This window comes from Phaseolus vulgaris, chromosome 9 (genome assembly GCF_051622355.1).
Source record: "Phaseolus vulgaris cultivar YP4 chromosome 9, ASM5162235v1, whole genome shotgun sequence".
In the NCBI taxonomy this organism is placed as follows: Eukaryota; Viridiplantae; Streptophyta; class Magnoliopsida; order Fabales; family Fabaceae; genus Phaseolus; species Phaseolus vulgaris.
Genome location: NC_143506.1, coordinates 8,471,727 through 8,543,815, shown reverse-complemented (window position 1 = coordinate 8,543,815; position 72,089 = coordinate 8,471,727). Strand labels below are relative to the sequence as shown.

Below are 72,089 nucleotides of genomic sequence, written 5' to 3'. Positions count from 1 at the left end.
CCTTGCATGTACCTGCATACAAGTCCATATTAATAAAAAGTTATGATATTTTTAACCTGTTTCATCTTATACTAACAATAAATTTTAATATTTATAATAAAAAGCAAAACCTATGCAGATGGAAAATGATAATTTAATAATTTAATTATAATTTTTAATGTGATAAATTTTAAAATAAATATATATAATAAAACGTAAAGTTGTAATTAAATAATATAAAAAATATTAAAATAATCATCTTATACTCACGGGGTTTTGGTGGACCAATGCTGGATGAGGGGATGGCTGGTTCTTGATACCATTGAAACTATTTGGTATCAAACATTGATTGCATGAGTTTTGCTCGTCATAGAGATGAATACGTTGAAGCCTAAAAAAAGAAGAATTCAGAATATATATGAACACATGAATAGCCAGTAAAACATAGAGCGTATACTAAAATATTAATTGATGTAAAACCATTTTACATATATTCTCTCAAACAACTGGCGTAAAAAGTTCTTGTTTAAAAACTGTTATTGTCCTGGTGAATGATAATTCATAAAGTGATAGGAAAAACTTACACAAGCAAATTCTCATTTTGGAAGTCCAAAAGTTGGTTGAAGTAACCCGTTAGGGTTATAGTTGGTCCTTGAACAGATGGACCTTCTCCTTCCAACGTCAACCCCTCCTATGCATTAAAGGAAAATAGTATTAGTGGTCATCTAAAGTGTCATTTTAACACGAGATGTAATTATAGGATCGGAGTTTAAGCGCAGTAAAAATTGTTAATTTACTGCAGATATAGGGTGGCTTATTTGTGTTGCATTAAGAAGTGAAGAGTTTGGTGGTAACTGGGGCAGTGGATTAGGAACAAAAGTAAGAGCAGATGACAATAATACATGGTTTGGAACAAGAAATTTAGAGAGGAAATAAACATATGCGACATAAATTTATGAGAATGAATGTGGTTTTAGTGCTTACGGCAGAGGTAAGAACGGTAAGAACAGCAGCCAACTCAGTTATTGTCTCCTCAAAATTTTGAAAGCAGTGTGTGGAGTGTCGGAATGTAAAAATGTTGGTTGAAAGGTGCAGTCAATGAACATGTGAAGGGTAGTTTGTTCAAACTCCCCATCCATGTTCTCCACACCATCCATTTGTGAATGATAAAAGTGAGAAAGAGATTCAGTGGAACACCCTATAAATAGCAAAACCTTTTTCTTTTGGGCATAAGAAAATTGAAAGACAAGGGTCACCCCCAGAACAGAATACAGACTGGATGCAACCCAGCCGTGGGGACATTTTGGTAACTTAATAAGATAATTAATTTTAATGTCATCATTTATTATAAAAAAATTTAAATAACAGCTCATTTTATAAAATAAATAAATTATTATTAATAAAAAGTTATAAACTACCTTTTAAATTAATATTTAATATTAAGTACTAAATTTTAATTAGTAGTTATTTAAGATTTTAAAGTAATCAATTAGAGTCTAAGATAATTAATAGTTAAAAATTTGATAGTTAAAATTAAATATTAGTTTAGAAACTTGTTCCATGTTTATTAATTTTTATTTTTGATAAAAAATTAATTTAAAAATTATTTTTATTAATAATAAAAATTATTTTATATATCAATAGTTTTTAGTTTAGTTTATAAAATAGTATATCATTGCATAGAAATATATTTTAGAGACAAAATATAGTTAATTATTATATCAAATAAATTAAATATTATTTTAAAATGAAAAATTATTAATATCTAAATTATTTTTTATTATTGATAAATAGTTTTTGAATTGGTATCTAATTGGTTATTAATATTTTAGTTATCAACTTTAAAATATAAATAATTTATAACTAATTAGATATCAATGTAGAAACTATTTATAATAAAAACTGGTTTAAATATCAATAATTTTTTTCGTCTTTAATATAATATATAATTTAATCAGTATAATAACTAATTATTATTATTTTTAAAATTTATTTTTATTTAATTATTATATAATAATATTAATAAATATAAAAATTAATTATTTTTTATCTTTAAAATTAATTGTTATTTACGATTTTCTTCTAATAATAATTTAAGAGGCAAAACAAAATATATAAAAAAAAGACAATTAATTATTTATATTAATTCAAATAGCTTGACCATTGAATGCAATTAAGTTTATATTGTATCATGACACACTGTATAATCAATTTTGCTAGTTTCTTTGACTTTATGAATCCAAATATTAAATAATCTCTCTTACACATTCTTTAACTTCCAAATTTAATATATTACGCATATGATTTAAGTACAAAAACATATAAACTTTTATGTTTGTTTTGTTTTTGTTTAACGTTAAGTCAAATCTTATATTCAATTTACTAAAAGAGGATATGTCCGAATTATTTTGTAGTGAGATAGACATTTTATAAAAAAAAATATTAAAAATGTCATAAATTTAACCTTTTTAAAACTTTTTTTTATCAAAATATAAGAAAATATGCACACAAAAAATAGGTACAGAAATAATTTGAGATATAATAGTAATATGAATTTTACATGTTTTTAATTTAATAAATATGTGTGTGATCAATTTTATTTATTAAGGAACTAACGGTAAAAATGTATTGTAGCTCCATTAAATTTTATTTTTAAAATTCAAGACAACATTAGTTATTATTTTTATTAATATTTTTAAATTTTATTTAATTTATAATTAATTTATATATTGTGATATAGAAGTGAAAATGATAAAATACAAAATTTTATAAATATTTTAGTAAAATTGAAAAAATATATTGTATTTCATAATTTATCTATAAAAGCCTTTAATGAAACTTGATAATAAATTTAATATATAAGTATAAATTGAATGTGATATTAATGAATTTTGTGATAGCTTTAAAAAAATATTTATTGCTACAACTTCTTGACCATTATTTGAAAGATAATAACAAATAACTATACTAAAATATTATTTTATATAGTCGTTTTATTATGTTAGAAACAATGTAACAGTACAAACGGAATGTCTTGTATTCTAAACTCCTTAAATAATATTTCTAAAGATAATGTTGCATATTAATATTTTTGGACCAATCACAGAACATGCAGGGTTTCAAAACCACATTCATACGAGAGTTACGGAGACTATGAATATTAAGATTAATTAAGTTGACTTTCACATAAAAGGTTGATAGTAATTTAATTATTTTTTAGTCATATCACATTCTTATAAATATTTTTATGATTTTAAATTATAATTGTAAAACAGACGATTTAATTATTATTTTTTTTAATTTTTTTCTTAAAAAAATATTTTTAAATATAAGATTTATTCACTACAAGAAAATCATTAGTTATTATATTGACTACATTAAAGACCATTTTAGAGACTAAAAAAAATTTTGATTTCTAAATTAGTGTTTATTATTGTTAAATAATTTCTAAATTGATATATAATTAGCTACCAAAGCTTTTGCTACCAAATTTAGAATCTAAATAATTAGTTGCTAAAACTTTGATAGCTAATTAGATACCAATTTATATACTACTTAATAATAATAAAAAGTAATTTAGAAACCAATTTTTTTACTCTCTAAAATTGTCTCTAATTTATTCAATATACCAACTAATTATTTTGGTATCTAAAATTGGTTTATATTCCATTATTTTCTTGTAGTGATTCTTTTATTTTTATGATTCATATTCTTATTTAAAACTTAGAACTCTTTTTTTTTTCATTTTAACATATTTAAATAAATCTTATATGATTTAATTATTAAATTTATTATTAAATTTTTTAATGTTTAATCCAAATCTGAAATTTCTAATCTCATATAAAATTATAATTGCTAATTCAATAATATTATAAAGTAAATTTTATTTTGTGTAAGTTTCTTTATCTCATATTATTTATAAGATAATTTAACGATTTTTATTTAAATAAAAAAGTTTAATATTTTTGTATTTAGATATTTTATTTATATTTCAATATAAATATAATTTCTTAAGATAATTTTTTTATTTCTATGATTTTTTTTAAAATTCGGATCTTTTAACTTTTGTAAAATTTTCTATAATTTATATCTTTTAAATAATATCATATAAACAAATTAATTTTATAAAAAAAAATTTATTTTAATTTTTAATTATAGATAAAGTGACCCCACAAGTTAGATCGTCCCTAGATTAACAATGTGGGTTGATCTGTCCCGCATAGACCGGTTCCACGTTTAGGCCATCCCATGTAAGTAATGCAGACTCATTTCACTTACCAGCCCCACATAAGAGGTAGCCCGCCTAAGGAATTTAAAAAAAGATCGTTAATTATAAAAAAAATTATTTCTTCTACTGTAAAATTAAAATTTTATCCATGTTTAAAAATATGAATTCAAGTATGAAGGTTGTTAGAAGGCTTGACTAAAAATAATTAAAGTTTTATTTGACATCTCTTTCCCTCTATATGTATGTATATGTGTTAAAGTATCTTATCAAAGTTTTGTTACAAAATATTTGAATGAATGACTAATTTGTTAAGAAATATCTTATTGAAATCTCTTCTTTATATTATTTTTTATTAACAAATTTTAAATATAAAACTTTACTTAAAACTAGATTCACTATCGCTCTTAATATTAACTTCTATAGATGATTAAAATAGAACATTTCATTTTTTTCGTACATTAAATTCAATTTTTTTAAAATAAAATAAAATAAAGGTTACAGTGGAATAATTAGTGAGTGGGTATGATTTTCTTTTTGCATTTTATGTAGGTGGGCCAGAGGATCTGTCGCGCCCCCTTGTTGGCCTGTGTGGATTGCGGGTTATGCAGGACGGGCATAAGTGGGTCAACTGACTAAATTAGTGAGTCTGTTCTGCACTTTTTGGTAACGGACTACGAATCGACCTGCATTGCCCGCTCCACAATATCATCCCTACTCGCTCCAAATAATTTCTGATTTATTGGTTTGACAGACAGGTGGAACACAATAGACCAAATCAAACTAATAAATTATGAAAAATAAATTCAACTTACCAATTTGAGACTAATCGTCATATTAACCCTCCTAGCCTAACTATTTTTTCATGCTTAATTACTTTAAGTTCACATAATTTTTCTTTAATACAATAAAAAAAGTCGTAGTACATATACATTAATTTTGTTAATTTTATTTAAACTCTAATTAATAGTTAAAATAAATAAGTAAGTGTTGATCTTTAGAAATTATCACAAGTATTTATTAAAAAAAGTTAATATTAACATGCAACTAATTAACTTTATTAAAATAAACTTTTTATTTTTTTCTTTATAAATTTAAAATTCTAAATGACTCGCCTTCAAAATTAATTATATATTAACATTAGTTTTTTTAATAAATATTGATGATAATTATTAAAGAACAAAATACTCAATTATCTTCATTTTTAATGGAGTTCCACAAAATCCAAGAAAATTAAAGTCTTTATTATTAAAATTATTTCTTTTAATTATATTAGAAATAAAATATTTAAAATAGTTATTATATTTAGATTACTATTTATCCAAACTATTTAATGCATGGGATTCCATCATCTTCTAACAGTACATCACTCTTTTTTCAAAACATAAATTTTGAGGTCAACAAAATTATTAAAAAGAAAAAAATGGAATATATATATATATATATATATATATATACTTAAATTTAATATTGTTCTACAATTTCTAAACATTTTAAGTAAATCTTGATTTTTAAAGAGATAGTAACTTAATTTATTCGATCAATTTGACAAAAATGTTATTAATAAAATGATGTGAAACACAATAACATATACTTCCAATATCTAACTTTCTCCATAATTTTTTTTTGTCAATTTAAAGCAAATTGATTTGTAAAGTAATGTTTAATTTTGTTTAAAAAAATATTTTACCAAAAATTTCTAAAACAAATAAACAAATTTAACCGTTTACAAATAATTTCTTTAATTAAAACTTGATTCTCGGTTGTATGATAATATATTAATTATATCATAAATAATAAATTGAAAATAAAATAATAACTAAACCATAACAATTAACAATGTAGGTTGTGTTTTAACTTTTTTTTATACACTTTTTTTTAAAGTCTTAGAGCAATTAGAATTAATGATATTTAAAAAAAAAAAATCATAGAGCAATTAGAAATTAGAACTAATGAGGTTATAACTAATAGAAGAACCTCAAAGAATAGTTAAATTTGAAAAACTATAATATTATATAAGATCTATCATTTAATATTGTCCCACAAGTTGAAACATGCATATCTTTCATGTTTAGTTTGGATAAGTTGTCATGAAATAACCAATGATACGGATGTTTGGTTAACATATCAATCACTTGATTAGAAGAAGAAACAAGACTTAAATGAATGAAACTTTCTTGAAGTTTAGTCTGAGCAAAATGATAATCGATTTTAATATGTTTTATGCTTTCATGAAACACGAGATTCTTTATTATACATACTAAAAAAATCATTAATGGTGATCGAAAAGTTAATAACTAAATGACTAAAATTCGTCACTATTTTAATTAGTGACTAATCAAAATTAGTTACTAATGTCTTGGTTACGAATGTATAGTGACTGATTTAATGATCGAACACTGCGTATATGGCAATTTGTTGTACATGAGACAAATTTTTTTAGAATTTATCTAATACCTAATAAAGTCTTTAATGACACTTAATAATAAATTTAATATATAAGTATAAGTTGAATATGTTATTAATGTATTTTGTGATAGTTTTTAAAAATCTTTGTTGCTACAAGTTCTTTGACCATTATTTGAAAGATAGTAACAAATAGCTAGACTAAAATATTATTTTACATAGTCGTTTTATTAGGTTAGAAACAATGTAACCGTATAAACGGAATGTTTTGTATTCAATACTCCTTAAATAATATTCTTAGGAATAATGTTGCATATTAATATTTTTTGGACCAATTACAGAACATGCAGAGTTTCAAAACCGTATCCAGAGGAGAGTTATGGAGACTGAGTATTAAGATTAATTAAGTTGACTTTCACACAAACGTTTGATAATATTTTAATTATTTTTTAGTTATATTATATTATTTTAAAGATTTTTATGATTTTAAATGTAATATAATTGAAAAATATTTAAAATTATTAAAATTAAAGTCTTTATATTTAAATTGTTTCTTTTAATTATATTAGAACTAAATTATTTAAAATAGTTATTATATTTAAATTACTATTTATCCAAAATATTAAATGCATGGGATTCCATCATCTTTTAACATTACATCATTATTTTTTTTCAAAACTGAAATCTTAATTTTTTAAAGAGATAGTAACTTAATTTATTGGGTCAATTTGACAAAAATATTATTAATAAAATGATGTGAAACACAATAACATATACTTTCAAAATCTAACTTTCTCCATAAATTTTTTTTAAAATTTATAAGAAAATGATAAAAAAATGGTAAGAAGAAGAGATGTTTGTTATTCTCTTATCTTTTGTGTACGTTACATCACTTCATGTATAGAAAATATCATGTATAGTATAGAAAATATATAGAGAGTTTCTCCCCTAAATTACAATCTAATTAGGTATGGATATTAATGATGAGATTCTATCATTATTAAATTAATTGCATATAATTGGGTACAATATCGTACAATATTGCATACAATATTTGCATATAATTTGATAATTATTATTTCTTTAATACTTCTCTCAAGTTGGTAGGTGAAGATCATGAACCCTCAACTTGTGTCGTAGTGTCAAAAACCGTTCCTTGCCCAGTGCCTTCGTAAAAATATTTGCGAGCTGATAATATGTCGGTACACATGAATGACTGATTATCCCAGCTTGTAATTTTTCTCACACAATGTGGCAGTCTATCTCAATGTGTTTTTTGCATTCATGAAATACTGGGTTTGCTGCTATATGTAATGCCGCTTGATTGTCACAGAAAAGTTGAGCTGACAAGTTATATGACACCTTTAAATCTTGCAACAGATATCGCAACCAAACTATCTCCAAACAAGTATTGACCATCGCGCGGTATTCTGCTTTTGCTGATGATCTTGATACGTTTGTCTGTTTTTTTGACTTCCATGAGATAATAGAAGAGTCAAGAAAAATGCAATACCCAGATACTGATCTTTGAGTTGTCTGACAACCTCCCTAGTCTGAGTCGTAATAAGCTGTCAATGTGAGATTGTTTTCAGATGGCAATAGCAATCCTTGTCCCGGTGATCCTTTGATGTACTTTAGGACTCGAATTGCGGCATCCCAATGAGGTTTCCGTGGATCCTATATATATTGACTTAGGGTCCGAACCGAAAATGCTATGTCGGCCGAGTAACCGTGAGGTATATCAGTCGTCCCACGAGTCGCCTGTATTTGACTGAATCCTTTAATAACTCTCCATCATCTGGTGTGAGTTTTAGGTATTGTTCCATTGAAAATTTGTCTGGACGAGCACCTGTGAGTCACGTATTCTGCAAAATATCAAGCGCATATTTTCTTTGGGACATGTAAATATCAGCTTTGGAACGGGAAAATTCAATCCTTAGAAAATATTTTAAGTCTCCAAGATCTTTAATGAGAAATTGTTGTAATAAACAACCTTTAACACGCTGAATTTCTGTCAAATCATTTCCTGTCAAAAGAATATCATCCGCATAAATCAAAAGGGCAGTAAATGATGAGTTATTCTGTTTGTGAATAGAGAGTAATCTGTCTTGGACTGTTGAAATCCTACAGATTTAATCACATGAGAAAATGTTGAAAACCATGTCCGAGATGCTTGTTTGAGACCATAAAGAGATTTTTTTAGTCGACATACAATGTTTTCCCCATGTCGATGATGCCCGGGTGGCAAGTCCATGTAAATAATTTCATGCAATGTGCCATGTAAGAAGGCATTTTGCACATCTAGCTGGTGAGTAAACCAATTTCTGGCTGCTGCAATGGCGAGGAGACACCTCAAAGTTGTTAATTTTGTTGTTGGTGAAAAAGTTTCAGAATAGTCGACACCTTCAATCTGAGTGTACCCCTTTGCAACAAGGCGCACCTTATATCTGTCAACGCTACCATCTGAGTTGTACTTTATTTTATAGACTCATTTGCATCCTATGGGTTTCTGCTCAGCGAGTAACGGTGTCAAGGTCCACGTTTGATTTAGCTGCAAGGTGGAAAGCTCTTCGTCCATTGCTTTTTGTCAATTTGGATCAAAGATAGCTTGAGCATAAGTGTGAGATTCTTTGGTGGCTGTGATGTTAGCAAGATATGCACTATGTGTAGAAGAAAATCGTGAATTAGAAAGAAAATGATGCATACTGGTTCCATTCGACCGATCTTGGGCAGTGGTCGAATGATTGGCTTGGGATCCCTTTACATAGTCTTGAAGCCAGGAAGGTGGGGTTGATGTGCGACTGGATCGTCGAACAGGAAGGTCGGTTGGAGAAGGTTTGGTAATGGTTGCTAGACTTCTTGGCATGGGAGAAGAAGGTTGGTCTACTAGAGGTTCAGGTGTATTATGACGAGTAGGAGAAAAAGGTTGGTTTAATGGAGGTTCAGGTGCATTGTGAGGAGTAGGAGAAGAGGGTTGGTTTGGTGGAGGTTCAGGTGTATTATGACGAGTAGGAGAAGAAGGTTGGTTGGATGGAGGTTTAAGTGCATTGTGATGAGTAAGAGAATAAGGTTGATCGAGTGAATGTTGGACAGGATGAGTAAATCAATGTTAATAGTGGGTAAAATACCTTGTAATGGAGGTGAGGATTGTGTTTGTGACTGTTGGCAGAATGGAAAAACACTTTCATGGAAGATGACATCCCGACTTGTAAAAAAAGTGTCTGCATCTATATCAAATAATTTGTATGCTTTTTGATTGAGAGGATAACCAATGAAGATGCACTGTCGAGCGCGCGGATCAAATTTGTGCTTAGGTGAAACAATAGTTGCATAACATAGGTAACCAAAAGTTTTTTAAGTGAGAAAGTGAAGGTGAGCGATGATATAACATCTCAAAAGGTGATTTATTTTTTAGTAAAGGTGTTGGCAAACGATTAATGATATATGTGGCAGTTAAAACGCATTCCCCAAAAATTCTAATGGTAAATGAGACTGAAATAGAAGGGCTCGTGCTGTGTTTAAAATGTGTCTATGTTTGCGTTCTACTACTCCATTTTGTTGAGGAATGTACAAACAAGTGCATTGACATTCAATACCTTTTTTGAGAAAAAAATTACGCATAGAAATAAATTTCAATATATTGTCAACGCGGATGATTTTAATAGATGCCTGAAATTGATTTTGTGCAAAAGTAATGAATGATTCGAAGAGTTGTTGGGTTTCAGACTTGTGATTCATAAGAAATAACCAAGTACATATAGTATAGTCATCGACATTATAGTGAGAAAAAAATGTTTTCAGAAATGAGTTGGGGTTTTATGAGGACCCCAAATGTCACATTGCAATAGATTAAACGGAGAATGAGATTTTATTGTGCTTAAAGGAAAGGTATCCTTGTTTGTTTAGCTTTGGGACAAATACTAAAATTATTATGAATGAGAATGAAATTTGTACTGATAGGGATAGGTAGTAAGGAATATACAAGTTGTAGACACGCCGGAGAAGGATGTCCGAGGCGCTTGTGCCATAAATCAGGGTCGGTCGATATTTGAGATGCGTGAGCTTGGTTTGGAAGAGGGAACATGTAGTATAAGTCTGCGTGTTGTTTACCCGAGCCAATCATTCTCCCCGTAGCCAAGTCCTGCAAAACACAACCATGTGGAGTACAAACGACACAACAATTTAGTGAACTGGTTATCTTAGTAACAAACATGAGATTTAAATTAAGAGAAGGAACACAAAGAACATATTTGAGAGTGATTTTGTCATTGAATTTAATTGTGCCCGTAAATGAGATGAGCGCAGTTGAGCCTGTGGACAAATTAACATTTGGAATAAATGATGATAAAGTGTGTGGGAAAAATTGTGAATCAGATGCAATGTTATCAGTTGCTTTGCTATCCAAAATCCATGATTTTGTAAAAGCAAAATTAGAAGAGATATTATGGGCAAGCAGGTTTGCAGAGCTAACAAACGTGTCACTTTTACAGTTATTGTTGAGCGAGTAAATAGCCTTTGCCAATTGCTGAATTTGTTCGGCAGTGAAGCCTTGTACGAGGTTTCTATCAGACTCGTTACTGATGTCTTCTTTGCCAAACATGATTTTTTATTTAGGGGATAAAAATCGAAAGGCTGTCAGGGCACCAAGATCGGTGCTCTGATACCATATAAGAAAAAATGATAAAAAATTGTAAGAAAAAAATATGTTTCTTATTTTCTTATGTGTATGTATAGAAAATATCATGTAGGGATACTAATGATGACATTCTATCATTATTAAATAAATTGCATATAATTGGGTTCAATATCGTACAATATTGCATACAATAATTACATATAATTTCATAATTATTATTTCCTTAATAAAATTCAAAGCAAAAGATTAAGCAATAACAATTAACAATGTAGGTTGTGTTTTAACTTTTTTTATACAATTTTTTAAAAAATTCATAGGGCAATTAGAACTAATAATATTTTTTTAAAATTCAAAGAACAATTAGAACCAATGATATGGAGGTTAAAACTAATAGAACAATCTGAAAGAGTAGTTAAAATTGAAAAACTATAATATTATATAAGATCAGATTTATCATTTATATATTGCCGCACAAGTTGAAACATGTATATCTTTCATGTTCAGTTTGGATAAGTTGTCACAAAATAAACACGATGTGGATGTTTGGTTAACATATTATTCACTTGATTAGAGGAAGAAACAAGACTTAAATGAATGAAACTCTCTTGAAGTATAGTTAGAACAAAATGATAATCGATTTCAATGTTTCATCCTTTCGTGAAACAAGAGATTCTTGGTTATACAGACTAAGAAAACACATTAATGGTGATAAAAAAGTCAGTCACTAAATGACTAAAATCCGTCACTATTTTAATTAGTGATTGATTTAGTGACCAATTAAAATTAGTTATTAATGTCTTGGTTACTAATGTATAGTGACTGATTTAGTGACTGCAAATTGTGTATACGGCAATTTGTTGTACATGAGACCGAAAATTTTATAATTTATCTAATATCTAATAAAGTCTTTAATGACACATAATAATAAATTTAATATATAAGTATAATTTGAATATGTTATTAATGTATTTTGTGATAGTTTTTAATAATATTTATATTTATAAAATCTTTACCATTATTTGAAAGATAGTAACAAATAACCAAACTAGAATATTGTTTTATATGGTCATTTTATTATGTTAGAAACAATGTAACTGTATAAATTGAATGTCTTGTATTCAATATTCCTTAAATAATATTCTTAGGGATATCATTGCATATCAATATTTTTAAACCAATTACAGAACATGCAGGGTTTCAAAATCGCATTCAGAGGAGAGTTATAGAGACTATGAATATTACAATTAATTAAGTTGACTTTCACACAAACGGATCATAATATTTTAATTATTGTTTAGTTATATCACATTATTTTAAAGATTTTTATGATTTTAAATGTAATATAATATAAAAATATTTAAAATTGTTAAAATTAAATTCCTTATATATTAAAATTGTTTTTTTAATTATATTATAAATACATTCTTTAAAATAATTATTATATTTAAATTCCTGTTTATCCAAAATATTTAATGTATGGGATTCCATCATCTTCTAATATTACATCACTCTTTTCTCAAAACACAATTTTTGAGGTCAACAAAATGATTAAAAAAAATAATATATATATATATATATATTTGAATTTAATATCATCCTACAATTTCTAAATATTTTAAGTAAATCTTAATTTTTTAAAGAGATAGTAACTTAATTTATTCGGTCAATTTGACAAAAAAATGTTATTAATAAAATGATGTGTAACACATTAACATATACTTTATCCATAATATTTTTGTCAATTCAAAACAAAAATTAAATTAATTTTTAAAGTAAAATATTTTAATGCATATCGTCTGATGATATGATTTGCATTGCAGACGCTGATATACTTGAATTTATATCGTTCTACAATTTCTAAACATTTTAAGTAAATCTTAAATTTTTAAAAAGATAATAACTTAATTTATTCGATTAATTTGACAAAAATGTTATTAATAAAATGATGTGAAACACAATAACATATACTTTAAAAATCTAACTTTATCCGTAACATTTTTGTCAATTTAAAGCAAAAGATTAAATTGATTTGTAAAGTAAAGTTTAATTTTGTTTAAGACCATATTTTACCAAAAATGTTTTAAAACAAATATACAAATTTATCCGTTTTTAAATAATTTATTTAATTAAAACTTGATTCTCGGTTGTATGATAGTATATTGATTATATATTAAATATCTCATAAATAATAAATTGAAAAGAAAATAATAACTTAGTCATAACGTAGGGTTTCTTGTGTGTGTGTGCGGCAGTGGAACGCCTCCGCATTCTAGGGTTACCGGTGCGTGGCGGCTGGGTTTCTGTGCATGGCGACAACGGAATAGTGTTTCTGGAGGTGCGACGATGCTACAGTAAGCGCAACGGTGGTGCGAGAATTGTAGACGACGACGCGGTGCGGTGCTAGAGCCCGGTGCGGCGGCGTGGGCAGTTCGCGTTTGTGTGACGGCGCCTGGGCGACGGAGCGCGGCGGTTGCTGGGCTGGTGCGCGGCGTCTACAGGTCCGGTGATTGCGAAGGGGGTGACTCTTGTGGTGGCGGAGTGGTTGGCTTGCGCGGTGGTGTGGTGCAGTCGTTATTCCGTGTTCTTGTGGAAGTTCTTAGCGGCAACTTGTTAGCCTTCTAAAATGACGGAGGGTTCCGCGGGTTTCCTCATTCCATGGGCTTGTTTGATGGATCGGGAAGTATGTCCTGATAAAATAGTATATTCTATATCCGGTCAAAGGAAGACTTTTGCTCAGGCTTTGGGAAATACATGTGACATTCCTTTGTCCCAGCTACCTACTCCTTGTATTAAGGGTGACATGATTGTTGTCCGGATTGATGAGGCAGATTACTTGACTGGTCTTGAGGATTGCAAAACCCATCTCCACGGTCGGATTATTCTATCTAAGGGTGATAAACCTCTTACACACCTGGATTTAACTAAAAAGTTGCAGCCGATGTGGAAAGGTCTTGGACCATGGAAAACAATTCCTCTTGGAAAAGGTTTCTATGAGTTTGAGTTCGCTTCTATAGAAGACATGCGATGGGCCCTTGGGATGGGTTCCCTGAAGTTATCTCCTGGTTTATTGAGATTGTTTGCCTGGACAAAAGACTTTGTCTCAGCTACCATGAAGAGTACCAAAGCTCAGACGTGGGTTAAAATCTACCATTTGCCTTTGGAGTATTGGAAACCAAGGACAATATATTCCATCGTTAGAGGCCTTGGTACTCCTTTGTCTTTGGATGAGCATACTATGAGAAAGAATAGGGGTATGTTTGCTAGAGTGTTGGTGGATATTGATCTACTGTCCCTTCTTTCCGATCAACTCTTGGTTGAGCGTCCAGACTTTGCTTTTGTAGTTGGTGTGGAATATGAATGGCTCCCTCCATTTTGCTCTCATTGTAAGATGATTGGGCACGAGCTTGCTCAGTGTCGGGCGATCCATGACCAGGGTCGTGTTCTTGGGCCTCGACATAAACCTTCTCAGAAGACATCTTCTGATGAACAGGAACAAGGGAGGACCGTGATTCCTAAACAATGTAAAGAATACAGAAAAAAAAATCCGGAGACAAAACTTGTGGAAAGCCTCATTGATAAGTTGAAAGTTGATGCTATTGGTGGGGTTAATGTAAGGTCACCTTGCTTCAGATAAAACAGGTGGAGGGGAGGATGATTTAGCAGATATGCCTCCTCTTGAGGATGCTTCAGATCATGATAGGTCCTCACCCAAACAGGGGTTGTCCACTCCCACTTTGGATTCACTTGTTGTTATGCAAGCTAAGGATTCAGAGTCAAATTCAACAACTCTTATTGATGATCATCATGTGGAGGTATCTGTTTCTGTGATTGTACCATCTCCGTTGCGTACTACCTCTCCTCCGAGGGTTAAATCACATGCAGATACTAATGCACAAGTTCCTAATGTGGAGGTCTCTGCTATTGTGACTGTACCATCTCAGTCGCCTCATACCTCCCCTTGAAAGGCTAAATATCTTGGGGATGTTAAAACAATATCGTTGGTCCTTCAAAATCACTTTTCTTCTCTTGATGGTTTGGAAACTATAGATGAGGGAGGTGATTCTCATATTGGAGCGTCAACTATTCCGCCTGTTGGAATTAATTCTGATCATATTGAAAATCAGGTTGTTTCAAAATTTTGGGCTGACTCCAATGAGATGGAGGAGGATGCCAGTGATAATGGGGAGGAAACAGTTCACACTAAAAGAAAACCAGGGAGACCACCTAAGGGGACTGGTAAATCCAGGAAAACTGCTAAGGCAGTTCTTTCTACAACGTCGCAATGAAGGTCTCCTCATTTTTCTGGAATGTCAGAGGACTGGGAAACCACAAAACTATGGAGATGTTGATTAGTTTACTTAAACTACATAAACCCCTCCTAGTTTTTCTTCCTGAACCCATGATGTCGTACACTAATGCTTTCGACGTCATTTTCAAATCTGTTAATATGCATTTGGTGGCTACGTCTCCTATTGTTAATAAAGTTGCTAAGATTTGGTGTTTGTCGGTTCCTAATCTTGTCCAAAGTTTCTTAGTTAATGATCAATTTATCTCTGTAACTTGTCTTCTACATGATAAAAGCTTTAGCTTTGCAGGTGTTTATGGAGCTAACACATACTTGACTAGACGATTTTTGTGGAGGGATCTTAGTTTCTTCACAGGGCCTTGGTGTATTCTGGGAGATTTTAATGTTGTGCTCTCGGCGGATGACTGTAAAGGGGGAGTGGCTCCTAATCAAGTTTCTTGTAATGAATTCCTTGACTGGATTAATACTAATGATCTTTCTTGTATGCCTTTTACTGGATCTTGTTATACTTGGTGTAATGGAAGGAGAGGGTTGCATAGAATACATAGAAGACTGGATAGGGCTTTATGTAATGGAGTGTGTCTGGATGAATGGGATTCTTGTACTTATCAGGTTCTAGTTAAAAATTGTTCTGATCATTCCCCTATTATTGCTAGTCTTGTTAGTAATTCTTTGCAGAAGGTTAGCAACTTTCGTTTCTTTTCGATGTGGCTTCAGGACACTTCGTGTCTGAAGCTAATTCATGATTCTTGGGCTAATAAGGTTGTTGGTTGTCCTATGTTTATCTTGCAACATAAGTTAAAACGGTTGAAACTTGAGCTCCGAGACTGGAATAAAAATTCTTTTGGTAATGTTCATAATGCAGTTCTTCTTAAGCAGGGTATCCTTCTTGGTATTCAAAAAAGTTTAGAGACTGCTAGTTTGTTTGATAGTGAGGGTCTTCTCTGTCAAGAAAAGATTGCTAAGGAGGAGCTTGATCATGCTCTTCACTATCAATATTTGTTTTGGAAAGAAAGGGCTAAGATGTTATGGTTCAAGAATGGAGATCGAAATACTGCTTTTTTCCATGCTGTGGTCAAAAGGAGAAATAATTCTAGTGGGATTCATCGTCTACGGATTGATAATGAGGTTACGGAGGATCCTAAAATCATTGAGGATCATATTTTGGACTTTTATAAAAATCTTTATGTTGAGTCTATTTCTAATGTTCTGGATACTGATAATATGGAAGATTTTATTGGTACTTATATTCCTGCGATGGTTTCCTCTGAGGAGAATATGATGTTGATTAAATGTCCAGATTTTTCTGAAATAAAAAATGTTGTTTTTAATCTTAACGATAACAGTGCTCCTGGTCCTAATGGTTTTGGTGGTGTTTTTTATCATTCTTGCTGGAAAATTATTGGGACAGATGTTTGCAATGCTGTTCAACAGTTTTTTAAACAAAATTGGGTTCTCCCTGGAATGAACAGTAATGTGGTATCTCTTATTCCTAAGGTTTAGGGTGCTGATTCCATTAAAGATTACAGGCCAATTGTTGTTGCTAATTTCAAGTTTAAGATTATTTCCAAGATACTGGCGGATAGGCTTGCACGTGTGGCTGCTAGAATCATTTCTCCTAATCAATATGGATTTGTGCAGGGTAGACAGATTCAGGATTGCATTGGTATTGCTTCTGAAGCTATTAACATGCTTTCTAAAAAGGTTAGAGGAGGTAATGTGGCTTACAAAGTTGATATTCATAAAGCTTTTGACACTCTGAGTTGGAAGTTCTTATTATTAGTTTTAAAACGCTTTGGTTTTCACCCCTCGTTTGTCGATTGGATTAGTACAATTCTCCGTTCAGCTATGCTTTCTATCAGAATAAGTGGTAGTTTGGTGGGTTTTTTTCCCTGCAGTCGAGGGGTAAGACAAGGTGATCCATTGTCTCCTTTACTTTTTTGTCTTGCAGAGGAAGTTCTTAGTAGAGGTATCTCTAAGCTTGTGAATGATAAGAAGATTTTAAATATGGCCAATCCGCAAGGTTATCTCACTCCCTCTCATATTTTGTATGCTGATGACATATTTATTTTTTGTAGGGGGGATATTAAGTCTCTTAGAAATTTGAGTACTTTTCTTAAAACATATGGTGATTTTTCTAGTCAATATATTAATAACTCTAAAAGTAGTTTCTTCACCATGGATAATTCTCCAAGATTTGTCACCAAAATTCAAAATATTCTTTCTTGTAGTCATGGTTGTTTGTCTTTCAATTATTTAGGAGTGTCTATCTTTGTTGGTGCTCCAAAGTGTCGGTTTCTTCAACCTTTGGCTGATAAAGTTAAATTGAAGCTAGCATCTTGGAAAGGTAAATCTCTTAGCATGATGGGTCGAATTCAGCTAGTCAATACGGTGATTACTGGATTTCTAGCTTATAGTTTTAATATGTATAAGTGGCCTGTTTCACTTATTAAGCAAGTTTAGCAGTGGTGTCGGAATTTTATTTGGACTGGTGATATTCTGAAAAAAGGTATTGCTACTGTTAATTGGGGGAAAATTTGTTCACCTCTTGAGGATGGAGGCTTGAATATTATTAATCTTCATCATGAAAATAATGCATATCTTCTTAAGCTTGCTTGGAACTTTGCTTATAGCAACAAACCTTGGTCTTTACTCTTGAAAGCCAGGGTTCTTAAATCAAAATATGAGTTTAGAACGGTTTATAGATCTTCCTCTCTCTAGCTTGGAATTAAGCAATTTTATTCTACCATACTTGACTATACTTCTTGGACTGTTGGTACAAGTTCTTTTATTAATTTCTAGAATGATAAATGGAGTTCTACTACTTCTTTAGCAAATATTGCAGGGTTATCTGATGGTGTTAGCATTCCGGATACAATCTCTCAATTTTGGACAGGTTGTGATTGGAATATTCCCTTATCTTTACATCAAATGCCTCATTTTTTTAATCATATCATGGTTAGAGAGGAACAGGATATTCCTAATTGGATTCTAAATGAGTCTGGTCGTTTCACTCTTAATCGGCTAGGACTTTTTTCTTGGAACCAGGAGTTCCAGGTGGTTGGGGTAAATTCATTTGGTCTTCATCTATTCCGCCTTCCAAAACTCTAGTACTCTGGAAAATTTTTCATGGGCGACTTCCTACAGATCAACATATTTAGAATAAGGGTTTGCATATATGTTCTATGTGTACGCTTTGTGAAAAGCATGAGGAATCTATTCAACATCTATTTTTTGAATGTTCTAACGCATTGCATATTTGGAGTTGGGTTCAACAAATTTTTCTTACTTCTCATTTCTCTAATAAGGATGATCTACTTTCTTTTATTAAGAGTGATGGTAGTCCTTTGGTTAAATTGATTAAGCTTGCGGTGATAACCTTTTCTATATGGATGATATGGCGTATGAGAAATTATGCTAGATTTCAGGATAAGATTGAGGTTTCTAAGGCTATTTCGATAATTAAAGATTTAACTTGTCTAATGGAAAATTCGTCTAAAGCTTCAATGAAGAATGATATGTTGGACTTCAACGTGATTAAGTTTTTCGGTATTAAGACTCATAGTGGTAAAGTTCTTCGTCCTCTTCCTATTAGATGGGAATTTCCTTCACCAGGCTGGGTTAAAATTAATACTGATGAGGCTGCTAGGGGGTATCCTGGTCTTGCTACTTGTGGGGGTATTTTTCGTGGGAGTATGGGAGAATTTATTGGTGCTTTTTCAGCGTTTCTTGAAGTTCATACTGCTTTGGTTGCTGAGTTTTATGGAGTTATACATGCTGTGGAGGAAGCTCAAAAAATGGGACTTACTAATGTATGGCTTGAATGTGATTCTGCCTTGGTTTGTGTTGCGTTTACTGCTAGGACTAATGTTCCGTGGATGCTTCAGAATCGATGGAATACTTGTCTTAATTTATGTGGGACAATCAGGTTTAGGGTTACTCATATTTTTCATGAAGGGAATGCATGTGCTGATAAGTTGGCTAATTTAGGATTTATTCATAGAGAATCATTTCATTGGTATAATAGACTCCCAGCTAGTCTGTTCTTAGAATTCTTTATGAATAGGTATAATCTACCTATGTATCGTTTTTGTTAACATATGGGTTTTGGTCTAGTCCCCCCATATTTTTGTATTTTCTTTTTTTTTCTTTTCCTTTTTTAATAATATTTTTTTTCATGTGATGGCAGATGATTGTTGTTACTTGAGGTGTCAGCCTAGCTGAGATGTCAAGTGCATAGTGATGCCTAACATGAAAACTTTTTATAAAAAAAAATAAATATATTTTACCAATAATGGTCTAAAACAAATATACAAATTTAACCGTTTACAAATAATTTCTTTAATTAAAACTTGATTCTCGATTGTATGATAGTATATTAATTATATATTAAATATCTTATAAATAATAAATTGAAAAAAATAATAATAACTTAGCCATATCAATTAACAATCTACTCAATTAACAATGTAGAGCAATTAATTGCGTTTTAACTTTTTTATACACTTTTTTTAAAATTCATAGAGCAATTAGAACTAATGATTTTTTTATAAACTTATAGAGTAATTAGAACTAATGATAGGGAAGTTCTAACCAAGGGAAGAATATGAAAAAGTAGTTAAAAATGAAAAATTATAATATTATATAAGATCATATTTATCATTTATAATTGTTTCACAAGTTGAAACATATATATCTTTTATGTTTACTTTGAATAAGTTGTCATTAAATAACAAGGGATGCAGTCAATCACTTGATTAGAAGAAAAAACAACACTTAAATGAATGAAACTTTCTTGAAATTTAGTCTGAACAAAATGATAATCGATTTCAATATGTTTCATCCATTCGTGAAACATGAGATTCTTTATTATATAGACTAAAAAAACCATTAATGGTGATTGACAAATTAATAACTAAATGACTAAAATTCGTCACTATTTTAATTAGTGACTGATTTAGTGAATAATAAAAATTAGTTACAATGTCTTGGTTACTAATGTATAGTGACTGATTTAGTGATCGAAAACTACGTATATGGCAATTTGTTGTACATGAGTCCGAAAATTTTATAATTTATCTAATACCTAATAAAGTCTTTAATGACACTTAATAATAAATTTAATATATAAGTATAAATTGAATATGTTATTAATGTATTTTGTGATAGTTTTTAAAAATATTTATTGCTATAAGTTCTTTGACCATTATTTGAAAGATAGTAACACAACTAGACTATAATATTGTTTTATATAGTCGTTTTATTATGTTAGAAACATTGTAACTGTACAAACTGAATGTCTTGTATTCAATACTTCTTAAATAATATTCTTAAAAATAATGTTGCATATTAATATTTTTGAACAAATTTCAGAACATGTCGGATTTCAAAACCACATTCAGAATAGAGTTATGGAGACTATGAGTATTACAATTAATAAAGTTAACTTTCACACAAACGGTTAATAATATTTTAATTATTTTTTAGTTATATCACATTATTTTAAAGATTTTTATGATTTTAATTGTAATATAATATAAAAATATTTAAAATTGTTAAAATTAAATTTTTTAAATTTAAATTGTTTCTTTTATTTATATTAGAAAAAAAAACATTTTAAATATTTATTATATTTAAATTACTATTTATCCAAAAAAAAATTAATGCATGGATTCCATCATCTTCTAACATTACATCACTCTTTTTTCAAAACACAAATTTTGAGGTCAACAAAATGATGAAAAAGAAAAAAAATGGAATATATATATATATATATATATATATATATACTTGAATTTATATCGTTCTACAATTTCTAAACATTTTAAGTAAATCTTAAATTTTTAAAAAGATAGTAACTTAATTTATTCAGTTAATTTGACAAAAATGTTATTAATAAAATGATGTGAAACACAATAACATATACTTTAAAAATCTAACTTTATCCGTAACATTTTTGTCAATTTAAAGCAAAAGATTAAATTGATTTGTAAAGTAAAGTTTAATTTTGTTTAACACCATATTTTACCAAAAATGTTTTAAAACAAATATACAAATTTAACCGTTTTCAAATAATTTATTTAATTAAAACTTGATTCTCGGTTGTATGATAATATATTGATTATATATTAAATATCTCATAAATAATAAATCGAAAAGAAAATAATAACTTAGTCATAATAATTAACAATGTAGACTCTCTTAACTTTTTTCTACACTTTAAAAAAAAATCATAGCAATTAAAACTAATGATATTTTTTTAAAAATTCATAGAGCAATTAGAACTAATGATAGAGAGGTTATAACTAATAAAAGAGCCTCAAATAGTAGTTAAAATTGAAATAATATAATATTATATAAGATCAGATTTATCATTTAATATTGTCCCACAAGTTGAAACATATATATCTTTGTTATACAAACTAAAAAGCCATAAATAGTGATCGAAAAGTCAATAATTAAATTACTAAAATTCGTCACTATTTTAATTAGTGACTGATTTAGTGAATAATCAAAATTAGTTACAATGTCTTGGTTACTAATGTATAGTGACTGATTTAGTGATCGAAAACTACGTATATGACAATTTGTTGTACATGAGTCCGAAAATTTTATAATTTATCTAATACCTATTAAAGTCTTTAATGACACTTAATAATAAATTTAATATATAAGTATAAATTGAATATGTTATTAATGTATTTTGTGATAGTTTTTAAAAATATTTATTGCTATAAGTTCTTTGACCATTATTTGAAAGATAGTAACACAACTAGACTATAATATTGTTTTATATAGTCGTTTTATTATGTTAGAAACATTGTAACTGTACAAACTGAATGTCTTGTATTCAATACTTCTTAAATAATATTCTTAGAAATAATGTTGCATATTAATATTTTTGAACAAATTTCAAAACATGTCGGATTTCAAAACCACATTCAGAATAGAGTTATGGAGACTATGAATATTACAATTAATAAAGTTAACTTTCACACAAACGGTTAATAATATTTTAATTATTTTTTAGTTATATCACATTATTTTAAAGATTTTTATGATTTTAATTGGAATATAATATAAAAATATTTAAAATTGTAAAATTAAATTTTTTAAATTTAAATTGTTTCTTTTATTTATATTAGAAAAAAAACATTTTAAATATTTATTATATTTAAATTACTATTTATCGAAAAAAAAAAAAATTAATGCATGAATTCCATCATCTTTTAACATTACATCACTCTTTTTTCAAAACACAAATTTTGAGGTCAACAAAATGATGAAAAAGAAAAAAAAAGTGGAATATATATATATATATATATATATATATATATATATACTTGAATTTATATCGTTCTACAATTTCTAAACATTTTAAGTAAATCTTAAATTTTTAAAAAGATAGTAACTTAATTTATTCGGTTAATTTGACAAAAATGTTTTTAATAAAATGATGTGAAACACAATAACATATACTTTAAAAATCTAACTTTAACCGTAACATTTTTGTCAATTTAAAGCAAAAGATTAAATTGATTTGTAAAGTAAAGTTTAATTTTGTTTAAGACCATATTTTACCAAAAATGTTTTAAAACAAATATATAAATTTAACCGTTTTCAAATAATTTATTTAATTAAAACTTGATTCTCGGTTGTATGATAGTATATTGATTATATATTAAATATCTCATAAATAATAAATTGAAAAAAAAATAATAACTTAGTCATAACAATTAACAATGTAGACTCTCTTAACTTTTTTCTACACTTTAAAAAAAAATCATAGCAATTAAAACTAATGATATTTTTTTAAAAATTCATAGAGCAATTAGAGCTAATGATAGAGAGGTTATAACTAATAAAAGAGCCTCAAATAGTAGTTAAAATTGAAATAATATAATATTATATAAGATCAGATTTATCATTTAATATTGTCCCACAAGTTGAAACATATATATCTTTGTTATACAAACTAAAAAGCCATAAATAGTGATCGAAAAGTCAATAATTAAATTACTAAAATTCGTCACTATTTTAATTAGTGACTGATTTAGTGAATAATCAAAATTAGTTACAATGTCTTGGTTACTAATGTATAGTGACTGATTTAGTGATCGAAAACTACGTATATGGCAATTTGTTGTACATGAGTCCGAAAATTTTATAATTTATCTAATACCTATTAAAGTCTTTAATGACACTTAATAATAAATTTAATATATAAGTATAAATTGAATATGTTATTAATGTATTTTGTGATAGTTTTTAAAAATATTTATTGCTATAAGTTCTTTGACCATTATTTGAAAGATAGTAACACAACTAGACTATAATATTGTTTTATATAGTCGTTTTATTATGTTAGAAACATTGTAACTGTACAAACTGAATGTCTTGTATTCAATACTTCTTAAATAATATTCTTAGAAATAATGTTGCATATTAATATTTTTGAACAAATTTCAGAACATGTCGGATTTCAAAACCACATTCAGAATAGAGTTATGGAGACTATGAATATTACAATTAATAAAGTTAACTTTCACACAAACGGTTAATAATATTTTAATTATTTTTTAGTTATATCACATTATTTTAAAGATTTTTATGATTTTAATTGTAATATAATATAAAAATATTTAAAATTGTTAAAATTAAATTTTTTAAATTTAAATTGTTTCTTTTATTTATATTAGAAAAAAAACATTTTAAATATTTATTATATTTAAATTACTATTTATCCAAAAAAAAAAATTAATGCATGGATTCCATCATCTTTTAACATTACATCACTCTTTTTTTCAAAACACAAATTTTGAGGTCAACAAAATGATGAAAAAGAAAAAAAAAATGGAATATATATATATATATATATATATATATATATATATACTTGAATTTATATCGTTCTACAATTTCTAAACATTTTAAGTAAATCTTAAATTTTTAAAAAGATAGTAACTTAATTTATTCGGTTAATTTGACAAAAATGTTATGAACAAAATGATGTGAAACACAATAACATATACTTTAAAAATCTAACTTTATCCGTAACATTTTTTTCAATTTAAAGCAAAAGATTAAATTGATTTGTAAAATAAAGTTTAATTTTGTTTAAGACCATATTTTACCAAAAATGTTTTAAAACAAATATACAAATTTAACCGTTTTCAAATAATTTATTTAATTAAAACTTGATTCTCGGTTGTATGATAGTATATTGATTATATATTAAATATCTCATAAATTATAAATTGAAAAGAAAATAATAACTTAGTCATAACAATTAACAATGTAGGCTCTCTTTTAACTTTTTTCTACACTTTAAAAAAAAATCATAGCAATTAAAACTAATGATATTTTTTCAAAAATTCATAGAGCAATTAGAACTAATGATAGAGAGGTTATAACTAATAAAAGAGCCTCAAATAGTAGTTAAAATTGAAATAATATAATATTATATAAGATCAGATTTATCATTTAATATTGTCCCACAAGTTGAAACATATATATCTTTGTTATACAAACTAAAAAGCCATAAATAGTGATCGAAAAGTCAATAATTAAATTACTAAAATCTGTCACTATTTTAATTATTGACTGATTTATTGATCAATCAAAATTAGTTACTAATGTCTTGGTTACTAATATATAGTGACAGATTTAGTGACTGAAAATTGTCTATATGGCAATTTGTTGTACATAAGACATAAAATTTTATAATTTATCTAATATCTAATAAAGTCTTTAATGATACTTAATAATATATTTAATATTTAAGTATAAATTGAATATGCTATTAATGTATTTTGTGATAGTTTTTAAAAATATTTATTGCTATAAGTTACCATTATTTGAAAGATAGTAACACATAACTAGACTATAATATTATTTTATATAGTCGTTTTATTATGTTAGAAACAATGTAACTGGACAAACTGAATGTCTTGTATTCAATACTTCTTAAATAATATTCTTAGGGATAATGTTTCATATTAATATTTTTGGACCAATTACCGAACATGCAGGGTTTCAAAACCCCATTCAGAGGAGAGTTATGAAGACTATGAATTTATAATTAATTATGTTGACTTTTACACAAATGGCTAATAATATAATTGAAAAATATTTAAAATATTTAAAATTAAAGACTTTGTATTAAAATTGTTTCTTTTAATTATATTATAAATAAAATATGTAAAATAGTTATTATATTTAAATTACTATTTATCCAAAATATTTAAAGCATGAGATTCCATCATCTTCTAACATTACATCACTCTTTTTTCAAAACACAAATTTTGAGGTCAACAAAATGATTGAAAAGAAAAAAAAATGAAATATATATATATACTTGAATTTAATATTGTTCTAAGTAAATATTAATTTTTTAAAGAGATAGTAACTTAATTTATTCGGTCAAATTTTCAAAAATGTTATTAATAAAATGATCAAACACAATAACATATACTTTAAAATCTAACTTTTTAAATAACATTGTTGTCAATTGAAAGCAAAGATTAAATTGATTTGTAAAGTAAAGTTTAATTTTGTCTAAAAAAATATTTTACGAAAAATGTTCTAAAACAAATATACAAATTTAACCGTTTACAAATAATTTCTTTAATTAAAACTTCATTCTCAGTTGTATGATAGTATATTAATTATATATTGAATATCTCATAAATAATAAATTGAAAAGAAAATAATAACTTAGTCATAACAATTAGTAATGTAGGTTGTGTTTTAACTTATTTTATACATTTTTTTGAAATTTCATATAGCAATTATCGCTAATGATAATTTTTTATATTCATAGAGAAATTAGAACTAATGCTAGAGAGTTTATAACTAATAAAAGAATCGCACAGAGTAGTTAAAATTGAAAAACTATAATATTATATAAGATTAGATTTATCATTTAATATCTCATAAGTTAAAACATGTATATCTTTCAAGTTCAGTTTGGATGTGTTGTTATGTAATAATCAAATGCAGATGTTTGGTTAACATATCAATCACTTTATTAGAAGAAGAAACAAGAATTAAATGAATGAAACTTTCTTGAAGTTTAGTATGAACAAAATGATAATCGATTTTAATATGTTTTATCCTTTAGTGAAACGTGAGATTCTTTGTTATACAAACTAAAAAAATCATAAATAGTGATCGATAAATCAGTCACTAAATGACTAAAAGCCGTCACTATTTTAATTAGTGACTCATTTAGTGATCAATCAAAATTAGTTACTAATGTCTTGGTTACTAATGTATAATGACTGATTTAGTGACTGAAAATTGTGTATATGGTAATTTGTTGTACATGAGACAAAAAATATTATAATTTATCTAATATCTAATAAAGTCTTTTATGATACTTAATAATAAATTTAATATATAAGTGTAAATTGAATATGCTATTAATGTATTTTGTGGTAGTTTTTAATACTACAAGTTCTTTGATCATTATTTGAAAGATATTAACAAATAACTAAACTACAGTATTATTTTATATAGTTGTTTTATTTTCTTAGAAACAATGTAGTTGTACAAACTGAATGTCTTGTATTCAATATTCCTTAAATAATATTCTTAAGGATAATGTTGCATATTAATATTTTTGGACCAATTACAGAACATGCAGAGTTTCAAAACCACATTCAGAGGAGAGTTATGGAGACTATAAATATTAAGATTAATTAAGTTGACTTTCACAAAAACAGTTGATAATATTTTAATTATTTTTTAGGTATATCACATTATTTTAAAGATTTTTATGATTTTAAATGTAATATAATTGAAAAGCTCAAAATTTAATTAATATTTTATTTTATTGATTCTTAAAAAAATATTGCTAACATAAAAGATTATTCTTTTACTTTTTTATTCATTTTTTTTTCATTTTAACATATTTAAATAAATTCTTATAGGATTTAATTCTTAAATTTATTATTCAAATTTTTAAATTTTAATCCAAATTTGAAATTTACAATCTTATATATAATTATAATTTATAATTCAATAATTTTATTATAAAGTAAATTTTATTTTGTGTAAGTTTTTTTATCTCATATTATTTATAAGATAATTTAAAGAGTTTTATTTCAATAAAAAAGTTTTAAATTTTTAAATTTATATATTTCATTTATATTTCAATATAAATATAATTTCTTAACATAATTTTATTATTTCCATAATTCATTTTTTAAAATTCAGATCTTTTAACTTTTAAAAATCTTCAATGAGATCAATATTTATAACCTAAAACCACGATTATAATTTTGCATTGAAAATGTCTTTTACAATTTAAATAGTTAATTATTATTGATATGATACATAATATTAATTTTTTTCTATTTTTTTAATTATAATTATATATATATATATATATATATATATTAAAAACACACTCAACAGTTTAATTGATTATATAATATCTCTTGGATAAATTAAAATAGTTATCAATAAATTACTTTTTTATAATAATTAGTAATTGAAATTTGATTTTTAAGTGTTAATTTTTATAATAAAATTGTATATTTATATCTATTAAATAATAAGATATAAACAAATTAATTTTATAAACTATCTTATTTTTAATTTTAAAAAAAGTGACCCAACATGTCAGTCTACCTCGTCTCATCTCTGATTTATTGGTTTGGCAGGTAACAAATTAAAAATAAATAAATTCGGCTTACCAAATTGAGATCAATTCTCATACTAATCCTCCAAGCCCCGACTATTTTTATTTTTATGCCTAATTACTTTTATTATTAAAAAAATTATTAAATAGTAACTAAATATACAAATAAAAATAATAAGTCACTATATTCATTAAATCATATATTATTTTAAAAATTAAAAAATTATTAATATTTAAAGTTATTTTTATTATTAATAAAAATTTATAAAATAATTGAAAATTTGTTTCTAAATTAACTACTGCTAATATTTTAGATTTTAAATAAGTTTCCAAAATATTGATAAAGACTAATTTAAAATATAAAATAGTTAGTAGTTAAAATATTGATATTTAAGAGTTAGATATCAATTTAGAAACTATTTTATAAATTTTTATTAATAATAAAAATTATTTTAGATATTAATAATTTTTTTAGTTTATAAAATGGTCTCAAATTTAGACAAATTATTTGTGTTTATAAAATTAGTTTTTATTTAATTATTTTCTTGTTGCGTATATTATATAAATAATTTATTATTTACAAAATATTAATATAATTCACTTATAATACAATAAAAAAAATATTAGTACAAACTCATTAATTATGTTAGTTTTGTTTAAACTTTATTAAGATAAATAAGTGAGTGTTTGGTCTTTGAAAATTACCACAATTGTTTGTAAAAAAAAATAATGTTAACTTGTTTTCTTCATTTTGTAAATTTAAAATTCTTAATGACTTATCTTCAAAATTAACTGTATATTAAAGTTAATCTTCTTTCTTAATAAATACTGATGATAATTATTAAAGACAAAACACTCAATTATCTTCATCATTAATGAAGTTTCGCAAAATCCAACGAAATTAAAGTCTTTATATTAATTTTTTTATTATATTAGGAATAAAATATTTAAAATACTTATTATATTTAAATTACTATTTATCCAAAATATTTAATGCATGGGATTTCATCATCTTCTAACATAACATTCCTTTGTTTTCAAAGCACAAATTTTGATGTGAATGAGATGATTAAAAAGAAAAAAAAATGAAAAAGATTATATATATATATATATATATATTTTTTGAATTTAATATGTTCTACCATTTCTAAACATTTTAATTAATCTTATTTTTTTAAAGAGATAGTAACTTAATTTATTCGGTCAATTGGACAAATGCTATTAATAAAATTATGTGAAACATAATAACATACTTTCAACATCTAACTTTCTCAATAACATTTTTATCAATTTAAAGCAAAAGATTAAGTTGATTTGTAAAGTAAAAACTATTTTTTTAAAATATTTTAGCAAAAACACTAAAAAAAATTATTATAAAAAATTAATTTTAGAAATCAAAATAATTAATTATTATATTGACTAAATTAGATATCATTTTATAAATAAAAAAATTATTGGTATATAAAGATTGAGTTAAAATACAAAGTAGTTAGTAATTAAATTCTTGATAGCTAATTTAGATACAATTTAGAAACTATTTTATAAATTTTTGCTAACAATAGAAACCACTTTACATACCAATAATTTTGTAGTCTCCAAAATAATATGCAATTTAGTCAATATAGTGACCAATTATTATTTTTTCTCTAGATTTGATTCACATTTAATGATTTTCTTATAGTGAAATGTTCTAAAACAAATATACAAATTTAACCATTTACAACAAATTTCTTTAATTAAATCTTGATTCTAAGTTTTATGATAGTATATTAATAATATTTAAATTTATATTTACTACTATATTAAATATCTCATAAATAATAAATAGTAAACAAAATACTAACTTAGCCATAACAATTAATAATGTAGGTTGTGTTATAACTTTTTTTTTAACTTAGCCATAACATATCAGCCACTTGATTGATTCAAAGAAGAAACATGAATTAAATGAATGAGATATTCTTGAAGTTTAGTCCAAACGAAATGATAATCGATTTCAATGTGCTTCGTCATCTCAAGAAACAAGAGATTATTTGTTATGCATATACTAGATTTATTGTATCAATAAACAACAAAAGATTTAGAAATATTCGTATGCAAATCATGACATAAATATTGTAACCACTAAAGTTCACAAACACGTTAAGCTAATGCTCTGTATTCTGCCTCTAAAGAAGATCTGAACACTGTAGACTACTCTTTAGACTTCCATGAAATTAAAGAGTTTCCCATAAACACACAATAACCAATGATAGACCTTCTAAAACAAATGCAAGTTTCCCAATACGAATAAGAAAAAGCTTTGTTAGCAATTTGATTCACTACTAGAAAATCATTAAATATAAACAAATTTTAGAGATAAAAAATAATTAGTTACTATATTGACTAACTTATATACTATTTTAGAGACTAAAAGAATGACTGGTATCTAAATTAGCTTCTATTATTGATAAGTAGTTTCTAAATTGGTATCTAATTAGCTACAAAGGTTTTAGCTACACACTTTAGAATTTAAATAATTGGTTGCTAATTAGATACCAATATAAAAACTATTTATCAATAAGAAACTAATTTAGATACAAATAATTTTTTAGTCTCTAAAATATTATCTAATGTAGTCAATGTAGCAACTAATTATTTATTATACACACTAAAAAAACCATATATAGTCATCGAAAAATCAGTCACTAAATGACTAATATCCGACACTATTTTAATTAGTGATGGATTTAGGGACCAATCAAAATCGGTTACTAATGCTTAGTGACTGACTTAGAGATCGTAAAGTTGCGTATATGCCAATTTATTTTGCATGTGACCAAAAATTTTATAATTTATCTAATAAAGTCTTTAATGACACTTAATAATAAACTTAATATGTAAGTATAAATTGAATATGCTATTAATGTATTTTGTAATATCTTTTAAAAACATTTATTACTACAAATTCTTTGACCATTATTTGAAACATAGTAATAAATAACTAGACTAAAATATTATTTTATATAGTCGTTTTATGTCAGAAATAGTGTAATTGTACAAATTGAATGTTTTGTATTCAATATTCCTTAAATAAAAATTATAGAGAATATGCAAAGTTTCAAAATGGTTTAGGGTTCAAGGTTTCAATGTGTTTCATCTTTTCGTGAAACGTAAGATTATTTGTTATACACACTAAAAAACTATAAATAGAGATCGAAAAATCAGTCACTAAATGACTAAAATTCGTCACTAATTTAATTAGTGATGGATTTAGGGACATATCAAAATCGATTACTAATGTCGTGGTTACTAATGCATAATGACTAACTTAATGACCGAAAATTACGTATATGGCAATTTCTTGTGCATGTGACCTAAAATTTTATAATATATCTAATAAAGTCTTTAATGACACTTAACCATAAATTTAATATATAAGTATAAATTGAATATGCTATTACTGTATTTTGTGATAGCTTTTAAGAATATTTATTGGTACAAGTTGTTTGACCATTCTTTGAAAGATAACAATAAATAACTAGACTAAAATATTATTTTATATAATCGTTTTATTGTGTTAGAAACAGTGCAATTGTACAAACTTAATATCTTCAATACTCATTAAATAATATTCCTAGGATTAATGTTACATACTAATATTTTTGGACCAATGACAGAACATGCAGCGTTTCAAAATGGATTACGGTTTAGGGTTTCAATGTGTTTTTTCCTTTCGCGAAACGTGATATTCTTTGTTATACACACTAAAAAAAACCATAGATAGTGATAAAAAACCCAGTCACTAAATTATTAAATATCGTCACTATTTTAATTAGTGATGAATTTAGGGACCAATCAAAATCGATTATTAATTTCTTGGTTACTAATGCATAGTGTATAACTTGGAGATTGAAAATTACGTATATTGCATTTTATTGTGCATGTGACCGAAAATTTTATAATTTATCTAATAAAGTTTTTAATGACACTTAATGATAAATTTAATATATAAATATAATTTGAATGTGCTATTACGGTATTTTTTTATAGCTTTTAAAAATATTTATTGCTACAAGTTTTTTTACCATTATTTGAAAGATAGTAACAAATAATTACACTGAAATATTATTTTATATAGTCATTTTTTTAATTTAGAAACAGTGTAACTGTACAAACTGAATGTCTTGTATTCAATATTCTTTAAATAATATTCCTTGAGATAATGTTGCATATTAATATTTTTGGATCAATGATAGAACATGTAGGGTTTCAAAGTAGTTTAGGATTTAGGGTTTCAATGTGTTTCTTCTTTTTATGAAACGTAAGATACTTTGTTATACACATTAAAAAAACCATATATAGTCATCGAAAAACCAGTCACTAAATGACTAATATTTGACACTATTTTAATTAGTAATGGATTTAGGGACCAATCAAAATCAGTTACTAATGTCTTGGTTACTAATGCATAGTGACTGACTTCGAGACCAAAAATTACGTATATGGCAATTTATTGTGCATGTGACCGAAAATTTTATAATTTATTTAATAAAGTCTTTATTGACACTTGATAATAAATTTAATATATTAGTATAAATTGAATATGGTATTAATGTATTTTGTGGTAGCTTTTAAAAATATTTATTGCTACAAGTTCTTTCACCATTATTTGAAAGATAGTAAAAAATAACTAGACTAAAATATTATTTTATATAGTCGTTTTATTATATTAGAAACAATATAACTATACAAATTGAATGTCTTTTATTCAATACTCCTTAAATAATATTCCTAGGGATAATGTTGCATATTAATATTTTTGGACCAATGACAGAACATGCAGGGATCCAAAATGGTTTAAGGTTTAAGGTTTCAATGTGTTTTGTCCTTTCTTGGAACGTGAGATTCTTTGTTATACACACTAAAAAAACCATAAATAGTGATCGAAAATTTTGTCACTAAATTACTAAATGTCGTCACTATTTACATTGGTGATGTATTTAGTGACCAATAGAAATCGGTTACTAATGGTTTAGTTACTAATGCATAGTGACTGACTTAGAGAGCGAAAATTGCGTATATGACAATTTATTGTGCATGTGATCGAAAATTTTATAATTTATCTAATAAAGTCTTTAATGACACTTAATAATAAATTTAATATATAGTTATAAATTAAATATGTTATTAATGTATTTTGTGATAGCTTTTAATGATATTTATTGCTACAAGTTCTTTTACCATTATTTGAAAGATAGTAACAAATAAATAGACTAAAATATTATTTTATATAGTCATTTTGTTATGTTAGAAACAATTTAACTATACAAACTGAATGTCTTTTATTTAATACTCCTTAAATAATATTTCCTAGTGATATTGTTGCATATTAATATTTTTGGACCAATGACAGAACATCCAGGGATTCAAAATTGATTAGGGTTTCAATGTGTTTCGTTCTTTCGTGAAACGATAGATTCTTTGTTAAAAACAATAAAAAACCATAACTAGTGATAAAAAACCCAGTCACTAAATGACTAAAATCCATCACTATTTTGATTAGTGATGGATTTAGGGACCAATCAAAATCGATTACTAATGTCTTGGTGACTAGTGCATAGTGACTGACTTAGAGACCGAAAATTGCGTATATGACAATTTATTGTGCATGTGACTGAAAATTTAATAATTTATCTAATAAAGTCTTTAATGAAACTTTATAACAAATTTAATATATAAGTATAAATTGAATATGCCATTAATGTATTTTGTGATAGCTTTTAAAAATATTTATTGCTACAAGTTCTGTAACCATTATTAGATAGATAATAACAAATAACTAGACTAAAGTATTATTTTACATAGTCGTTTAATTATGCTAGAAACAATGTAATTTTTCAAACTGAATATCTTGTATTCAATATTCCTTAAATAATATTTCTAGGGATAATGTTGCATATTAATATTTTTGGACCAATGACAGAATATGCAGGGTTTCAAAATGGTTTAGGGTTTCAATGTGTTTTGTCATTTCATGAAATTTGAGATTATTTGCTAAAAACAATAAAAAACCATAAATAGTGATAAAAAAAATCAGTCACTAAATGACTAAAATTCGTCACTATTTTGATTAGTGATGGATTTAGGGACCAATCTAAATCGATTACTAATGTCTTGGTGACTAATGCATAGTGACTGACTTCGAGACCGAAATTTACGTATATGGTAATTTATTGTGCATGTGACTGAAAACTTTACAAGTTTTCTAATAAAGTCTTTAATGACACTTAATAATAAATTTAATATATAAGTATAAATTGAATATGTTATTAATGTATTTTGTGATAGCTTTTAAAAATATTTATTGTTACAAGTTTTTTGACCATTATTTGAAAGATAACAACAATAATTAGACTAAAATATTATTTCATATAGTCGTTTTATTATGTTAGAAACAGTGTAACTGTACAAACTCTGGATGTTTTTCATTCAATACTCCTTAAAAATTATTCCTTGGGATAATGTTTCATATTAATATTTTTGGATCAATGATAGAACATGCGGGGTTTAAAAATGGTTTAGGGTTTCAATGTGTTTCTTCCTTAAGTGAGACGTTAGATTTTTTGTTATAAACACTAAAAAACCATAAATAGTGATAAAAAAATCAGTCACTAAATGACTAAAATCCGTTACTATTTTAATTAGTGATGGATTTAGGGACCAATTAAAATCGGGTACTAATGCTTTGGTTGCTAATGCATAGTGACTGACTTAGTGATCGAAAATTACGTATATGTCAATTTATTGTGCATGTGACCGAAAATTTTATAATTTATCCAATAAAGTCTTTAATGATTGTTAATAAGAAATTTAATATATAAGTATAAATTGAATATGTTATTAATGTATTTTGTGATAGTTTTTAAAAATACTTTTTGCTACAAGTTATTTGACCCTTATTTGAAAGATAGTAACAAATAACTAGGCTAAAATATTATTTTATATAGTCGTTTTATGTTAGAAACAATGTATGTGTACAAATTGAATGTCTTCTATTCAATACTCCTTAAATAAATTTTTTAAGGATAATGTTGCATATTAATATTTTTGGACCAATGACAGAACATGCAGGGTTTCAAAATGGTTTAGGGTTTCAATGTGTTTCTTTCTTAAGTGAAACGTTAGATTCTTTGTTATAAACACTAAACAACCATAAATAGTGATAAAAAATCAGTCACTAAATGAATAAAATTCATTACTATTTTAATTAGTGATGGATTTAGGGACCAGTTAAAATCGGGTACTAATGCTTTGGTTACTAATGCATAGTGACTGACTTAGTGATCGAAAATTACGTATATGTCAATTTATTTTGCATGTGACCGAAAATTTTATAATTTATCCAATAGAGTCTTTAATGATACTTAATAATAAATTTAATATATAAGTATAAATTGAATATGTTATTAATGTATTTTGTGATAGTTTTTAAAAATACCTTTTGCTAAAAGTTATTTGACCATTATTGAAAGATAGTAACAAATAACTAGACTAAAATATTATTTTATATAGTCGTTTTAAGTTAGAAACAATGTATCTGTACAAACTGAATGTCTTCTATTCAATACTCCTTAAATAAAATTTCTAGGGATAATGTTGCATATTAATATTTATAGACCAATGACAGAACATGCAGGGTTTCAAAATGGTTTTAAGTTTCAATGTGTTTTGTCGTTTCGTGAAATGTGGGATTATTTGTTATTCATACTAAAAAAACCATAAATAGTGATCGCAAAAGCAGTCTCTAAATGACTAATATCTGTCACTATTTTAATCTGTGATCGAGTTAGGGACATATCAAAATTGGTTACTAATGTCTTGGTGACTAATGCATAATGACTGACTTCGATACCGAAAATTGCGTATATGATAATTTATTGTGCATGTGACTGAAAACTTTATAATTTATCTAATAAAGTCTTTAATGTCACTTAATAATAAATTTAATATATAAGTATAAATTGAATATGTTATTAATGTATTTTGTGATAGCTTTTAAAAATATTTATTGTTACAAGTTCTTTGACCATTATTTGAAAGATAACAACAATAAGTAAACTAAAATATTATTTCATATAGTCATTTTATTAGGTTAGAAACAGTTTAGTTGTACAAACTGATTGTTTTTTATTCAATACTCCTTAAAAATTATTCTTAGGGATAATGTTGCATATTAATATTTTTGGACCAATGATAGAACATGCGGGGTTTCAAAATGGTTTAGGGTTTCAATGTGTTTCGTTGTTTCGTGAAACGATAGATTCTTTGTTAAAAACAATAAAAAATCATAAATAGTGATAAAAAAAATCAATCACTAAATAACTAAAATCCGTCACTATTTTAATTAGTAATGAATTTAAGGGTCAATCAAAATCGATTACTAATGTCTTTGTGACTAATGCATAGTGACTGACTTAGAGATCGAAAATTACGTATATGACAATTTATTGTGCATGTAGCTGAAAATTTAATAATTTATCTAATAAAGTCTTTAATGACACTTAATAATGAATTTAATATATAAGTATAAATTGAATATGCTATTAATGTATTTTGTGATAGCATTTAAAAATATTTATTGCTTCAAGTTCTGTAACCATTATTTGAAAGATAATAAAAAATAACTAGACTAAAATATTATTTTACATAGACGTTCTATCATGCTAGAAACAATGTAACTTTTCAAACTGAATATCTTGTATTCAATATTTCTTAAATAATATTTTTAGGAATAATGTTGCATATTATTATTTTTGGACCAATGATAGAACATGCAGGGTTTCAAAACCACATTCAGATAAGAGTTACAAAAAAATATGAATATTAAGATTAATTAAGTTGACTTTCACACAAACGGCCTGATAATATATTTATTATTTTTTAGTCCTATCACATTATTTTAAAGGTTTTTATGATGTTAACGGTAATATAATTGAAAACTCAATTTTTAATTTTAATATTTTATTTTATTGTTTTTTAAATATTATCAAAATAAAAGATTATTCTTTTATTTTTTATTCATATTCTTATTTATATCTTAATTATTTTTTTCATTTTAACATATTTAAATAGGAAAGTATTATAGGATTTACTTCTTAAATTATTATTCAAGTTTTTAATTTTTAATCCAAATTTTAAATTTATAATCTTATATATAATTAAAATTTCTAATTCAATAATTTTATTATAAAGTAAATTTTATTTTGTTTAAGTTTCTTTATCTCATCTTATTTACAAGATAACTTAAAGAGTTTTATTTCAATAAAAACGTTTAAAATTCTAATTTTTATATATTTCATTTATATAAATGAAATATATACAAATTAAAATTTTAAATTTTTTTTATTGAAATTAAATATTTCAATATAAATGTAATTTCTTAAAATAATTTTATTATTTTTATGATTATTTTTTTTTAAAATTCAGATCTTTTAACTCTTAAAAATCATCTGAGATCAATTATTACCTAAAACGACGATTATAATTTTGCATTGAAAATGTCTTTTACAATTTAAATAGTTAATTATTATTGATATGATACATAAAATTAGTTTTTATCTAATTTTTTTAAAATTTTAATTTTAATATATATATATATATATATATATTAAAAAAACACTTAACAATTTAATTAATTATTTAATATGTCTAATTGGATAAATTAAAATATCACATTTACATCTTAAATTAATTTCTTATAATATCTATTAAATAATATCATATAAACAAATTTATTTTATTAACTACCTTATTTTTAGTTTTAAAAGAAATGACCCAACATGTGAGTCCACCTCGTCGTCTCTGTTTTATTGGTTTGTCAGGTAAGACATAATAGACCACAACAAACTAACAAATTAAAAAAAATCAATTCGGCTTACCAAATTGAGACCGATTCTCATACTAATCCTCCTAATCTGACTATTTATTTTTATGCCTAATTATTTTTATTATTAAAAAATCATTAAATAATAATTAAATTTAAAAATAAAAAATAATCAATCCTTATATTTATTAAATTATATATTATTTTAGATATAAAAAATATTAATGTTTAGAGTGATTTGTATTATTAATAAAAATTTATAAAATAATTTCAATATCAATATTAGCTATTAAAGTTTTAACTACTAATATTTTAGATTTTAAATTAGTTTTTAAAACACTAATAAAAATTAAATTAAAATATAAAATAGTTAGTAGTTAAAATATTGATGTCTAATGATTAAATACTAATTTAAAAACTATTTTATAAATTTTTATTAATAATAAAAATTATTTTAATATTCTTAATTCTTTTAATTTATAAAATAGTCTTTAATTTAGTTAAATAGTAACAAATTATTTTGATCACTAAAATTATTTTTTATTTAATTATTTTTTTTACATATATTACGTAAATAGTTTATTAAGTACAAGAAGTATTAATATAATTCACCTTTAATACAATAAAAAAATATTAGTACAAACTTTTTAACTACGTTAGTTTTGTTTCAACTTTATTAAGATAAATAAGGTGTATTTGGTCTATGAAAATTACCACAAGTGTTGGTAAACAAAATAGTGTTAACTTTTTTTATAAAAAACTTTTATGTTAAGAATCACTAAGTTACTTGACAGATAGACTGATACTAAAATAACAACAATCATCTGAAAAAAATATTATTAAAAGAAAGAAAAAATAAAATAAAATACAAAAATTGGATATCCAAATGTTAACTTGTTTTTTCTTTTTGTAATTTAAAATTCTTAATGACTTATCTTCAAAATTAACTGTATATTAAAGTTAATTTTCTTTCTTAATAAATACTGATGATAATTATTAAAGACAAAACACTCAATTATCTTAATCTTTAATGGAGTTTCACAAAATCCAACGAAATTAAAGTCTTTATATTAATTTTTTTTATTGTATTAGGAATAAAATATTTAAAATACTTATTATATTTAATTACTATTTATCCAAAATATTTAATGCATGGGATTTCATCATCTTCTAACATAGCACAAATTTTGATCTGAATAAGATGATTAAAAAGATAAAAATGGAAAAGATTTATATATATATATATCTGAATTTAAAATCGTTCTACAATTTCTAAACATTTTAATTAAATCTTAATTTTTTAAAGAGATAGTAACTTAGTTTATTCGGTCAAATTTGACAAAAATGTTATAATAAAATTATGTGAAACATAATAACACTTTCAACATCTAACTTTCTCAATAACATTTTTATCAATTTAAAGCAAAAGATTAAATTGATTTGTAAAGTAAAAATTAAGTTTGTTTTAAAAAATATTTTAACAAAAACACTACAAAAAAATTTATTAATAAAAAATAATTTTAATAATTAAAATAATTAGTCATTACATTAACTAAATTAGATATCATTTTATAAATTAGAAATTATTGGTATCTAAAGATTGAATTAAAATATAAAGTAGTTTGTAATTAAACCCTTGGTAGCTAATTTAGATATCAATTTAGAAACTAGTTTATAAATTTTTGTTAATAATAGAAACCCCTTTAGATACCAATAACTCTAAAATAATATCTAATTTACTCAATATAATGACTAATTATTATTTTTTCTCTAGATTTGGTCTATATTTAACGATTTTCTTGTAGTGAAATGTTCTAAAACAAATATACAAATTCAACCATTTACAAATAATTTCTTTAATTAAATCTTGATTCTAAGTTTTATAATAGTATATTAATAATATTTAAATTTATATTTACTACTATATTAAATATCTCATAAATAATATATAGAAAACCTATAGTTTTTGTTAACATATGAGTTTTGGTCTAATCCCCGTATTTTTGTATTTTCTTTCTTTTTTACTTGAGGTGTCAGCCTAATTGAGATCTTAAGTTTCATAGTGATGCTTAACACGAAAGTTTTTATTTAATAAAATAAAATAAAGAGAAAACAAAATAGTAACTTAATGTAGGTTGTGTTTTAACTCTCTTTTTTTGTATACACATTTTTATTTTTTATTGATAGAATAGTTATAATTGATAAATAGTTATCACTAATAGAGTAATTACCACTAAAAATTTAAAATATTATATGAGATTAGATTTATCATTTATTAGCGCTCTATAAGCTGAAACATGTATATCTTTCATATTCAGTTTGGATAAGTTGTCACGAAATAACCGAGGATGTAGAGATTTGATTAACATATCAGCCACTTGATTGATTAAAAGAAGAAACATGAATTAAATGAATGAGACATTCTTGAAGTTTAGTCTGAACAAAATGATAATCGACTTTAATGTGCTTCGTCATCTCAAGAAACATGAGATTCTTTGCTATACATATAACAGATTTATTGTGTCAATAAACAACAAAAAATTCAGAAATATTCATATGCAAATCATGACACAAATATTGTAACCACTGAATTTTACAAACACGTGAAGCTAGTGCTCTGTATTCTTCCTCTAAAGAAGATCTGAACACGATAGACTGCTTTTTAAACTTCCATGAAATTAAAGAGTTTCTCATAAACATACAATAACCAATGATAGACCTTTTAAAACCAATGCAAGTTTCCCAATCCAAATCAAAAAAGCTTTGCTAACAATTTGATTCACTACTAGAAAATCATTAAATATAAACAAATTTTAGAGATAAAAAAATAATTAGTTACTATATTGACTAACTTAGATACTATTTTAGAGACTAAAAGAATGTCTGATATCTAAATTAGTTTCTATTATTGCTAAATAATTTCTAAATTGGTATCTAATTAGTTACCGATGTTTTAGCTACACACTTCAGAATTTAAATAATTGGTAGCTAATTAGATACCAATATAGAAATTATTTATCAATAAGAAACTAATTTATATACCAATAATTCTTTTAGTCTCTAAAATAATATCTAATTTAGTAAATGTAGCAAATAATTATTTTTTTGTTTCTAAAATTATTTTTATTTAAAGATTTTCTATTAGTGATCATTACTGGAAAACAATAGATCAATACCAGAACATCCTTTCAAACATCGTAATACATGAAAAATTGTTGTCATATGAGGTTCTTGTGGATTTGAAACAAATTGACTGAGCTTATGAATCGCAAAGTTGATACCAAACCTAGTGTGAATAAGGTATAACAAATTTCCAATCAATCTTATATATTCACCTGGATTCAAAAGCAATAAACCTTCACTCTTAGAAAGAGTACAAGATGGTTCCATGGGAGAAGTGGCGGGTTTGCAAGGTAATAAACCAGTATCAGAAAAAGATCTAAAAAATATTCTAGTTGATTGAGAACAATACCAAAAGGTGAAAAAATTATTTCAAATCCCAAGAAATAGCAAAGAGTAACAAGGTTCTAGTTGATTGAGAACAATACCAGAGGGTGAAATAATTATTTCAAATCCCAAAAAATAACAAAGAGTAACAAGGTATTGGTACTAAATGAGTTATGAATATGAGTTTTAACACGTTGGATATCCTGAAGATATATATCCACAAAGTTATGAAAGAATGATTGCATGTGCGAATAAATAAATAACCAAGTTGTATTACAATCTAAGTTAGTTTTGAGTTCCATTGCCTACTCACCTACTTTAGTCCATATAAAGATTTTTTAAGTTTACAAACTTGCACTGGATGAGAAAGATTAATGATCGCAGGAGGAGTCATGTAAATTTCTTCATCAAAATCATCATGAAGAAAGACGTTATATTTAATCTAATTGATGAAGAATCCATCTCTCAGCACTTGCTAAAGATAAAATAAATCAAGTGGTAATAATTTTAACTATTGGAGATAAAGTTTCAAAATACTTAATACCTTCAATTTGAGTATATCCCTTGTGAACCAAACGAGCCTTGTACCTATCAATGGTGTCGTCCAACAATCATGTTTTATCGCCTCTTTAAATTATTTAGGTTATTGATAGAAGAAATATTATAACAAAAAGAAGAAAGTAGTGTGATAGTACTACTTATTAAGAAGTGAACTTTAAGCTTAACTCAACCTTACAAAATCAGTTAATAAGATGAGGTTTGCATCCACTTATATACTATCAAGTACAAAATCATCTTTCCTAGTTGCATATAAATGACTCGCGTTTAAGGGGCATAAATAAATTTGACTAGAAATAAATTTTATTCCCTTTCCCAAACGTGAGACATTTATATCATCTAAACCCCTCCATGAATCGTATTTGGAATCTAAGATCATTTTCCACATACTTGAGTGTTCATCATCAAGTCTCCGTTTCCATTTTCCTAACAGGGTCATATTGAACAGTTTAAGGTCTTTGATTCCTAAACCCCGTCCTCTTTTGTTTGCAAAGTTGTTCCTATTTAACCCATCCAATCTTCCTATTGTCATGTCCCCATCCCATAAAAGTCTATGCATAACAAAATTGATAAGGGTGACCTTACGTGCAAAAGGATAGGTACTTACCTTTCCATGGAAGCTTATTCTTAACTTTAAAGATCACATCTTTCTAATAGTTCTTCTTTTAATGGTTTTCTCCTATTTGAATACCCAAGTATTTAAAGGGAACTACCATAGTATTGCAATTAATCATCGTTGAATACCTATGAAGCTCGCAACTTTGTGTTCCTAAACCTGTTATCCTGCTTTTATTAAAATTAACTCTTAGACTATATGCTAACTCGAAATATCTCAATGCGCTCTTGATCACCAAAATGTTTTTTACGTCCGCTTTGCAAAAGAACATAGTGTCATATACAAACTGACTAATATGTACTTGATTTAACCCCAGATTAATCCCCTCATATAAACATCTGTTCTCTACCTCCCTAATTACCTTTGTTGGCCCTTCAACAATTATGATAAACAAGAATGGTGCAAGCGAGTCTCCGTATCTTAACCCCTTAAAAAGTGAGAATTAGTTAGTTGAACTACATTTGACAAGAATAGAAACAAATGAAAACTCGAGACATTTGACATGAAAACCTATTTTTTTAAGCATATAAAAGAGGGACTCCGAGTTAATTGAGTCATATGCTTTCTCAAAATCAACTTTGATTATAATACATTTTTTTCTTCTTCTTCTAATCTCCTCAATGACCTCACCTTTAGAAAAACATATTATTTTTGTCAATAATCTTATGTATGACTCTCTGCAACCATTTTGATAAGATTTTAACAATAATTTTATAAATATTTCCCACCAGAGATATTGGTTTAGGGGATGATAGTAATACACAAGGCATTGAATCGTTTAGGCCGTATTCCACACTTATGGAAGCTAGATACATCCCTATGCAAATCCTGTTTAAAATATATCCCAAAATTCTTTGAAAAAATTGAAACTTTTATTGCCACAAGAGTCTCATACTGCCTCCTTAACTTTCTCATTAGAGAACGTTCTAACTAGTGACTCATTGTCATCCACACAATCTGTGCAAAGGCAACCTTATCCAATCTTAATTTGCAATCATCTGAATCTAAGAACCTATCCTTGTAATACCTCAAAATTTAACCGTACACGGCTCCACACACCACTCCGGTCTATAGAATCATTCATGACATTAAAAACTTGAAATAAGAAAAAGTAATATATTTGACATTCGCAAAACCTTGAGACCAAATAGTCGCAAAATTCAATGTTTCTAAAGCTAATCCTTAACAAGTTCTTGTCTGAAATGAAAAACATAACAAGGGTAACACTAATCTGCCATCAAATTCTAAATTACACCTATACCTTGTACAGAAATTCATCACCAATGTTTCAAATTTCAAACTAAAGACAAATAAAATCACATGTCTTTGTTGAGAATTCCGGACATAAATATTCATTTCAAATGCTCTTCAGGATTCCGGACGCTTAAAAACTTCAATTCATTGTTGGGGCCCTGCAGGTTTATCTGCGTGAAGAACAACAGCATTCTTATCAGATACACATATTTAGAAGTTTCTTAGGGTCCAAACGTAAATTTGACTTGTAATATGATAATCTTAATACAAGAAAAAGTTTCTATGATGAGTAATGGTGCTAGGATAACTAATCAGATATAGGTTTTTCAAAAACAATTACAGGATTTTTTTTTATAAATTAAAATTGAATAATATATAAATAAATTTGTAAAAACTCTTCTATAGCTTTTCAAAATATAAATTTCTTAACTTCTACATAAATATTAGTTTTAGTTCATGAAAAACTTATTTAATTTTTAATACTTTAGAAGAAAATTATCCAAACAAATTTAATATTACTCCATCAAGTTGAATGGTTTATAGAAAGTTAAAGTAATTACCCATCGTTGCATTGAACAATCTGAGAAGAGGGTCAATGGGAACGCCAGCCCTCTCAAATGCAGGATCATACATAGCATTCACAAATGGACTGAAATTTAAGACCATGAAAGTGTTTAATTTTTGTGTACTCAATAGTAAAAGTGAAGTAAAATTATGGATGGAAACTACTATGCTTTTAGAAATCTAGAGAAAGAAAAATGAAGATATCATAAGTAATAAGATGAAGAAAATGAAAAATGTTGATATTATGTATCGTCAAAAAGTGAAAAGCAAAAAATGGTAAATGCAGCTAAGAACCTTGCAGTTTCAGCAGCCGAGGAAGAAGGGTTTGGTGGGTTCTGATCTTCTTTCACTGCACCAGCAGCAGCACTTTGGTTTCCTTGGGATAAAGATGATCTCCCAACATTTTCTCTTGTGGACGAACCCCTCTGCAAAGTCAAAATTAACCAAGCAGAATGACCACAAAATCTCATTATGGTTCCATTACAACAAAAACATCTTCATGCATGACCAAGAAAAATGGTTACCTTTCGACGTTTATAAGGTGAAGATGCCTCGCCTGGTTCAAAATGTTTCCGGGGACGACCACGACGTGGGGGTTCTCGCTGTCCCTGCTGCTCATGTTCAATTTACCACATTTAGTTTAACTGTCCACGTTGAAATATATCCTACAAATTTCTAGACTCTTCTAAGATAGCTGTTAAGAATTCAATACAAATTTCTTCAAAGTCCCAAGTAAGATCAACAAGAAGAAGATTAATAAATTCATATCTTTAAAATTTTAGAATGAAGATGATATATTAGTCTTTATATAGGTACACGGCTAAATGGCTACACGCCTACCTCAACTGATAGTACAGTAGATAATGTATTACCAGCAATCTTCGAAACATTAAGAAAGTTTATGTAATAATGTACTATTACTTTTATATTAAAACACCTCCATATTATATATTATACCTACACTTCTGTTTTAACATTCATCATTGACATTTTGCTGAATATTTCTTCTTCTAATAGATCATATAACATAGTATACATGTACATGCCACATTAGCATCCAAGTATGTGCTGGCTATGGCGTATACCAGAAGATATTTTAACTAAACTAAAACAGTTATTCTATATTATCATCACTGTGTTAAAAAGGCAAAAAAGTATGAAGAAATTTTCACCCTTGGATATTGAAGATTCAAACTTGGAGTTTGCAGATTCAAACTTGGAGTTTGCAGATTCAAACTTGGATTTTGCAGATTCAAACTTGGACTTTGCTGTAGATTAGTATAAGGACCATAAGTAACCAATGATCTGTCACTTTGATTCAGCATATTTAGACTTGGTACTGAAGTTTGCGTCCTGTACGCGATTCAACAATATAATGAGAACTTGATCATATAAGGATTTTGCCAGTTCTTTTGTTACTTCAAATATATTAAAGCAAATCAATAGAAGTCTGAACATGTTCTATATTGAATTTCTACCCAATGCATAAATTGTTTGAAAAACGTATATACCTAAAAGATGAAGGCATAAGTCCATTGTCAGCACGCTGTGAAGTCATTGTGTTCACAGAAAAAGGGGGTACTTGCAGCAGTTGTGTCCCCTGTGCTCTTTCAGGCCTAGTAATGGTGAAAAATGTTAACATAATAATATGAAGCATATTTGAATAAAAAGATGCTAACAGGCATAATAATATTGTAGCATCGTATAAAGGAAAAATAATTTATGCTAGTGAAAAACATGATACCTAAAAAGGCTTGAAATATGAGACACTTGGTTGTTAAAAAGTAGTGCACTTGGTCCTTCGGTGGGTCTAGTACCCGAAAACGCCGTAGTGGCAGAGTTCAGTGCTGAAGGAGATGTGAAGCAGGATGACAGAGATGAAGGTCCATTCAATGAGCCGCTGTTATGCTGGATAAAACCAGTGTTCTGCAATAATGGATTGTACTGGTTTCCTTGATCTTGCATCCAAAGCGACCTTTCAAAATTAAAAAAATGAGATGAATTACAAAGCAAATGCTAACTCAAATAATGGTCAACATTTGAAAATTAGGTATCTATGCATATGATAAAAAAATGTCACCTGGTCATTCTTGGGAGATATAAATGTTTATTCGTTTAGGTTGCATAGAGCTCTTTTTTCTTTTCTTTTCTTTTCATGATAGTCTGTGGTCAATTAATCTATTCTAGAATTGGCCAATACTATAGAAAATCTTTAATATGAATATTGAATAAAATAAAAAAGTCAAATCAATCATTAAAAATAGTCAAAGTTAGACTTCAAAAAATTATGGCATCATAAGTAAGATTTGACTGTAGAATTTTTAAACTTTATTCAAACAGTTTTTATTTAGTCTTAAAATATTTTCCATTATTGGCTTGTAACATAAAAAACTAGTCTAAAAAAATGTCACTCGTAAGAAGAACCCAATTATTGAATCCAGGTTCAAACTGTGAATAGTCAAGCTAATTTTTAAACAGGGAATTATAATTTTGCAAATCAATACAATAAAAGTCATTTCAAATATATCATATAAATGATATGTAATGTTCTATGTAAACCATTTAAACTACAGATTGATAAACAACTGAAGCAAAATGAGAACAAACTTAACTATATACAAGTTTGTGAAGTATTCATTTTAAGAGAATAAAAATAAAACAATTAAATAGTTAAATAAACATGTATTGAATGAGTAAATGATAACTAAAGGTAGAATAAAAAATTTAAGCTAAAATGACTTTTAAAACCTTTTTCAAAAAAAATAGTGGAAAAATAAAACATGAATTGTTGAATTATATAAAATTATAAATTATACAAAATGACATAAATTCATTCTTATACAAATAAGACAAGTAATAGTTTAAGATTTCTCTACACATATTCAAATAACTACGAGTACAAGTAATTTACCTCTGGGAATTCCAGGTACTGTGAGGGTTAATAGCATGATTGTTGTGGGCAAACACTGGAGATATTTGGTTAGTCATGAAATGGCTATTTGGTGCCTCATTCCCTACTGCTAGAGTCTCCACCTGCTTATGAGTTATCATAGACAACAATAATGATATCAACTTGGTATATAAAAGTTGGTTCATGTAGAGCATCTACATTACAGTATTGAAACAAGTTTTTAAAGAGACTTAAACTCACAGAGTTTTGCTGAAAGTTTTGCTGAAAAAAGGGTGGATACTGTGATGACTGTTGCTGATTGTTTGTGGTTTGCTGGTTGTGCTGACCGAGATCATGTATCCTACAACACAACAATGTAGAAAAATGATTCACCATAAGTTGTTAAGAAGGAGAATATCTAATGAGTGCACAATCAGTATTAATATAGATGGATAGGAGGACCTACAGAGGAAAATTGTTGTTCTGAGTGAGAGGAAATTGATTGTAGTAATTCATTGGAGTCAAAGTTGGGCCTTGAACGGATGAACCTGCTCCTTCAGGGTTCAATCCCACCTAATCAAATCAAATGTTAACAATTGTACTGACATTACTCATTGCTTGCAACTATATATTAGTGTTTTTGTGGATAAACACATATTAATATCAGGCAAATCCATATCAATGGACTCAGAGTCTCACAAATTATGATGATACATGTGATAAATTGTTACATGAATTAATGATGAAGTTACCATGGATGGTACGTAATAGTTGGATTGGATTTCATCCGGTAATGGAGCTAATGCAGAGTTTGATGGTAGCTGGGGCAACTGATAACAATCATCCACTGAAAGCTGTGGAAGGTTTCCTGAGTTTGCATCCTCGGAAAAGTTGAAAGTATGATCAGTACTCTGTGCCTGATTTGGTGTTGCTACTACAGTTCCAGCAGAGCCCTGAACCTCAACAATAAAATAGAATCAACGTGGAAAGTGATTGAAGCGGGAGCTTTGGCTCGCAATGTTTTTTTAATTTTTAAAAAATTATATACATATTATAAGTGAGAAGGTATATTGTTATAGAAAAATATAACTTGATTCATTGTATTTGATTATTCATAATAATATCCAATAATTAATATTATTTTTTTCACTGTAATTTAATTTGATTTCTTTTTTTATTTTAAATTTTTCAATAAAAAAACATTTTTTACTATAAATTTTAGCATAATTATGAATAATTGTTTTTATAAATAATAGTATTTTATGTGGTGAAGCGGCATAAAAAATTTATTTTTATTTAATAACCTTAACCAATATTTAAAATGAAAGTATATGCAATGTCATCAATAATTTGATATATTACCTAGGTACATTCACCATCATTCGAATTTAGAATTTAATTATAACCAATAAGGAGAAGTAAATGATAATTATGTGCTAATTTGAGTATTATACTTGTACTCCGTCTACTTTTATTTTACCTTATTAAGAGAAAATTAACTCAGACAAATTTATTGACATTCACATCGTAAATCATAAAACTTAAATTGTATAACAATATAATAAATATTAATGCAAAAGAGTAAAAAATGCATATAATATTTTATTTTTAAAAAGTATGTAGTTGATTTTGTATTTAGGGGTGAATGAAATAACTCTCTTGTATGAAAAAGGAGGAATAAATATATGATAGAATTACATATGAATAGTAAAAATCACTAAAAAAAAAACATTTAAAAAAGTCACATAATGAAATATAATAATAAATATACATTATTCTCACATGTGTAAAAAAAATATTTTTATTCTATTTAATTAACATATTAGAAAATGGAATAAGAAAGAGGAAAGAGATAAGTTTTACAGTGGGTGCATTGAGTTGTTCGGGAGCATAGGTGAGATTGTTGAACAATGGAGGGCTGGTGCTGGTCAGAATATCCACCTGCGCCCAATCTAACTCCATATCTAGATCTTCCATGTCTAACTTCAAATTTATACAAAAAATAATTATTTTAAAAAGGAAAAAACAGACAAATAAATACATTAATAAAAACATTTACTCTTCCAATTTTGTTTCCCTAAATAAGGGAGTTGCACATTATAATGATCTCATCCCCCTTCAACTAATAAAGAATTTATTTATTACATATCATTCATGGATAACCATCCAATTTAATCCCATCTAAATATTTAGGAATATATTTTTGAAAAGAATAAAGTAAATGTCAGAGCAATTTCCTTAACAATCAACTTGAAGCCAACCAAGGTGATGTGTTTTTTATTTATCAACAATGAAAAAAAAAGTATAATCATACAAAGGTGCCTCCTTTACAAGATAAAGAAACAATCATACAAAAAATAAATAACTATCTTATATTTAAGAGCTTTTCTCTGCATATGTCATAAAAACATACATAAAAACTTGTTTCTTATCATAAGAAATAAGATTTGTATACAGATCTGGCTGGTATGCTTCTCTTTAATTAAATATGATATAGAAATTCATTATACATACATAATTGCTTGCTTGAAAACATTTTGAAGTCACAATAAGCAGCTTTTCACATTGACTTGAAAAATCTAAACTAAATTTTATACTGAATTTGATTTTAGGATATACCCATATATAAAAGCATCTAAAAGAAAATCAAGGTTCATTTGAAAATCAATTTTGCATGAGTATATCTAAGCACATAATTTACAACAAACTTACTTTTGAGGCCAAAAAAAATTAAAAACAAAAATCACTTTACTTCAAAATCAATTTTAGCCTAAAACTCCTCTTTTGATTTCAAGAGATAACCCAATACTTTTAACTCACCATCACTCTATACAAACACTACACTCAAAATCAGTTTCACAAAATTGAAAAGCACACACCACACAAATATACAAACAAAAAAGCAATTAGATCTTAATTCATATGATTTTTTTCATAAAACAAAATTATTTTTTTATTTCCTATAACTATCATGAAATTGGGGGTGTTGTGCCTCCTGTGTTAACAAAGGGGAGAAAAATACCTAAAATTTGTCCTTTGAAAAATAGATGTGCTGATTTTGACCCTGCAAACAAGAATATTAACAATTGAGTCTAGAAATACTTGTGAAGTACAATAATAAATAAAAAATTATGCATATGTGCTGATAACAATAGATAAATTGACTTTTGGTAAATGAAATCCCTTTTGTGCATATCATTTCTATAGTGAGAGGGAATTTAGTTTCTCATCCCTAAAAATCAACAAAATCAGAAGAAAAAGACATTCTTACTTTTGTCAACGGAAATTGGTGAAGAGAATGAAAATCTATTGATGTGTAGATTTTCTTCACTGAGAGAAAGTGGAAAAGAATTTAGATGTGAAGGAAGAAATTATACTAAAGCAAGAAATTATATATCTAAGCAACAAATTTAGAGATGTGAAGGTTTAGAAGTGGTGGGAAGGAAGAAAATATAGATCTAAGCAACAAATTTAGAGATCTTAAAAAAGAGATGAAAATTAATCTTATGCTTATAGGAGCTTAAGCAGCAAAGCTTTTGTGTTATGAAGTCTATAAAACTTCTTATTTATAATCAAATTGGACAAAGGGGCCACAAAGATAAAGGTTTAACCTTTGTTTTTTTGACATATTTTATAAAGAAAATTAGGAAAGACGTTTTGAAATAAAAGAAGATAAGTTTCACAAGATATATGACTTAAGTCATATAACTAGTAAAAATATACTTAAAATAAAATTATTATTATCTTAGGGGAAGCTTAAGATGTATCCTTAGCTATTTAATGATTCATGGTTGAATTTATTTTAATCTTATCAAACAAACTGACATGTCAATTAGGATGACAGAATTGTAAGGGTAAGAATTTGATTTTAACTCATGTTCTTTTTAAGGGTGTGACTTCAATTTTTTATCTTTTTTACATTACTTTTCAACTTGGTTGACAACCAAACCTCTCCTAAGGACATTTCATGATGTTTAGGGACAAGTTAAATAAATATAATCTCATTGTAGGTAGGCTTTTGAAAAGAAGTATTCGCATGGTAGACAACATATTAAGTTCTAGTTGAAACATGCATCATAATCCTCTTGGTAAGTCTTCACCAATCACAATGAAAATTGTGAAATAACTTTTTATCCCTTATTTTTGGTTAGTATCTCTTTAACTTCTTGTTTAAGAAGGAAAAAGTCGTGTGTTTTACATAATGGTCTTTAGGTTGGGACGTGAGATCTTACTTATTTTTTCTTTTGTATAAGAGTTGAGTCATCCCTAAGTGATCTATATTTATTTATTGTTTCTTGTTTAAAAAAACTCTCATTTGACATTATGATTTTCTAATTAATATGTGATTGACATTATGATTAACATTATGATTTTCTAGTTAATATTAGAGTTGCTGCCCTCATTTAAAACTTTCATTAAATGTTTCTTTGATTCTATCTTCCATTAAATCATGGAATAAACAAGTATTTGCAGTTATGAATTTTTTACATCAAATCAAACTCATTTGATTGGAAAATATTACAACAAATGGTAAATACAATTGTTATTACTATATTTTTTTATCAAAAAAAATAAATAAAATAAAATACTTTAAAGATTTTTAAACTCTTATATAAAAAAATTTATCTAAAAAACTTACATAGGTATCGTACCAGTATTATACTAAAGTGCAGGGTTCTGTATAAATACTACCAGAACTAGTAGATTTTCTCCTCACTTAGCAAAACTCCTGCCTAAACAGTGGTATTACTATAGTTGAAAAGCACATTATGATGTTTTCTTTATATAGGAAGAATTCAACAAGATCTAATACATTTGAGTTAGTAGATAGAGCTTTTTCGTTGATTTAAATGATACAATGGCTTATATTTCTTAACCAAGTGATTCAAAATACTATAATTATAAAAATATTGAAGGATAGTTAGATTTTATTGATAGATAGTTAGATTTTTTAAAATGTGTTGAAATAAAGTTAAAATAGTAAATCATTACATGACTGAGATACAATAATAGAGTTACTTTTGCATATTTATGAAAAAATTATAAGTATACATTTCAATTTTGATAATGTATTTAATAAAAATTTACTTACATCATTAATCTAAAAAAAATTATAAATTATTTGAAAAATAAAAGTACATTTAAGTAAAAAACTCTATTAACTTCTACTATCAAAAAATAACTTTAAATTCTATCAAACAAAGATTTTCATATGACTTAGTATTTTTTTTTGTGAGTTGAACTTTGTTGATTCTCTTATTTGAAGAAAGTAAGGAGAATGCTAGTGAAAGTCTTAATGTTTATTGTGGATTATAATCTTTCAATTAACTATTTCTTGCTACCATATCAAATATGTTACTATAGTCCTTTAGTTTTGTAACTTTCGTATTTTGGCTGAAAGGTGAGAAATGATGGGATTAACATTATAAGAAAATAGTTATATAACAATCAGATTTAGAAAACAAACATAATTACTATATTTAATTAAAGTAAATACTATTTATATAGACTATAAAATTATTTGTATCTATTATTAATAAAAATTTATAAAATAGTTTCTAAATATTTAAATTAAGTATTAAGAATTTTACTAATATTTTAGAAATTAGTTTCTCTTTCACTTTTTTTAAATTAGTCTATCGGACTTCTTCTAAATTAGTCTCTAAAAAATTAATAGAAACTAATTTAGAATATAAAATAGTAAGTAGTTAAAATCTTAGGAACTAATAATTAGATATCAATTTAAAAATTATTTTATAAATTTTTATTAATAATAAAAATTACTTTAGATACTAATAATTTGTTTAGTTTATAAAATGGTAAATATTTTATATTTAATTATTTTCTTGTAGTATAATATACATTGTTGAAGAGAAAAATAATAATTTTAAAATTTTATAAAATTTATTTTACTATTTTTTTATCTATTTATATTTATATCTCTCTTCATTTTCTTATTTTCCTTAAACCAAAAACTTTTACCCTTCACTTTATTTATAGTATATTTTAACTTTTTTTATTTTATGTTTATCCAACTTATCTCTCTCCTTAAAAAAATCATTATTTTTTGTGTCCATCCACTTTTCAAGAAATTTTTTAATAGCAATCATACTTTTAGGAGTCTCTAACATGAACACTATTCATCAGGCACAACCTAAGCTGTGTTCACTTAACTTGTTAATTTCCCAATTTTTTCTCACTATTCATCATACATTTTTTTGGAGAGCCTTATTTTCAAGTTGCATGTAATTTTTAGCCACAATTTTTTATTTTCTTTATAATTTATGCTTTGCCATTTTTTTTACAGCCAGTTGTCTCATTTTATTTTTCACAGAACACAATCCTTTTTTTGTTTTTTTCCAAAAAAACATTATATTTGTAATAAACTTAATTTATTTGGAAAAGAAAATTCCTTTTTGTTTATAGTAATTAAGCTTACATTTATTTTTCTTCTATATTTACTGATCTGCCATAATAAGATATTTATCACATCTTTCACACTTTTTGTTTTCTCTTAGTTCTCTCTTCATTACAGATATTTATCTCAAATCTGGAATGTTCCTTGTTTAGAGGTAAAAATTTATGTCCAAAAGAATGACCTCTTCCTTCATGAATTTATTTAGGGAAGAAGACAGTAAAAGAAAAGAAATTGTGAAAATTAACAGCTTGCCTGTAACTATAATATTGTCCTTTTATAACCTTAAAAAATACAAATTAAGAAGATTCAAAAGAGGATAGTGTATCACTGAAAAAGTCAGTAAAGGTTGTTTTTTTGCTATTATCATGTAGGATTAGTTTACTGTTTCTAAGAATCTCACAGATCAGATTGATGTTTTTAAAAATAATTAATAATAATAATAATAAAGAAGAGAAACGTATAACACAGAACAGATGCACATGCACTTGTGTGTGGGGGCAATTCACAAAGTTTTTAATTTTTTCAGTTTAACAATTTAATGAAAAAACGGTTAAATAAGTTTTTTCCCTACTATACTAATTTATTTTCATTCTTAGTCTAAATTTTAAATTTTTTGGGTTCTTCTAATAAAGAAATTATTGAAATATATCATTGTCGATTTTTGTTGGAGAGATTCTTTCTTCACTTTCATATCTTTCCCCTACATATTAATCCTAAAAAGTTGGTTTTAATCTTTTTTTAAAATTTAAAATAACTTTAAATGAAGTATAATCTCACTTGTTTTAAATAATCTCGGTTGCACTCACCCATCTCATATCTCCCTTCCATTTGTACCTCTATGTCAGCCACATACATACCTTCCAACCGTTAGTTCTATCATTGAACATGTGTGTGAAAGGGTTGATAAAAATATTCATTGTATTCGACGTTAAGATTTTTTTTTTTTTTTAGTTTTGTACTCCATTTTTGCACCTTGTTGATTTTGTGGTTTTAAAAAAAATAAGCAAACGAAAACACAATTACCACTAGTAAAAATACCACAAAACTTACTTCAATCACCAATCACCATCACTTGAAAATGAAAAAAATATATCACTAGTTCCACCATACCCAGAAAAATATTGTTGTTGTTGATAAATTGCAATTGTATAAGGGTTGGATCACCCTGAAGTGGTTCATATTTATTAATTCGTTTTGCTGATAAAAAAAATATTGTTGAAAATTAAAAAAAAAAAAGTATGGAAGTGCAGGGAGAATTTGCCTTTCTTTCAAGTGTGAAATAAGATGTTACTTAAAAAAATATACTAATAAGAACTTATTCTACTAACTTTCTTACTAGAAATAACGAGAAAGTTTAAAGTTTGAAATTAAGACAAAAATCAAATTTGCATATTTAACTAAACCCATAAAAAACTGCCTAGCAAAAAAAAGTTATTACATTATAAGACTTTATTTCAAAACAAACGTTAAAAGATAGAAAATTATATATATATATATATATATATATATATATATAATTAATACGTAACTTACTTTTAAACTTTTATTTTATCTCAAATAATAAGACTCAATTTCTCCTATAACATTATTTACACTTTTATTTTCCCATCCAACATCCTTTTGTTTTTATTTCCCTATCTAGCACCCTTTTGTTTTTATTTCCCTAATATCTACCACCATTTTAAAAGTAAAAAAAAAATATAATAATAAATTTTAAAAAATTGATAATTTTAATTTTGAATGCATTAAAAATATAAATATTTTTAATGTTTAAAATAGTTAGAAATATAATTAAGGAATAAAGAAATAAGTTTTTACAAAATAAAAAAACATTAAAAATGTTTAGTTTAAAAAAAATTAAGAATGAAGAAAATAAAAAAATTAAACCCTATAACAACATAAAAGTTGAATCTATAAACAAAAAATAACATTTATTATTATTATTATTGATTATATAATCATGTTAATTTCAAACAAAAAAATACAGGACATAATTATAAAAAATCCAAATTCAATTAACATTAATTAGTAGTGGACACAGATAATATTAAAGTGTCTATCCTAAATGCAAAATCCTAAAAAAAACACTAATGCAAATGCTACACTTAATGCTTAAGAATAAGAAGAAAAAAATAAAAAATAAATAAATAAATATAGAAAAAGAAAACAACAACAATAAAAATAAAAATAAAAACAAAAAACAGAAAAAAAAATAATAACTAAAAACATAAAAGATATAAAATAAAGACAACAAAATAAGATAAAGATAAAAGATATAAAAAAAAATCAAAACAAGATAAAGATAAGACATATAAGGTGATACTAAATAAGTATATGTTAAACCTAAAAAGGAAAATAAATGAGAGATGACCATTCATTTAATATTTTCTTCAATAGTACATTAAATAGTTTGTGCGAAATGAAACATAATTAATGACGAAAAGTGGACGATTCATTGATGTTGGGACATGTTCTTTTTGTGTGTCCTGGTGTTTGACAATATGAACATTTTTTTGTTCGATCAATGTTGTTTTCTTATATCCATATTAGTCCTTATTCAACTTTACTTAGGCCTCCTTTTGAGGGTTTTTTTTTATCTTTATCTTATTTTCTTTTGTCTTTATTTTATATTTTTTGTTTTTAATTATTATTATTTTTGCAGTCATTCTTTATTTATTTCTATTTCTGTTTTTATTTTTATTGTTGTTGTTTTTATTTTCTATATTATTTATTTTTAAATTTTTTTTCTTCTCATTTTTAAGCATTAATGGTAGAATTTGCATTAGTTTTTTTTTTTTTTTAGAATTTTGCATTTAGAGTTTCAATATTATCTGTGTGTCCACTACTAATTAATACTAATTGACTTTGGAGTTTTTATAATTATATCCTGTATTTTTTACTTAAAATTAACATGATTACATCATCAATAATAATAAAAATAAATATTAATTTATGTTTATAGATTCAACTTTTATGTTATTGTAGGGTTTAATTTTTTTATTTTCTTCATTCTTAAAAAAAAATAAACTAAATATTTTTAATTTATTAATTTTTTTTATTTTGTAAAAAATCATTTCTTTATTCATTAATAACTATTTTAAACATTAAAAATATGTTTTTAATGCATTCAAAATTAAAATTATTAATTTTTTAAATTTATTATTATTATTATTTTACTTTTGAAATGGTACTAGATAGGAAAATAAAAATAAAAGTATGCTAGATAGGAAAATAAAAACAAAAGAATATTGGATGATAAAATAAAAATGTAAATAATGTTATAGGACAAATTGAGTCGATTAAAAATAAATAAATATAATTAGAATATTAATTTATTTTGAAGTTAAGTAAGTTGTTTTTATTGTTGTTGATGTCAACGTTATTTTTTTTTATACTGATATTTTGTTATCATTAATACCTCTTTCTCTTTGAAATTTGAAATTTAAATAATTAGTTTGGTTTGTAAAAGATAAGATGTGACTTAAGAAGAATGTGTCTGATATATAATTGTTTATTTTTAATATAAGTATGTATTTTTAAAACGTTATTTCTAATTTTATGTTTAAAACATGCATTTCAATAAATGTTCATAACTATCTATAAATATTTATAAAATCAACTCATAATATCATTTAATAGTTGCTCAATTATCAATCAAACATGTATGAGATAAATATTCATCAAATTGTTATTTTTTATGAGCTCTAGATAGATAGGTTTCAAAGCATGAATATTGTTAACGTATAACTGTTTTTTTAGGTTATTATTTATTATTTTAGATAAAGTTATAAAATTTATTAAAGAAACAATATTCTAAAGTTATATAAATATTTTTAATATCAATAAGTATTTTTTTTTTAAAAAAGACAAGTTACATTAATTTTTGTGGTAAATGACATAAATGGGACTACCTAGTCATTTATACAAAATTATTTCATTTATCTAGTTCTTTTTCATTGAAAGTCAAATCTTATTAATTCTTCTTTTCTTTATTCACATCTTAAAATTTAATTTATAGGATTATTATACTTTTAAATGAACATGACATATTTATATATATAAACATTAATTTATATAGATATATTTACTATATATATATATATATATATACACATTAGTTTATATAGATATGTTTAGTACAGTACATTTGAATCTATACTTTCATTTGAATGTACTATAATATGTTTACTTCAAAAATATAAATTTAAGTAATTTGAAATTTTAATTATTACAAATAATATTTAGAGACTTCATATATAATTATATAACAAATTATCAAAATGGGTTAGGGACACCCCACTTATTAAAATAACATACGAAAATTAAGTATAATAGTATAACAGTATATGTCTCAACTCTGACTATTTGAAGAATATTTTTTTTTATTACTTGTAAGATCAATAGAAAAATATTTAAATAATCTAATTTAACATATCACATTTTGAAAATATTAATTATAAATTTAAAGATGTTACAGTTTTAATATATTTTAGTATATATATAATTGTTTGTTTTTAATATAAGTATGCGTTTTAAGAAAAGTTATTTTTAAAACATACATTTCAATAAATGTTCATAACTATCTATAAATATTTATAAAATTAATTCATAATATCATTTAATCACTACAAGAAAAAATGGTTTTAACGAGGGTTTATTTTTACATTATCTAGGGTTAAAACCTCCATTAAGTCATTTATCCAAGGTTGTAGTTTTCCCCACTAAACCATCTTTGGGGAATGTGTTCTTCAGGATTTTTTTAAACCTCAGAAAAAGCCTTTCAAAATACCATGGGTTTCAAAACCTCCGTAAAATACCATGGGTTTCAAAACCTCCGTAAAATACCATGGGTTTTAAAACCTCCGTAAAATACCATAGATTTCAAAACCCCGTAAAATACCATGGGTTTCAAAACGTCCATAAAATGTTTTAGAACCTCCTTAAAAAATACCATAGGTTTCAAAATTATGAAATTTGTTTTTTTTTTATTTATTTACCTGGACAAAGAATCTTTAACAATTTAAACTAGCTTTGGTGAAAATAAAAAAAGAAAAAAAAAAGAGGTTACACATATGGTAGGACTACCCAAGTTAGCTAGCTGGCTCAGCACAATAGATCTTAGCCTTTTATGCACATCCAAAGTAAATAAATCTCAACTTTGTATCAATTTAATGACTTATAACCATGACATATCATGTACATAACCAACACATCTGACAGTACCTATGGAAAATGTGGTCATAAATCTATAACCATTTGAAATTGATGAAATTTCTTGACCGGTTAAGATTTGGACTCAAACTTAATCAAAATCAAGGTGCACGGCATGAAGAATCTTAACCATATAGAACTCATTCAACTTCATCTTAATCTCTTCTGAAGAATCAACATCTAAAACCATTTTCAATTCCTTACTAGTTGATTGGACTTCAATAATAAAACAAGTCATGTCATGATTTGTTTGTTTAAGAGATGTCAATTTATGAAAAGAGTCATAAAGTCATTGAATATTATTTACAAAATACTCTTAGCCTTCTTCTGAAACGAGTGACACAAGCTCTAAGAGTGCCTAATACATTGTGTTCCACATAATGGCACAACAAGGCACAAAGCTAAGAATCAATCTTTTTCCATCGTTCAACTCTTTCTAATGGTATTTTACTACCATCTTACAAGTGCTCATGAAAACCATGACCAAGAAACCACAATTCAATTGATGGAGACCGAGGCAAATCTCTTTTTACATTAAATAAAGTAATTTTAGGTGACAAAGAAAATGAGTGGACAAATCCAAATGCCATTACAGATCAGAAACAAATAGCACATGTGTAAAAAATGCTATTTCAAGATGTTCAAATGGAGGCTTGAACAACAATCAATTGGAAAGGAGGAAAAGGAAGTTAGAACATAGACGAAAGAGAGGCTGGCAAGAGTAGTGAAGGCAATGGCCTTTCGGATACCTAAAGGTGGCATGTGAACTACACATGACTAGGTTAGCCATGCAAATCTGCTATGAGTGATGGAGCATGTGGAGGAATTTGCCTCCCAGATTAGTTGGGTTCTCCATTGCCTGGAGACACGCTCCAAATCTAATGTTTGGAGAAAAAAAATTGTGGCTTAAAGACAACATTAATAAAGTAGTTTTTCATCACACCACACAAACATTAATTAGTTTTTCATCCATTCTTAATCATTTTCATACACTACTCAAAAGAAAGATCCAACAACCTTGTCAAAACTAGCCAACACAAAAACAAGGAAAACACCTAAACATAACACTACCAAGCTTTCAAATCCAACAAAAAAAAACTAAAAAAGACTATAAATCAACATCAAACACATCAACGGATCAAGACACCAATTAAAAAAAAAACAAGTTAAAGCAAAATAAGAAGTAATCCAGCAAAATTTTCATTTTTTCCACAAAATTTAAACTCATTAATACCAATTTAAACTCATTAATGAACAAGATAAAACCAGTATATGAATGCAGGATCGGTTTTGATCACGTTCTAATCCCACATGAATTCTTTATTTGTTGAATGAGTGTGTTTGGTGCATTATTATTATGGTTTTGGTTTTGCCTTCCTAATTTTTTGGCACACTTCCTTGATCAGACACCTACAATATAAACATATATCACAATTAAAAATGTAAATCTGAAAAATAAAACAAGTTATTTAAATTTTTTAAACATTACCGATGAACGATTGAACATAGTCAACTCAGGAGGCAATTGACCTTGATAACTTTGAAAGAAAAAATTCATCATTATCTCAAATCTTTTTTCATGTTCTTCATATCTTTTCTCACGTTCTTCATATCTTTTATTTTGTTCATCCAATTGTGACTTTAATGCAATAACCTATATTAAAACACAATTTATCATGAAAAAGAGTGAGAAAACCATACACATTAAAAATTTGCTACATAAGAAAATGCATGTTCAAAAACCTGATTCTCCAATTCTCTATAAGTAGTTGAAGATATCCCAGTGCGAGAATTTCTAGTATATCCAAACACATGAGAAGGGCAAGGTCCCAATCCCATCCCTCGAACACGACCACAATGTTCTTCACTTCCAAAGGCATGAGCTAGTGAATCATCAATTGATATATCATGTGAGAGGGAAGATGTATTTGACTCATATGCTTGAATCTTTTCCTACAAATAATGAAAAAAGTTATAAATGAAGCTCACATCCAATTTGGTTGAGTTTTCATCTTTACAAAAATGATGCTTACCCCAATCTCTCTTGCCCCATCATTCACAAATTCTCCGTTAGCATGTTTATGTGTTGCTACCCATACTTCTCCCCTACTAACTTTGCGACCAAGCTCTTTCTCCTATAAAATGTAATAAAAGTATATGAATCATGATATATGATATAATAAAAATTATAGGAGAATCAAGTTACCATCTCATCTTTCTTCCGTGCAATGCTCTTGGATCCACCAGTATGAGGAACTGTTTGCTTCTTTCTATTATCCTTGTTCTTTTTGGCAATTTCATAAGCATACATGTAGTAAAAGAACTAAATATAAATAAATCAACACTTTAAAGAATAAAGTAGTTTTTATTACCTTTGTCCTTGAATTTAAACGGTAGTCAACAAAAGAAGTCCAATGGTCTTTATTCATTACTTCTGGACACATTACAATAATTTCATCTCTATTGTGTGTTCCATCATTTCTTTGTTGCCATAGTTGTTGCCTATACTCAGTCCACTTTGTGTTAAGTGATTTGAAGATATATCTTACATGAGCATCAGATTCAACTTCAAACTTAGCCTTCAAAATTATTACACAAGTAAATTTAAGATAATTTCAATATAATATCAATTAAAACACAGAAAAATCCAAATATAATTACTTGAATGGTTTTCTTAAGTATATCTTCTTTGTAATCTTTGGGAATCTTCCTCCAACTTTTATAGCTAATAGGAAATGCATTAACATTTCTTGCAACATGACCTAAAAACCTATTCAACAATGCTCCATTGTCATCAACTGGTTGGTTCTCGTTATTCCAGTTAACAAGAATCCTCTCACCAACAGATAAAAACCAGACATCATTTGCTGTTAATTGTTTCCTAACCTTTTTGTCTTCACTATCTGTCAAAATTATTGTTAGTTTAAGAGGACGAACATAAAAAAATAAATACAATATGGTAAGGAAGAGAAGTATCGTGGAAGATGGAAGAGGAGAATGAGGTTTTTAGTCAAAAGTTGAAAAAAGTGTGAGTATTTTTCCTGAGGTTTGAAAATACATTTTTGGAAAAGTTAAAAAAAAGATAATTTTTCTTCTTTTATTAAAAATATTTATATAAAATAAATAAAAAATAATTAATTTTAATTAAATAAATATTTAAAATTAAGAATATTTTAAAAAAAATTTATATGTTTAAACTTACACTTTCAAAAACTTTAAAAATTTAGTTATCAAATATATTAAAATTATTTTTAAAAAAAAAATTAATTATATTTATTTATTGAAATTTGAGAAAATTTAAAATATTTTATTGATGTTTTACCATAAACATTTCAAACTTAATGAAAATTAAAAAAATTCTATTATTTTGATGATATTTTAGAATAAATTAACGAAACTTAACAAAGGTTAAAAAACATCAACTATTTTGCAGAGGTTTTAAAGTAAACCTTTGAAAATTAACTAAGGTTAAAAAACCTCCGTTATTTTGCGGAGGTTTTGAAATAAACCTATGGAAATTAATGAAGGTTAAAAAAACCTCAGTTATTTTGCGGAGATTTTAAAATAAACCTTTGGAAATTAATGAAGGTTAAAAAAACCTCCGTCATTTTGCCAAGGTTTTATAATAAACCTTTGGAATTTAAATAAGGTTAAAAAACCTCTGTTGTTTTGTTGAGGTTTTAGAAAAATACCTCCATTAATTAAATCAATTTCTAAGGTTATGTTAACCTCCGCTAAATAACCTCCACTAAAACCTTTTTTTCTTGTAGTGAATACTTGCTCAAAAATATTCATAAGAATAATACACGATTACTTCATATTTTTTTATATGAAATACTCATTATTCCCAACTTCAAACATCCAACTGCAATATTAATACATTTTTATTTTTCTATTAATCTTATTATTCTTTCAATTTTTAATTATTTTAGTATACATATTTGTTAATCCAAGATAAATAATGAATATTAAAATTAAGAAATACACTTACGTAGAGAAAATGTTTACATTAATTTATCTTTAAATTGTAGACATTTTTTTATCAATATTATATTTAATTATAAATTTCATTTTTTTTTCTTTTATATTTTTTAGTTATTTTAATATTTATGTGTATTAAAAAAACACATTGAAAAAAAAAATCCATTTAAAAAAAACACAAAAAATAAAATTAACGGGAGTTTGGATAATTCCTGGAAGTGATGAGGGTTTCGAAAACCCCTGAAAGTGACAGGATTTCGAAAATTCTTGAAAGTGACACGGGTTTACATAACAGTCAGAAAATAATTGTCATTATAATGATTAGTAAAAATCATCAGTAATTTGTTAATGACACTGGATCTTTTAAGGGGAAAACAAACATTACACCAAATTTAGTTTTCACTCTTCTTTGTTCTTGTTTAATTTTAGCCTTACTACTTCACTTCCAACTTTTATGGAATTTCTTGTGTTTTGTTTATATTTTGACTCATTCATTTGTATGGTTAGTGGTAGTTGTTCATCACTTCACTTATATTATAGGAACTTTGATGAATAAAAATATAGATTCACTAACAAAATTTCATATTTCTTTTAGAATTTAAATTTGGAGAAAGTGTTTATATCACATGTAACAGTTGTAATGGTTCCTACAAATATGTAAAAGGTACCCTTTACTTTAATTAACAAATGCTCACATTAACAATTCATTTAGTTGACTAGAAACATCATAAAAAATATGAGAAGGAACATGATGCAAAAGCTTTAAATTTGTTTGTTTCCTTGTAAATGGTAACTCAATGATAAAATCAATTTTCGTGTTCAATCTTAAGTAGTTTTTCTTTTCTCTATAGCTCGAAGGGCAGCATAAAAATCTAGAAGTATTTCCAGTAAATAATATGCTAGAACTAGTTAACAATTTTGTATAAACTTCAACATATTACACTACAAAAAAAACTTTTATTATATTGGGCCAAAGGCGGACACTAATCACAAAAAGCCCACGCAAAGATGCAATTAACGTGGGCTTTGCCTTCACACAACTTTGAAGCTAATATCCCCGTCGCAAAAAAAAAAATGTCGGGTGTGTGGCGTCGCAATAAGTTGGCTTGCGTGGGTTTTGCCTACAAGTTGCCAACACAAAAAATTACAAATGTTAACTTAAGCGGGGGCTTAGCCTTGGGAAGAAAGTGAGGGCTTAAGCTTAGCTAGGGGGACAATAAAATTAGCGTGGGCTTAGCCTTGGATAAGGGGACAATAAAATTAAAAATAAAGTTTGGGCTTAGCCTTGGATAGTGGCACAATAAAATTAGAATAAAGCGAGGGTTTGACCTTGGTAAAGTGACAATGAAATTAGAATGGACATAACCTTGGATATGTGGACACATAATTTTTTTTTTGTATGTACTATTTTTGGCAGCTATTGAACTCCACTTTTAAATAAAAGTTTAGATTTTAAATATTAAATATTAATTTTTTTTAATTTTTTTTTTGCAATAGCATTAAAAAGAAAACAAACATCAATAAATTGATAAATTAAAAACTAAAAAACAGCAGCTATTGAACTTCACTTTTAAATAAAAGTTTAGATTTTAAATATTAAATATTAATATTTTTTAATTTGTTTTTTTTTTTATAAGTTAAAAACTAAAAAACAAAAGAAGATGTTTGTATTATTTGGTGTATGAGATGTTATAAAGGATAATAAGAATTAAGTTTAATTAGTTATAGCATACATTTCACTGTTATCTAAATTCATAATGACTAAAGAAGATTAAAAATACAATGCATAAAATCTAAAATTGATGATCTTTCATATAAGAATTAAAATGTAAAATTTGTTAAACTACAAGGACTACCAAGAAATTTAACCAAATAATGATTTATGTATAATTTTCGTTGTCTTTTTACTGGTAGAAATTTGCAGAAATTAAGGGTTTCAAAATAAGCCCCTTTTAGTATTTTCTTCCAAACAAGCTAATATACATGTACAGTGATATCTTGGTGGCTGCAAAAGAACAATGAACTGAAATTCATAATTAAAGATCTTGAACTAGGAGTAGTTGCCTTGCCACCATCTCTTTCAAGAATATATATTTAAGTAAAAGTCAACTTATTGATATTTGATGCTAGTAAGCAGCTACCACTTCCTACAGCCAAAAGGCTCAACACAGACCATAGTAGTTTCTAAGATGTTGAGAATGATGTTGGGGCTTCATCCAAATACAACTGAAATTATAACATCATAAAGCTCAACCATCAATTGTGAACATTATTGTAAAAAAAAGAGAGATAAATGAAGGAAAAGAGAAGAATTATTAAAAATAGTGCTATAGACTATAGTGCTTAAAAGTAGTTTCTATTAAGAGGGCCTTAAGTAAACATAGCCAGTTGTTATAAGGTGGCCTTAATGCATACATAAAGTACAGAACACACTACAAACATTCCGCTAAATACATTCATTGATGATAAAAAATAAAAGAGTTTCTCAAGAGATTCACACCTAAATGACAAGAACCCAATGTGGTGAATGGTGGAAATCAGATACTGAGGCTGTAATAAATGAAGCTTTGAAATCTGGTTTGGCACCTAATGTCTCTGATGCTCACACAATCAATGGTCATCCAGGACCTGTCCAAGGCTGTGCTTCACAAGGTAAAGTCAGATTACTAAACTCTAGCCTTTTGGTGTGATTAAACCAAGCCAATGTGACTCAAAAATTGAAATTAACAAGTTCTACTCAATACCTAAAGCCAAAGGAAAAAAATGGCAAACTCAAAAGTCACATCTTATTTCTCTTTATTTTTGGTCTTCAAATATTTGTAAGAAGAATGTTTGAAAACAAAAAAGCTTTCTTTGGTGTGCAGAAGGATTTAAGTTCGATGTCAAACCAGGAAACACCTACTTGCTAAGAATCATCAATGTTGCACTCAATGAAGAGCTTTTCTTTAAAATTGCTGGTCATGAACTAACTGTTGTTGAAGTTGATGCAGTCTACACAAAACCATTCAAAACTGATACCATTGTCATAACACCCGGCCAGACCACAAACGTGCTTCTAACAACCAAACATGCAGCTGGAAAATACTTGGTTGCAACCTCTCCTTTCATGGATGCTCCTATTGCAGTAGACAACAAGACTGCCACTGCCACATTACACTATTCAGGCACCCTTAGTTCCAGCCTCACCACCCTCACTTCCATGCCTCCCAAAAATTCCACCATTCTTGCTACCAGTTTCACTGACTCTCTCAGAAGCTTAAACTCTAAAAAGTATCCAGCCAGAGTCCCTTTGAAGATTGACAGAAACTTGCTCTTCACTGTTAGTCTTGGTATCAACCCTTGTGCTACTTGTGTGAATAATAGCAGGGTGGTAGCAGATATCAACAATGTTACCTTTGTGATGCCTAAAATTTCTCTTCTCCAAGCACATTTCTTCAAAATTAAGGGAGTTTTCACAGATGATTTTCCTGGAAATCCTCCTGTATTTTATAACTTCATAGGAACACAACCATCCAATTTAAATATCGTGACTGGAACAAAGCTATATAGACTTACTTACAATTCTACAGTTCAATTAGTCTTGCAAGATACTTAAATGTCCCAACGCTTCTTCTTCCACTACCTTTCAAAACCATTCCACTACCTAAGCATCCACCTAGGTATTAGTGATCCAGAAGACGCTGTTATAGCTACAAGAAGAAAACTTAACTCTAGTTATACTCATTCAAACCTTTCATGGTTATCTAAGGCTATCCAACTTCAAATCACTGCTACTAAAAATCGATAGAATAGTTGTACTTTGAATCACGATGGAGAAAATGAGCAGTGGAAGAAATAAGCAGGGGAGGGCAAGCTTTCACACTTAGTCGGACAGAGCTATTAGGAATATCATCTCTGAATTAGCAAGAGCTGGTGTGACCATGATTCCAGACACACTTAGTCGCACAGATACATGTGGTGTACACTTAGTCGCACAGATACATGAGACTTTGATTGCTACGGTGTTGATATGGTGGTTTTGGAATGCACTCAACTGGATGTGACTGAGACATAAGAGGATAGAGAGGCGTCTCAAGGAACAGGGTATCCAAGGCAATTCCTACTGTCCCTTGGTTGGAGACATTAGAGATATGATTAAAATGATTAAGGAAGCCAAATCTAAACCCATGGCTCCTCACTCTAATGAAAAAAATCAAGATAGAAACGAAGCGAGGAAACTCACAGTAGAACGAGGCACAACTCTGTTGCGGCAGCAAAAACGAGGGTTCGCCAACGCCGAAAGCGTGGCCGCGAGGCTTGTTCCTCCGCAATCCCAATCCGCCACAAAGAGCCTTGAGCCTCCTTCTTTCACTGATAGCAAAACACGAATTAGCTACTGTAGAGGTCGAGATGGATTGAAAACGAAAGGAAATGTGAAACTAACGGTGTTAGGGCACAATCAAGAACACGGTAGGGCACAATGCTTGAATGCTCTCCGTCGCAATGCTTGAATGCTCTCAATCGTCGCAATGCTTGAATGCTCTCCGTCGTCGCAATGCTTGAGAATGCTCTCCGTCGTCACACGATGTTGCTGATGTGAGAATGTTGTTGATGCCTCATGAGGAAAAGTGGAGTGAAGTGAGTAGGAGAGAACTCTTCAGAATTGAAAAATGAAAGAAAAATTAAAATTAATTATTTGTGTGTAATTTGCGAGGGGCTTAACTTTCATATTATTTAAATTTAATTTTAAAATTTTTAGCGTGGGCTTAACCTTCAAATATTTAAATTTTAATTATTTTTATAATTTTAGTAGCTGCCATTTCAGCAACGCAACCATTATTTTTTTTATTTTTTTTTATTTTTTTATAAGTTTACGTGGGAATAACTCACGCTTTCCTCACACCTTATTTAATTTATTTTAATAATAAAGGTTTAGTGAAGGTTTAATGGACACTATTTAGTGTCCACTTATGGCCTTCAATATTTGTTTGCAGCTAAATTAAGATTTTCTTGTAGTGTTAATTTTTAGTAAACTTTATAATTATTTATGTGCTAAATTGTTAAGATTTTATTTTTTAAAATATTTGCTTGAAAATTGTGATTATTATGCAAGGTACATTATGTAGATAGGAAAATGAATATATCACAATTTTCTTAAAAAAAACACTTCCTATGATTGTTTTGCCTTTAACCATCATGAAAAATAATGTATTTTATGACGGTTAAAATATTATCTATCACAAAAAATAATATTTATGATGGTAAAAATAATATTATCATAGAATGTATTATTTTCTATGACAGTTAAAGACAAACCAATCATAGAAAGTGAATTTTCTATGACGTTTCTTTTAGGTATGACATAGAAAGAAGTAACCAAATGAATAAATAAGGTGAGGTTAAGGACACCTTACTAAACAAAGAAAGTTGTAATAATAATAAATAAATAAAATGAGATTAGGGATATCTAAAAAAGAAAACATAATTATAAAGTAATCACAGTAAGAAAATCATTAAATAACAATTAAATTTAGAAACAAAATAATTAGTCACTATATTGACTAAGTTATATATTATTTTAGAGACTAGTCAATATAGTAGTTTAGTCTCTAAAATTAGTTTCTATTTAATGATTTTCTTGTAGTGAATAAATAAAATAATGTTAGAGATATGTTATTAAGGAAAGGTAGTTGTAAGATTAACAATTAATTAATAAAATAAGGTTAGAAGAACCTCACTAAGTAAATATAGATGTTTTTTTTATCAGCAATAAAGAATAAATAAATATGGATCACTTTAGGGGTGATCTAACCCTTATATAGAATACCAGAACAACCAACCAACACAAAACTATCTAAACTACTCGAAAGTCATCCAAACTACACTAAAACAAGTAGCACCAACCCAACGCCAACTAGCCAAACACACCAACAAAGAAAACAAGACTAACAAACCACTTAAATCGTAAGCCCCAACAAAAAACCACCTTACACACCTGCCGAAAAGGACAACTACAAAAAAGGAACAAACCAAACAACCAAACGCTACAATCGACTCAAAGGACAACACCTCACCACCCTAATTCAGAACCAAACAAGCTAAATCGAGTATAAACTTACCAAAGGTTCAAGACACTAATCTGAATAAGAAAAATCAGTAGAGGGAATTTTAGAAAAAATTCAAGACCAAACCTTTAGTTGAGTCAAAGAAAAAATATCTGAATGATCTATCACTCCACCTTTAAAGATAAATCAATGTTAATGTTAATTCTTTCTACATTGATGAAATTGAATAAAAGATAATCAATGTTAATGTTAATTGTTGTACCTAACAAAATTATTGCATCCTATACATTATGGCTAAAGTGGTGTTCTCTGCAATAAAAAGTAAAAATATATCTCCTTACAAAATGAAGACACAATAATACAAACAATAAATAACTATCTTATATTTATGTGCATGTCATAAACACATGCATTCAAACTTTTTATATCATAAAAAAGACACCATAATGCAAAAAATAAATAAGCATCTTAAATAGTAAATAACTATCTTTTATTTGTGTGCATATCATAAACGCATACATAAAAACCTTTTATATCATAAGAAACAATAATACAAATAATAAATAACTATATTAAAGAATAAATAACTATCTTGCATTTATGTACATATGTCATAAATACATACATAAAAAAATCATATTGATGTGTGGATTTCCTAAATCCTAAACCCTAAAAAACATACATAAAAAATTCTAAACCCTAAAAATCAACAAAATAAAAAAAAAAATACATTCTTACTTTTATCTCCGTGAAAGTTGGTGAAGAGGACAAAAAACTATTGATGTTTGGATTTCCTTCCGTGAAAAAAAGTGGAAAAGAATTTGGATGTGAATGTAAGAAGTGGTGAGAAGAAAGAATATATATATATATATATATGCAACAAATTTAAAGATCTTAAAAAAAATGAAAATTAATTTTATGCTCATAGGAACTTAAGCAGCAAAGCTTTTGTGGTAAGAAGTCCATAAAACTTCTTTATTTATAAACAAATTGGACAAAGGAACCACAAAGGCTTAACCCAACTAATGTTGTTTTTCTAATATTTTATATAGAAAATTAGGAAAGACGTATTTAAATAAAATAAAAAGGAAAAGAGAAGTTGCACAAGAATATGTCTTAATCATCTATCTTATACTTGAAATAAAAGTATTATTATCTTATGGAAAGCTTAATATGCATTCTTATATTGAAATAAATTAAGTTAAAAAAGAGTAAATGATTAATTAAGAGATACAATAATAGAGTTACTTTTTGCATATTTATGAAATAATTATAAATATAAATTTTAATTTTGATAATGTATTTTAATAAAAATTGACTTAATTATTAATGTCAAGATTTTTACAAATTATTTGAAAAATAAAATTACATTTAAGTAACAAACTCTATTAACTTCTACAATCAAAATAAAGACACAATTAATTAAGGATTAAAATATAATTGATTATTTAACTAATCATAATTACCAACTCATAATCAATCATAATTTTGTTTTGAATGAATTCAATCATGTTACATTGTGACAAAACACAGTCATCTCATCTTGAACAACCATATTAACTCAAATATCATAGACATAGGGTAAGAAACATGGAGGTATATACGAAGCTAAAGAAGTAGATCAAACCTATTAAATATCCTTAATTAAAGACTCCAAAAATTGCATTGGATAGAATAACCTCTGATGATGAAAATTTCACTTTGGTGACCTTATCCACCATCTAAGATCATGTTTGTAATTATGTCAAATGGAAGATTTCTTGTGCATCTATCATTCCCTTTTTGAAAACTATCTTATTTCTATGTTTTCAAATGCTTCAAAGGTCACCTACCCAAACTCCACTTAATCTATCTCTATAGTATTTGTTTTCACTTCCTTTATTGGTTTTTTTTTCTTAAAAATGATAAATAAACATAATATACACATATACTATCATATGTGAATAGATGACTTCCCCATACATCAAACAATTCTTCTCCATCATAATACAAACTACATTTTCAAGTTTGTAATGGACTGTTACAATAATACAATAACTTTTAGAGGATAAGAATTAATACTTTCTAACACTCATTAATTATTTAACTACATTTTCACAGGTCATATCACTGTTACTTTTACTATTATTATCACGTCTCCTCATATTAACTTATTGTGTACTATATCGTTAGAGTAGCTTATCTTTAGAAGATGACAAGTAATAATATTTATAGAAAATATATGCTTATATATACATAAGGGAATATATATTAATGTATAATAATCTTCAACAATGTGTAATTATTATTAAGATTCTTGTAAAATCCATATATATATATATATATATATATATATATATATATATATATATATATATAAAGATGTATAAAATGTTTAATAAGTAATTAAAGTTTTATATTTTATTTTAGAAAGTCTATAATTTATAAGATGTATCATTAAATTAGTAAAAAAAATTGATTAAAAAATAATAAAATTAATAACTACCAAACTATGTAAACACTATAAAAAAACACTAAGTAAAAAATAATTTTAGAGATAAAAAAAACTTTTGTAACTAAATAGATATCAATTTAAAAATAAATTTATAAATTTTATTAATAATAGAAATAATTTTAGATATAAAAAAATTAATCTCTAAAATAATATCTAATTTAGTGAATATAGTAATTAATTATTTTTTGTCTCTAAATTTGTTTTCTATTTAATAATTTTCTTGTAGTTAAATAAGATATTTGAAAAACAATTTGCTTAAATAATATTTTTTTAATTCCATTTTCAATTTTCCATAGTTTTGATAATAGTTTTTCACCGAGGATAGTAATTGTATAAATTACACTGATAAAAAAATTATTAAATAAAAAATAATTTTAAAAATTAAAAATAATTAGTTTATTTGAATATAGTAATTGTTTAATTTTGGTCCCTCTATTAGTTTTTAATAATTTTGTTAACAAGTACCGAATGATGTTGTAGTGTTTTAAGTGTTACCTATGTGATATGATTTAATTATACTTTTGCCTTCTCACAGTGATATCAAATAAA

The 72,089-nt window shown here is 26.4% G+C and overlaps 3 protein-coding genes, 1 non-coding gene and 1 pseudogene across 4 annotated transcripts in view; 2 read left to right on the top strand and 3 right to left on the bottom strand.

Annotated features, from left to right (window-relative positions):
• Positions 1–1,135, bottom strand: part of LOC137821537 (uncharacterized) — a 2,259-nt gene extending 1,124 nt beyond the window's left edge. The window contains exons 1-3 of the transcript XR_016515757.1: positions 964–1,135; positions 564–670; positions 1–12 (exon numbers count right to left, since the gene is read on the bottom strand). The exon at positions 1–12 is cut by the window's left edge and continues 85 nt beyond it. This is a non-coding gene — a transcript (uncharacterized LOC137821537). The remainder of the gene's footprint in view (positions 13–563; positions 671–963) is intronic.
• Positions 1,136–13,869: 12,734 nt separating this feature from the next.
• On the top strand, positions 13,870–14,880 carry LOC150025140 (uncharacterized). The gene has a single exon (XM_090295635.1). It carries the CDS (start codon positions 13,870–13,872, stop codon positions 14,878–14,880), a length of 1,011 nt encoding a protein of 336 aa, XP_090151761.1.
• Positions 14,881–43,780: 28,900 nt separating this feature from the next.
• On the bottom strand, positions 43,781–46,479 carry LOC137821771 (uncharacterized). Its single transcript, XM_068626522.2, has 7 exons — positions 46,247–46,479; positions 46,014–46,118; positions 45,675–45,855; positions 45,027–45,113; positions 44,797–44,927; positions 44,499–44,587; positions 43,781–44,108 (listed from the first exon to the last, which is right to left on the bottom strand). Exons 1-7 carry the CDS (start codon positions 46,465–46,467, stop codon positions 44,083–44,085), a joined length of 840 nt encoding a protein of 279 aa, XP_068482623.1. The 5' UTR covers positions 46,468–46,479; the 3' UTR covers positions 43,781–44,082.
• A 13,826-nt stretch (positions 46,480–60,305) lies between these two features.
• LOC137822169 (uncharacterized) lies at positions 60,306–62,863 on the bottom strand. The gene is made up of 8 exons (XM_068627071.2): positions 62,860–62,863; positions 61,683–61,924; positions 61,394–61,600; positions 61,228–61,344; positions 61,055–61,156; positions 60,765–60,974; positions 60,511–60,675; positions 60,306–60,431 (listed from the first exon to the last, which is right to left on the bottom strand). The coding sequence occupies exons 1-8, from the start codon at positions 62,861–62,863 to the stop codon at positions 60,399–60,401; spliced, it is 1,080 nt and encodes a 359-aa protein (XP_068483172.2). The 3' UTR covers positions 60,306–60,398.
• A 2,643-nt stretch (positions 62,864–65,506) lies between these two features.
• On the top strand, positions 65,507–66,597 carry LOC150025139 (laccase-4 pseudogene; annotated as a pseudogene).
• The last annotated feature ends 5,492 nt before the right edge of the window (positions 66,598–72,089 follow it).

What these genes read in the sequence shown, in the direction of transcription:
- LOC150025140 (XM_090295635.1), top strand. Translation starts at nt 13,870, where the DNA reads ATGACGGAGGGTTCCGCGGGTTTCCTCATTCCATGGGCTTGTTTGATG.
- LOC137821771 (XM_068626522.2), bottom strand. Translation starts at nt 46,467, where the DNA reads ATGCAAGATCAAGGAAACCAGTACAATCCATTATTGCAGAACACTGGT. An exon ending in CTTATGCCTTCATCTTTTAG is followed by an intron (nt 45,856 to 46,013) that starts GTATATACGTTT and finishes AATCGCGTACAG; the next exon opens with GACGCAAACTTCAGTACCAA. An exon ending in ATTGTTCAATGCAACGATGG is followed by an intron (nt 44,109 to 44,498) that starts GTAATTACTTTA and finishes TTCTTCACGCAG; the next exon opens with ATAAACCTGCAGGGCCCCAA.
- LOC137822169 (XM_068627071.2), bottom strand. An exon ending in GTTTAAATTCAAGGACAAAG is followed by an intron (nt 61,345 to 61,393) that starts GTAATAAAAACT and finishes ATTTATATTTAG; the next exon opens with TTCTTTTACTACATGTATGC. An exon ending in CTATGTTCAATCGTTCATCG is followed by an intron (nt 60,432 to 60,510) that starts GTAATGTTTAAA and finishes TTTATATTGTAG; the next exon opens with GTGTCTGATCAAGGAAGTGT.